The following is a 72,089-nucleotide window of genomic DNA, read 5'->3' on the forward strand; positions in this document are numbered from 1 at the left end:
AAAGGTCACTCTTGCTATGCTTTAGCAAAGAGGCTGGTGGCATGTTGCTCCTGCCCTAGAGATCTGTGGAACTTTGAACTTGAGAGAGTTGATATGAAATTGGAACTTATGTTTAAAAGGGAAGCAGAGACTAAATGTTTGGAAAACTTGCAGCCTGATGATGTGATAGAAAATTAAAAACCATTTTCTGGGGAGAAATTCAAGCCAGCTGCAGAAGTTTGCATAAGTAATGAGGAACCAAATGTTAATTGCCAAGACAATGGGGAAAATGTCTCCAGGGCATTTCAGACATCTTGGCAGCAGCCCCTCCCATCACAGGCCTGAAGGCCTAGGAGGGAAAAATGGTTTCATGGGCCAGTCCCAGGGTACCCCTGCTCTGTGCAGCCTCAGAACTGGGTGCCCTGTGTCCCAGCTACTCCAGCTCCAGTCGTGGCTAAAAGGGGCCAAGGTACATCTCAGGCTGTTGCTTCAGAGGGTGCAAGCCCCAAGCCTTGGTGGCGTCCACATGGTGTTGGGCCTGCAGGTGCACGGAAGTCTAGAATTATGGTTTGGGAACCTCCACCTACATTTCAGAGGATGTATGGCAATGCCTGGATGTCCAGGGAGAAGTTTGCTGCAGGGGTGAAGCCCTCATGGAGGACCTCTGCTGGGGCAGTGCGAAGGCTAAACGAGCGGCTGGAGCCCCCACACAGAGTCCCCACTGGGGCACTGCCTAGTGGAGCTATGAGAAGAGGGCCACCATCTTCCAGACCCCACAATGGTAGATGTACTGACAGCTTGCATAGTACACCTGGAAAAGCCACAGACACTCAATGCCAGCTGTGAAAGCAGCTGGGGCAGGGGGCTGTATCCTGCAAAGCCACAGGTGCAGAGCTACCCAAGGCCATGGGAGCCCACCCTTTGCATCGGTGTGCCCTGGACGTGAGACATGGATGGAGTCAAGGGAGATTATTTTGGGGCTTTAAGATTTAATGACTGCCTCACTGGATTTTAGACTTGCATGGGGCCTGTAGCCCCTTTGTTTTGGCCAATTTCTCCCATTCGGAATGGAAGTATTTATTCAATGCCTGTGCTCCCATTGTATCTTGGAAATAACTAACTTGCTTTTGATTTTACAGGCTCCTAGGTGGAAGGGACTTGCCTTGTCTCAGATGAAACTTTGGACTTTTGGGTTAATGCTGAAATGAGTTAGGACTTTGGGGGACTGCTGGGAAGAAATGATTGTGTTTTGAAATGTGAGGACAGGAGTGGTGACTCACGCCTGTAATCCCAGCCGAGGCAGGCAGATCACTTGAGGTCAGGAGTTTGAGACCAGTCTGGCCAACATGGTAAAACCCTGTCTCTACTAAAAATACAAAAATGAGCCAGGTGTGGTGGTGGGTGCCTGTAGTCCCAGCTACTCGGGAGACTGAGGCAGGAGACTTGCTTTAACCTGGGAGGTGGAGGTTGCAGTGAGCCGAGATTGTGCCACTGCACTCCAGCCCGGATGACAGAGTGAGACTGTCTCATAACAAAAAAAAAAAAAAAAAAAAGAAATGTGAGGACATGAGATTTGGGAGGGGCCAGGGGCGGAAAGATATGGTTTGGTTTTATCCCCACCCAAATCTTACCTTTAACTGTAATCCCAATAATCCCCATGTGTTGAGAGAGGGATCTGGTGGGAGGTGATTGGATCATGGGGGCAGTTTCCCTCATGCTGTTCTCATGATAGTGAATGAATTATGAGATCTGATGGTTTTATGAGTGTTTGACATTTCCTCCTTCACACACTCACATTCCCTCCTGCTGCTTTGTGGAGAAGGTGTCTGCTTCCCCTTCTGCCATTCCCTTTCTGCCATTCCCCTTCTTCCATGATTGTAAGTTTCCTGAGGCCTCCCCAGTCACGCAGAACTGTGAGTCAATTAAACCTCTTTCCTTTATAAATTACCCAGTCTCGGGTATTTCTTTTCTTTTTTTTTTTTTTTTGAGATGGAGTCTTGCTGTCGCCCAGGCTGGAGCGCAGTGGCGCAATCTTGGCTCACTGCAAGCTCCGCCTCCTGGGTTCACACCATTCTCCTGCCCCAGGCGCCCGCCACCATGCCTGGCTTTTTTTTTTTTTTTTGTATTTTTTAGTAGAGACGGGGTTTCACTGTGTTAGCCAGGATGGTCTCAATCTCCTGACCTCGTGATCCACCCGCCTCGGCCTCCCAAAGTGCTGGGATTACAGGCGTGAGCCACTGTGCCCGGACAGTCTTGGGTATTTCTTTACATTAGTGTGAGAACGAACTAATACACCATCTAAAGAAATGCATTTGGGGCAACTCAGGGAGCTCAGAGAAACCACAGAAGATATGAAAAAAAGAACCAGGGCCAATGAAACAGGGAAGAAATTGATTCTACTTAATCCAAGTGGCAGGAAGTTAAAGACCTACTCCTTAGTCTAATGGAATACCAAGTTCGGAGTCTGGGGATTATCAAAGTGAGTGATGTGTAAATTTATACTTTCCATGTTGATCTGTTAATCATCTATTTGTTTTATTATGTTACAATCTTGCCTACTTCAAAAAAGTCTTTTAGTAGTAAAGGAAGAGCAACTCTAACTCCATACAATTACTTTCACTTGAACCCTGAGAAATAGCACAGATATAAAATCTTTTCCACTCATTTTAATTAGATTTTATAGACCAAAAAGTTGGATTTTTTTCCCTTCCATCAGATGAGAATGAATGAATGACTTTCTCCCTGGCGAAGGCATATATTTTCTGCTCTTCAACCTAAATATCATTTTCCCTAAAGTCTCCACCAGTATCTTAATGGGCAACTGAATTTGTAGTTTTGTTTGTAACCAGAAAATTTCCATTCATTATAACAATACTGTGGCCAGAAGATACACGGAAATTGCCAACCAGTCAAATGTGCGCCAGTGTAGAATCTCACATGTGATTTAGGCAGGTGCACCATCTTTGTACAGTTGGTCTCAAGAAGTTGTCTTAAACAAAATATAAAATATATCTCAATGGCTTCCTGGTCAGAATATTTGCCTATTTTGCCCAGCCTCGGTTCATGTAGTCAACCAGTTGTTCCATTCAGATGATATAGGTTATACTCTGACCACAGCCTCCAGCCAGGAGGAACAAGAAATCAAGGAGACAGAGTCTGGTAACAGTGTCAGCTTTAAGATCTGACTCACTTTGTAGGGATTTAAGTGACAATATTACAGAGCATTCCTTTGAAAATGCTGCTATATAAAAAGAAATGAATTTAGAAAATCATTCAACATCTAGACTCTGATGAAGAGCTTAGAGTAAATTTGTTTCATTCTACTGTTTCTTTGGTTATGTAAACAGAGAACTATTCCCTAGAGAAAATGTGTCCTGGCAGCCCTGGTCTTCACTATAAAAGCAGAAATACCCTGGCACTGCTGCTTGGCCACTGTGTTTCTTTTAGCAAATCATTAACCACTCTCAGTTTTCTCAGAATTGTATGTAGTCATACGGATAACTTACTGTCAGCCTCCCACTCCTCACCTATGAAATGGAGAGCCCACACCACCTACCTCAGGGGTTAATGAGTAACTCGCACAGAGTGTGGCACAGGGTGGGTTTGAATTTAAGGGCAGTTTCTTTCCCCAAGCACCACCACACCTCATTATTGGTGCAGCATTCTGCCCTTGCTTTATATTCTCATTTAAAATATATAACAGGGTCTAATTTCACCTCTTAAACTAATCTGGCTCCCTTTTTTCAAACTCCAAATTTTGAAAAAAAAAAAATCCAGAGAAGTCCTTTGTAACGCCAAAGGTTCTTGCCTTAGCCACGCCAAAGAGAGACACACAGATCAGACCGAGAGAAAAAAAGCTGTAGGCTTTATTAAGCAGAGTGACAGTACAAAGCTTCCACAGCGTGGAAGGGGTCCCGAGTGGGGTAGCCAGTGTTAGATTTTTTTATCACCTTTTAAACTCTTTAAGGCAGGAAATACGTGCGGTGGGAAGATGTTACCAGAGGGAGAAACAAAGACAATTAACATGTCTCAGATCTTGAGGAAAACCGGAATTGTAACTTAAGTTTTATCTACTTATAACCTTGCAGCGGGATGGCAAAGGAGACAGGATCTCACGGGATTTTACAAATTGTGTTTACAAGGAATTGGAATTGGGAGCATAGATAAGGTCTGCTGGTCACAGAAAAGTGGGCTTTTAACATTCCTTTTAGTTTCAGGGGAGGGGGAAGGGACAGAGGGAGAGAGGATACAGGGAAGCTTACAACAAAATTTTCACTGTTTATAGCTTTCTTGGGGAAGAAAACACAGGCACAAATTCTGATGTTAGGAATGTTTTAAGCATATATCTTCAATATTATTCATCCAGGACCAAAGTAAGTCCGGATGCAGGAAATGAGTGAGTTTCACAGCTTTCTGAGCCCCTACTCGACCCAGGAAGCCCAGCTGGAACCTCCTCTCACTTTCTACTTTCTTCTGATATTCCTTGAAAATACTTCTCCTTCATAGCAGAGATAATTAGTTTTAAACAGCTTGTTCCTTCCCTGCTGTGAAGTATTGAGTTTTATTTCAGGACCAAAGGACATAAACCAGTTTATGACATAAACAGGTTTACACAATCTGCAAAAGACAGGACAGAGATTGCATATTGTATTTACTAGGACAAGAGATTTACACTGACCACTCTGGAATAAGATTGTGCTTACTTAGTTCAACTAAGTACTGAAAAGTCTTATAGAGATTGAAAAGCCAACACTTTTTCTGTGTGTATGTAATTGCTTTATTATTATTATTATTTTTTTTTTTACTTTGAAAAAATAATGCTTTGTCATGGTGATAGCTTTATCTTTCATATCTTTAAATAGGGGGAATGAATGGAAATTTGCTTTCTCAGCTGTTCAACTACACTGTGTTTTTAATAGACACTTTCTTTCAGTAGGATGCTGTGTATTTAAGCATGCAGAATTCTTCCTGGGTATTTCTGAATCCTGTTGTGTACATGTGGGTTGAAAATTCAAATATCTCATCTTCTTTAGTATTTAGTTGCTCACTTTATTGTTAGAGAAACTGGTGGCTAGGTATCCTTTCTCTATTTTCCGCCATAAAACCTTTTAGAATTCAAATTTCTTCTCACCATACATCTGGTATTGACTTTGGAAGCACTGGCCATAGAAAAAAATGTTCTTACTCAAACCATCTAATTGAGAAATAATTGACTCATGCCTACTCCCTAAGTTTGGGGCCAATGTGGTGCTGTAATTTTTTCCCCATAACACTAAAATTATACTACAAGTATCTTCCTTAAAATCCTACCCATATTCAAGGAAACAACCATGAAAACGTGTGTGTGTGTGTGTGTGTGTGTGTGTATGTATTCTTTTCCTAGGATAGTGTTCATTTTCATATGTTAATTCTGTCATTTAATAAAATCTCATTCTTCTTTCAGTAAAACTGTAACCTTACGTCTTTTCCAAACCTTGCCAATTGGCAAACACCTCTTTGTAGAGCTATCCATAGTTCTCAGATCTGCTAGTTTCCACTCTGTGGACCTCCAAATATAGTGGAAAAGATAATATGACCAGGGAGGAGAGGACTGTTAGACTCTAACGCATTTTTGTTTAAATCTAGCAACAGGTTGTACCCCTTGCATAGTCCAGGGCAGATAACCTGATGCATCCTGGTCCTTTGTTCACACAGCTCACCACTGAGGAAGCACATCTATGAATTCCCCATTCAAATTTGGTTGGCTCTTTAGTATGACTAAAACATGGGGACCCCCCCCATCTCTAAATAAATAATACGGCCTGTTTCTTCTAATGGCATCTCACCTTATTGTTTCTAAGCCATGTGAATCTTTGCAATTTTAATAATGGAAGCTAGCCCCCTAATCTCTGTGAAAGGGTCTATGTAGCATAAAGTGGACAGTTGTCCAACCCACTTCCACAATTCTTGTTACTTTAAACATCAGTTTAGTAGCTTACACTGTATTAACATTAACTCTATACATAATAGATGGAATTATGAGATCACATAATACGCTAATGTAATAAATTTTTGTTTAAGACAAAATGTTATTACATATTTCTTATCTGACAGAATTGTGCAGTGTTTCCTACTAAGTCTGAAGTGCACACTCTAGAGGATAAATGATACAGAAGGTATCTAAGTATACAAGAGCCTTAGAAACATTCTCCCTGGAAATACAAAGTGTAGAGACAGTTATTAGAGAGAGATTTTCATGTTCATAGTCTAAACTGGGTCTGATTGTTGCCATTACAACTAGAGAGCAATTTCAACAGAACATCTACCTTCTGAGGGGAGTATGGCAGTTCATTTCAGTGCAACACTGAATCTGGCTTTGCATATTTGGGAATACTAACTTATGGTTTTTTGAGTGTGGATTTTTTGTTTGTTTTTTAAATGAAAGCTACATACCTCTTTACTAGGCTATTGTATTTTTAAAAATGAAGACTTACTTGTATTTTAAAAAGATGTTTAACACAGAGTTTCTAACTGACAGATCTGGAAATCAATCTGAATTGGACGTATGGCTTCAATGCACAGGAGAAGTTTCCTCATATTGCTACGTTAACATAAATTTGACACTCAACTTGAAAACTCCACGTAGAAAGAGTAAAATAAAAATAAAAATAAAAATTTCATAAACATTTCTTCACAGCCCCTTTAAAATTGCAACAGTGCAGTAAAACCCCAATTAAACAACTGCCCATTAACTTGTTACTTAAAATGTAGACTTAAAAACCAATAGACTTTTTTTGGTGTGTATGCAATTGCTTTTATAAACACAGTTTAGGTTGGAATAAGGAAGTCCTAATTCATCATGTTGGAGCTTGTCCTCGCTGCTGCAGGCTGTTGAAGTGAGCCTCCTTCAAGATCTGGTTGATATGGGAGTAAAGACCTTGGCATGGTACATACCCCTCATGCAAGAACTGGGGAATGTTTGCATCAGGTTCAGTAACAATCTGGTTTAAGTTGCCTTCTGCTCCACTTGCTCTCTCTGGGGTATTAATGCGGCTGCTGCTCCTTTCATTATCACTCCATGAAAACTGGAAGGAAAAAGAAAGGGGATTGCTATTATGCTATTACAATATTTTTCCTACTTGGCTTGGAGAATAGCAGCATAAAACTCTATAATGGGCTTAATGGTTTTTACAAAGTAGAGCCATTTAAGATAGTTCATTCTATCCTCACAACAACCCTTTAATTAAGTTGGGATTAACAGCCCCCATTTTACAGATGAGGAAACAGATCACTGCCTTGTCCAAAGTCACATAGCTACGAAGTGGCAGGGTGAGGATTCAAACATAAGCCTTCCAATTCCAAATCCCTTCACACATTCTCTACCCTTGCTTGTACGATTTATTCCAATAACTGCATCAGAGAAGTAAGTGCTCATCCTCCACCTGAAGTATCAATTAATGCTAAGGATGTAGTAGAAATAATGACCATAACAAGTAAGCTGGACTATGGGTAAAAGTTACAATGAAGCAAATAAGACACATACATTTATACATACATGGATATACACATAGATACAAATAAACAATGATTTTGTACACATATCCTGATAGTGGACATGTATGTTCTTCCTATATCAATTCAGTGCTACGTACATATCCTGAAAGGCATTTGACATACTTTTAGTTAAAGTTATATGTTACTTATTAGCATTTTATGACTAGCATTCATTGTTCTTATATACTTATGGATTTAATAGGGTGTGTATTTTCCTCTTAAGATCTTCTTTTTTTTTCATTAAACTAACATGATTCAGTGTCTTTTTTATGTTGGAGAAGCTACTCAGGGATCCCTGTAAACAGTTGTTTCCAAGAATTTCCTGCCTTCCAATGTTACAATTCCCAAAAGAAGAAGGTAATGGCAAGGACTCTTATTCAAATTACAATATTTAACAATGCTGGTATTATATTTCTTCTAAGTAAGTTTTTTCCAAAGGTAACATTAGTAAGACTTAAACCAAGAATGGTCATAGTCCATAGGTCATTTGCAGCTGTTCAACTTAGGTCACACAGTACACTGCCCACAGGTACCAAGAGACAACCTATGCTCATCTTTATCCAACCAGAAACATGTTAAAAGAACTTGTGCAGGAAAAGAGATAGAAGGGGTCAAATGAAGCCAGATGTGAGAGTTAGCAATAGCAATCAAATTGATTTAAGGATTAAATGTCAAGGCCAATTCAAAAAGAAAATTAAAAAAAAATTTTCCTAGGCCTGAGTATAAAAATATAGAACGCCCACTGTCACAAAGTAATGAAGTTATGAATATTCCAAAATTAAGTAAGCTATTACATTGGATAAGAAACCCACAGCCCACACTTTGGTTCCTCCTAGTTGGCTTTCTTTGTTTTTTTTTTTTTTTGTTACAGGTACTGCCTGAAAAATAAGGTAAGAACAAGAAATCATTTTTGATGAATCAAATTTTCATCTCCAATGAGAACATATTGATTTTACACTGTAGTGCAACACTAGGGTGATGCTATGCTGTGTACATTAAAAATTCATAGGCTAGAAGGGATTTCTTTAGAATAATTATTAAGAAAAAATACATCTACCTTTAATTTGTTTCATTTTAAAAGTTTTTAAACTCAATTGTGTACAGATATAAATAGAAATGCTCATTAAGACATTTTTATACTATCAATATTTTTATTAGCTGAAAATCAGAAACAACTAAATGTTTAAAAACAAAGAAGTACTTAAATTATAGTGCATGCATTCATACAACAGAATCTCATCAGCCATTAACAATAATGATATGTCATTCTATATCAGAAGTCTTTATACTTCAGGTTCTTAGAAAAACCTAAATTTATAGGCTATAAAAATTGTTAACAGAGAAATAACTAAATGATGACATTCACAGCTTTCATCTGAGTAAACCATTTAAAAAATTAATTAGGTAAATGTAATAGAATAAATGCCTGTAAAAAAACTTGTCATATAATTTAAAATCTAAAGTTATATTAAGTTAAATAATAAATACTCATTAAAGGTCTGGATGATTTCTAATTTTTAAAACATTATAGGAAAATATTTTTCTAAAAAATATTTTCTTATTTAAAAGAAAATAATTTTTGTCTAATTCAAAGGTTACTTAAAAGCTATTTATGAAACAAGGTGAAAGTAACCAGTAAATAAGAACAATGTAAAGAAATGTCTCTTTCTTTACATACTATATATTTACCTCTTTATAAATATAAAGGGGTATTTTTGGCAAGAAACGTTAAAAGGAAAATAATTTTATATGAGAAAAAATCTTGTATGGTAAATTTCTGTCCTAAAATAACTGGTTATTTAAGAAAGAAAGATGTCTGGGATAAAACAGGAAGTCCAAGCATCTCATTAATGATTTGTATCAAGTTGTCTATAATTAAAGGGAAATTTTTTATAATAGTCTTTTACAGATTGGGTTTTGATTTTTTAAAAAACATATACACTAAAGAATCGGTTAGAACAACAAAATTTTCTTAAGGTATTGATTTACTCTAAATAAAATTACAATGGATTTTAATTTGTTTAACCCAATTTTCAACTTTTATTATCTTGTATTTTCAGCTTTCTCTCCCCCTTGAAAAGGCCTGAGATAATAACCCTCTCCTTCTACTCATTTTCAGCTTCTGTAATTTTTCTCCTCAGGTTCCAACTGTTTATCATAGCCTGATGCTAAAAATGTTTTATCTTAAAGGTCTAAAGAAAATGTTTTCTTCCAACATAACATTCTGTGCTCTTGGCTTTAAATTCTTCTATGAATCCGAAAATTTTCATTTATTACCCAGGAAACATTCTGCCTATGTCTAACTAATTCAAGTATCATTTTCATTAGTTTTGATTTGCAGCTTACCTAAATGGACTTTCCATAGGGAATATCAATTGTACTGCAGGAGGTTTTTTTTTTTGGTAACTGGTCTAACAAATTTTACATTTTATCAAAATAACTCCTATGCCATTGTTATTAAGTTTTAATTTGCTTAGAAAAAAACTGAAGTTAATTTTTTTTTTAAATCAAGGTTACTACATCCATGTAACTTTCTTGCTTTTAAAGTCCTTGTGCCTTTAAGTTATAGGGCGTTGACTCCTGGATATAAAAAGAACACCAAGTTTTGCTAAATCTTAAACAATGACAGCAGTTAAAGCCTTATCTTCAGACCCAGTAGAAGATGCCAATCAAAATACACTGTGTTCATAAGGCACAAGGCCAGAAATTAAAACTATTAAATTCCTCAAGGCCCAGGGACTATCATGGAAGAGGTGGGTATGTGAGATTGTAACGGCCAATTTTGAGAGATAAAATTAGTTAAGTTTCTCTATAAATTAACTATTAATATTGAAGGCACACTGATGCAAGACCAGCATCTGGGCCCCGATGTCAGAGTAACAAGGTTTTCTTGGAGCATTAACCCATTTCTTAATTAAAGAAAAATAAAGGTTATGAAAAAGTTTATTGAAATTATATGTTATGGTCAAAATGACCAAAACTTAATAAATTTGTTTGGAAAAATTTAAAAGACAGATTTAATGGGCCTCATGCTGTCTTTATTAAAGCTTATTGTTTGGGAAATTAAGTCTCCTCTCTCAAAAAAATAAAAACTTTTGTCTTTCTTTGAAATCTATCACTCGGCTAAATGAATGACTTATTTTACAATGACCTTTGATCCTATTTTGTGATATCAAGTATTTTTAACTTTTTCTAGTTGACAAACTTTCCAAAATAAAATTATAAATTTGGTCCTCATTAATCTTTTAATATTAGATCCCCTGACATCCAAAAGAGACATATTCGGGTTATTTGATATAATACAATCATACAAGAAGTATTGTCAAATATAAAATGGCTTTAACCTTCTTTGGATTATATTTATATAAATGTGTTATTAGTATGTGTTTCAGAATTGTATGAAATTCCTGTGATTCTGATATGTCTTGGTACATGTCAGCAGTCCCTAACCTTTTTGGCACTTGGGACCGGTTTTGTGGAAGACAATTTTTCCACAGATGGGGGAAGGAAGGGATGGTTTCAGGATGAAACTGTTCCACCTCAGATCATTAGGTATTAGATTCTCATAAGGAACACACAGCCTAGATCCCTCACATGTACAGTTTACAATAGAGTTTGCGCTCCTATGAGAATCTAATGCTGCTGCTGATCTGACAGGAGGCAGAGCTCAGGCAGTATTTCTCGCTTGCCCACCACTCACCTCCTGCTGTGCGGCCTGGTTCCTAAGAGGCCCAGGGATTGGGAACCTCTGGTATATGTTATCAGTAGTAATAATGATTATGTAAAATAGTTGTAAGCCACAGAAGTAACCAAATTTCCTTGTCGATTATGTCTTTATGACTGTTCTAAGACTCTTGTCATTCACAGCTGTTTTACTTTTATCACTTTCAAAAGGTGGTTTTATAATCAGCTATAGGACTCTGACAGGTGCTCTTGAATGCAGGCTTCTGATAACTTTGGAGATTGTGATACTAGAATAGAGGAAAAACTTCCAAGACTCCCATAGAGCTAATGTGTTCATAAACATTGAGCAGAACAGGAGTTAATTACACAGATGAAACTAATGGAAAACTGAAATAATCTTTTTGTGACTTTGAAACATTGTTTGAAACTCAGAAACTTTTGTTTCTGAATTTGTAACATTGTTTCTAACTTTTGTTTCTGAGTCCAGAAAACCATTTTTCTTTGAGCTATTTTACAGCTTTTAATATTGGGTTAACTATGTTACTGTGAGAAAAATCTGAAGCATATTTCTACCTGATTTCTCCAGAATTTGAAAACTATTTACAAGTATACATAGTTTATGGTAGTGTAGTTATTTGCAAAAAATTGATAAGACTCTGTTTTCTTTTGTAACAGGACACAATTGAAGACACTGATTTTACTGAGGCTTTGATTGGAATGGCAGATCCAAACAGATTACTTTACATAATCAAAGTTGACTTATAGAGCCAATAAAATCCCCTTGAGAAAGCTGGCCTCATATATTGTCTACACAGTCTGTGTACAGGTTCCTGACCTGTGATAAGTAAAGAATGGCACTTTCTGACAGGCCCAAGGAGTCCCAGGTTATCTTGGGACCTCAGTAAGTAATTTACCCAATTAATGTGGGTATTTACAGGCACAGATAAATCCATGGCTGAGCTCAAGGCGTTGAAGTGTAATCTGAGATTCCTTATGGAATAAAGTTCCAGCAAAGCCAATTTAAAAACAAAAGAGTGTGCATGGCAAATAGTTATTCTTGCTGACTTTATACAAATACTCAGGCAAAGTATAATAAAACTAATGCTTATTTTACACATAAATTTGTCCTATGATTTGTCTTTAGTGAAAATGGGGCTTGGAGAGAGAAAAAACATGTTTCAAAATGAACTACAGTACACCGGTTGTTAGATTCTAGTCTTGCCTAATGTTTTTTAAATTTTTCTTATTTTCTAGTTTAGACTGGATTCTAAAATTTTTCCTGGCTACAAGCCTCCAAAAATAATGTTTTCATTTTTTTTCTTTCTTTCCTTTCCCTTTTTCCATTTTTCCTGATTTGAAATCAACAAAAATTAAGCTGCGCTTTCTTAAAACCCTGTGAACTGAAGCTAGACAACTTCAGCTTCAGAAAAAAATAACAGCAACCTATTTACATACATAAAACACTTTCATACCTGCCTACTGATGTATGGACTTCAGAGTAATATGGCCTATATTGATTTTCCAGGATTGTTCCCCATCTTTTTGTTTGTTGTTTTCTTTCTCTCTTCCTCCCCCTACTTTTTTGTCATAGAACATGATACTTCACAACCTGCTAAAAATAAGGTTTCCTAATAATGTGTGACCTACCCATCTAGAAATAAACCATCTTTGCGACAAGAGATCAAACAAAATCTGAGACCAGAGATTCATTTTCTTCTAAAATGCTTTCTCCAAAAGATTTAAGAAAGAAAGTGGGGAAAATGTGAAAGGAAAATAAATCTCAGGGCCCTAAAATCATTAGGCCAAGGGAAAATTAGTGAAAAACATTTTCACTAAAGACAAAGCCAAAGGAACTACATCAGGCAAACCCACTTCCCATTTTATTCCTAAATCAGATAGCTATAAAGATTTTTTTTAAAGCGACATACCTTTCTCACAATTTGCCCACAAAGAAATTCCTTGTGGGCCTCAAGATCTTTACCCTAAAACAGTTCTGTTGAATTTTACCCTGGCAATGTAAACTGATAACTTATCTTCACAGGTGTCAGACAGAAAGTCACCCCTCTGCTCACCTGAGACAAATGCATATCTGATTACTCCCTCTACCCTATTGTTTGTATAAAAATGCAGATTCACTGAGCCAGACTAAATTGTATATTCAGTGAAAGGCAGATCAAGGACTCAAAAGATTGCAACCTCTTGTCTCTTATCTACCTATGACCTGGAAGCCCCAGCTTCAAATTGTCTCGTCTTTCCAGACTGAACCAATGTACATCATACACATATGGATTGGTGTCTTCCATCTCCCTAAAATGTATAAAAGCAAGCTATACCCCGACCACCTTGAGCACATTGTCAGGACCTCCTGAGGCTGTGTCACAGGTGCGTGCTTAACCTTGGCAAAATAAACTTTCCATATTGAGACCTGTCTCAGATATTCTGAGTTCACATATATAGAGTTGGGACTTTAAATAATTTTTTTTTTAATTTTAGTTTTGTATCTTCACTTTCTTTTTTTAAATTTTTATTTATTTATTTATTTTTTATTTTTTTGAGACGGAGTCTCGCTCTGTCACCTAGGCTGGAGTGCAGTGGCACGATCTCAGCTCACTGTAAGCTCTGCCTCCCGGGTTCATGCCATTCTCCTGCCTCAGCCTCCCGAGTAGCTGGGACTACAGGCGCATGCCGCCACACCCAGCTAATTTTTTTCTTGTATTTTTAGTAGAGATGGGGTTTCACCATGTTAGCCAGGATGGTCTTGATCTCCTGACCTTGTGATCTGCCCGCCTCGGCCTCCCAAAGTGCTGGGATTACAGGCATGAGCCACCGCGCCCGGCCTGTATCTTCACTTTCTAACTCATCTACTACAAATATATTTCTTTTGTGAAAAACAAACATTTTATTTGTAAGTAGGCAAACTAAAGAATGCTACTACAAAACCAAGTAAAATCTCCTGCTTATGGATTCAGTTACTTCTGACTTCAAAGCAAAGACTTAAAAAGCACTGTGATTCCATAACTGAGATTTTGGGAAGAGGGTTTAACCTCCTTTAGCCTAGTAAAGCGCATCTAAAAAGTCAATACACTAGCATTTTCTAGGCTAATAATTCTGTTTATTTAATAAACATAGCCTATATTATGCAACCTGGGCTTTATCACACTTACCCTGTGAATCTGTTTCATGTGAGATATCCCACTTAATGGACCGTTTGTCAGAATGATTGAGAGGAAAATTTGCCTCTTGATGGTGTATGGTTTTGACACTTGAAACTGCTATCTTAGTACAGAAGCATTAACCTTAATACACTTTATTTTATTATTTTTTTAGAGACAAGCTCTCGCTCCATCACCCAGGCTGGATTGCTGTGATGCAATTGCAGCTCACTGTGGCCTTGAACTCCTGGGCTCAAGGGATCCTCCTGCTTCAGCCTCCCAAAGTGCAAATTCTTTTATCAGAGAATAAATGAGATTTTAAGCACTTCAGTATTTGGAAAGACTCATAATATATAAAACATCTTCACCATCCTCCTAAATCCTCATACAAATGTCTTACCAGAATGCTTATCGTATCTGACAGTTACAAAGCTCATTCTTTTTTGTCTGAATTTTCAATATAGGTTTAGGGCTGATATCTGTGCAAGGCAAATGAAGGATAGAGCCCTTGCAAATTCACACACATAGCAAAATAAAATTATATTTATGAAGACTCTAAAGTAGGGTATCTCATTATGCAAAATTCACAAAGGCACTTTACAAAAATCCTGGGGTCCAGGTCTGTGTGAAAAAGCAGGATTTAGGTTAGTTTGGGCCATAAAGAAATCTGCATACTTACCTGTAACCAAAGAAACTTTGAGGCCAGCAGGGATTTGCTATAATACATTCTGTTTCAGAATAGGCATCAAAATCACCCCTGTGGCTTTTTGACACTTTGACTCATGTGCACATGCTGGGGCCCAACCTCTGAGAGGCTGTCAAGTAGGCACAGATTGTTCTGATGCCCAAGCAGTATCTAAACAAATATTCGTATGTCTATTATACAATGTATAAGGAAGCACTTTGCCTGGGCTACTTAGGGATTCAACAGGTAATTCTTGAGCCTAATCAAGTAGCATACAGTACTCTGAGAATGACAGCATCAAGCTATTGCAATTACAAGAATGTAGCAATGAATGCTGACTGGGGAAATAGAGGAGGCTTCTTAAAATGAAATGCATCTGAGCTAGGCCTTCAAAGATACAGAGAATATTAATAGGAAGGGTGTGACAAATGGAGAGAGCAATAAGAGCACAAGCAAGCTGAAGAAGAGTTCTTGAGGAGACAAAGCCACAGATGATGTGGCTGGTATCTCCCAGAGAAGAGTTAGTGAGAGCCAAAATGTGCAAGAGAAGATATGGCTAGGTTATCAGGGGCCTTGAATGTCACTCTAAGAAGTCTGTACAAACAGGTATTTGAGCATAAGATAAATGCTCAGATCTATATTTAGGAAGAGCATTTTAATGGATTAATGAAATAGGGGGTGGATGAGACCACAAAAACCACTGGGAAATTTTGCAATGTATCAAGCAAGAGGCAATGCAAGCCTGAATTAGGACGGTGGAAATGTAAAGAAAGGGATACATTTGATACACCCAGAGGTAGAATAGAAAGGAGTCATTGAGGAAATGACAGAGACACTAAGTTGATGCCAGGCACCCAGGACAATGACTGGCAAATGGTAGGTGCTCAGTAAATATTTGTTAATGCAATTAGGAAGTCTCAGATGTTTCCTGACATATGTTACAGCAAAGGAGTAGGGAGGGGATGGAGGAGCTAAGGTTTACTGAGCAGTTGCACAAACGGAGGTGAGAAACAAAAGGGAGTGAATGTAGATTACAGTTTGGATTTAAAAGAGAGGGAAAAGACACAGTACTTGAGAGAAAAATAAACTAGACACAAGATTAGTTACGGAGTGAAAAGAGAACCTTAGCAGGCTAATGAAGGATAAACAGAACTGAGGAGATGAGGAGGAATATTAGTTACAGAATATCTTCATAAAAACAGAGCAGAAATTCATGCATGTATTTATGATATAAAATTATATAACACTTTTTAATGATAAAAGCAGATGAACCCAGTATTTTACTTTCTTCTTTTTTTTTTTTGAGAGGAAGTCTCACTCTGTCGCCCAGGCTAGAGTGCTAGAGTGCCAGTGGCACGATCTCGGCTCACTGCAACCTCCGCCTCCTGGGTTCAAGCGATTCTCCTGCCTTAGCCTCCCGAGTAGCTGGGACTACAGGTGCGCGCCACCACACCTGGCTAATTTTTGTATTTCTTTAGTAGAGATGGGGTTTCACCATATTGGCCAGGCTAGTCTTGAACTCCTGACCTCATGATCCACCTGCCTTGGCCTCCCAAAGTGCTGGGATTACAGGCGTAAGCCACCGCGCCCGGCCCAGTATTTTACTTTCTTTCAAGCCCTAGCTTTCCTCTCAATTCCATCCCTCCATGCCTTACAGCTTTTCCTTTATGTGAACCTCCACAACAAAACATTCACTCCTAATACATAGTCTATCCCTGGAATAATAATATGATGTTTATTCAAAGGCACCTGTAGAAACTTAAGTAAAACAGATGATCCTAACCAAATCCATCAGAGGGCACTTAAAATACGTGCTCCCAAAGTTCCAAGGCATTTAAAATGACGTGTACACATTCTCTAATACTAGAAACATTGTGGAATCTTATGAACTGTAAAATACCGAATTAATTAGGTTGTTGAATTACAACCACTTTCCAAATTAGCAAGGCAATGATATTCATGTGTTAACTTCTCTGTGCTGATGGGGTAAATAATCTATGCTTTTTGTAGCTCAGTTTCCTTCATAAGATGAAGTTAGAACAGACACTGAGTTGTAAGTTATTTTCCAGCTCAAAAATTAAATTTATAACAGAATCTATACAACTATTTAAAAATCTATACAACTCATCTTGTTTCAATTCAGTAAATGGGATTTGAACAAACAAAAATGAAAAAAAAAGATTGATAGGTAATCCTCACCTGCAGAAAAACATGTGGACATATTCAATTCATTAAAACAACTGAGATTGTAAGATTCAATTGCAATATGAAAGTGCTTGGAATGTTTAGTATGCTCCATGAACACGGCTTCTTAAAATGTACAAAACAGATTAGGCCATCTTTGAAAAAGCTTGTTCCTCCATTTTGAATGTATCTTTGAGTAGAAGCTAATTTCAGAAGGTTCCCATTTTGCCATAGGGTTTAAAACCACATCTAATGACCATTATGTTGTTCAACAATGATTCCATCCCCAAAAATGCTTCCCAAAGTAGGTCTGTCTCTTAGAATGTATGTGATCAAATGTGATGAGAATGACTCCAAACTACTAAGAACCTAAGAGAAAATGTTCTTCAAAAATTTCACTGAGGCCGGGGCATGGTGGCTGATGCCTGTAATCCCAGCACTTTGGGAGGCCAAGGTGGGCGGATCACTTGAGGCCAGAGTTCGAGAACAGCCTGGCCAACATGGAAAAACCCCATCTCTACTAAAAATACGAAAACTAGCCGGCCATGGTGGTGCATGCCTGTAATCCCAGCTATTCGGGAGGCTGAGGCACGAGAATCGCTTGAACCTGGGAGGTGGGGGTGCAGTGAGCCGAGATCATGCCACTGCACCTCCAGCCTGGGTGACCCAGTGAGACTATCTCAAAAAAAAAAATGCCTCAGTTGTCATCTGAACTGATATTACTTAAAATGATAACCTGACAAGGGGAGATTTCCTATCAGTTGAAAAATAACAGGATTCATAGACCTCCAATTTTAAATGTATTTGGGGCCTCCTGGTTCTGTTTTTCTCTCATTTCTCTTATTTCTGCTGCCCCTTTGGAATTGTAGCATTAGGGCACAAAATCTTTTCCTACTCTATACAGTAGGGAAGAGAAAAAGGCAGAGACCTGCTCCAGATAAGCCACTTGTGTGTATATCTACATAATTTTCCACTCTTAATTTCTTGTACTACTCAGTAATCTGAAAGGTAAAATGAATGTTCCTGGCAAGTTAGACACACTTGTAGAGAAATGTTCGGCTCTTTGTGTTTGTACTTTCTGTAAGTCTTATATCTATGTACTAGGATTTTTACAGGGAAAGTGGTGGTGTAATTTGTAAGATGTATGGTTGAAAGAAAATATTCCTATATGTGCAAATACATCCCACAAAAATCCCCCAGTACCTAACAAAACAAATTATATAAGTTAAATCTAGTTATGTTTTACTCATCCAAGTAGCTGCCCACAATCTTGGATAATCATACCTGTGTATATGTAGGTACCAAGAAGAGGACCTGGATTGATAATCTTTTCTCATCTTGCTCAAAAAACGGAAAGGTGAGCCATACTTAGTTATTAACTAAGAGGATTAACTCAGAAAGACTTTACGAGGTTCCTTTAACACTCTACTAGTAATTATATCTCAATTAAAGCTATACTATGCTAATGAATACAAGTTATTAAAGTGAAGCACCTTGAAGTTAAAATTCAAGCTCCTTAGAATGGTGGTTACTAGAGGTTTAGAAAAGAGGAAGGGGGGATGAAAAGAAGTTGGCTAAGGGGTATAAAAATACAGTTAGATAGAAGAAATAAGTTATAGAATTCAACAGTACAGTAGGAAAATTACAGTTAACAATAATTTATTGTATATTTCAAAATAGAAGAGAAGATTTATAAGTTCCCAACACAAAGAAAAGATGTATGTTTGAGGTGATGGGTAGCCCAATTACCCTGATTTGATCATTACACATTATATACAGGTATCAAAATATCACATGCACCCCCAAAATATGTACAACTATTCTATATCAATAAAAAATTAAAAACTTCAAACTCTTTTTCTAGCACCATTAAGGTTTTGCAAAAATCATGAGACTGCCCCAAATTTTTCACTGAGAAAGCAAGACTTGCCTTCCACCTAATAACATATCACTATGTACTAAAAAATATGTTTTCCATATAAAAATAAGGGAAGTAAGACTACTATTCCCTGCTCATATGAGGGGACAAAATTACAGGGGCTAATTCCTCCTGATTATGTTTAACAAAGTTTTTCTGTGCTTCTTTTCCATTTTCTGTGAGATACTATATCATAATTTAAAGCTCCAGCTCAAAAGCCACTGTAATCAAGAAAGAAAACTTTTATGAAGGTTTCTTGGAATAATACATTTCTTTTCATCACGGAGCACAAATTGGATAATTTAGTGTAGGCAATGAATGAAATAGAGGCTATCTGACCACACTTGCTACCTCTGTATCTTGAGAATCCTGAAAGATAGGGTTTCTCTTATTCCTTTTGGGCTGGGTGGAATGATGGTTGCCCTCTTTACTGCCATTTCTTCTTCTTTTCCTGAAAATAAATTGCAAAGAGAGAGTTGTTAGATGAAACAACTGATCTTTTGGACGCTTAAACTGTAAAGCAGTGACAACATACATATATGAGACCTTGCCTGAAAAAATATGTCACTATTTGCTATCCCAAGATATAAAAGTCATAAGTACTCCATTACCAGGCATGAAGATAAAAAAATGTAATACAAGAACTCTAAGTAAAGTCAAGCTGTACATTTCATTTCTAGAAATAATTTTCATAACTTTAAATGACCCTTGAAAATAAAGAATATGAGGAATTTAATGCTAAGTTTTCAAAATCTACCTAATTAGTTTCATTGTTTTGACTCCATGAAGTTACAATTCCAGGGTAAGTGATTTTTAACTCCTTCAATAAGATCTTAAGACGTGTGTCTGCCAGTGTCTACTCTTAAGTTCTTATGCCAGTGGTATAGCGACACTGAAGAGATATTTCTTGTATGCTGAATGTGGTTAGGCACTTACTGTTGCTATACCAGCTAGTATTATGACATAGTTACTCCACTAGATTGTTACCATGAGATTGTGGCTGATTACTTCCTTGAAACATTCTTTTCTCAAAATTGTTCTCAATGATTGGTAAGATTACATCTTCAGTTTCAGGTTCCTTGTCAATAAGTAATCAGATTGCAGCGTTTGACATAGTTTTCACAGCACTCTATTATTAATCAGACATTCTCCCCAGCCATCTGCTTAGAGACTTTTGAGTTTTTGGTACTCCTAAGAATGGCTGAGTTTACTTATTTTTATAATTTCATTACTCTTTAATCAATTCTCATCTCTAGGAGACTGAGTACTAGTCATGTAGTGCAGTGATTTCTAACACTCTGTTAAATTAAACTGCTTTCTTTAAGAAATGATAAAGCTACACATAATAGGAAAAAAAGGAGTTCCTGTACTGGGAACAGGGGCTCTTTAACCACATCCTTCCCTGGATCTGCCTTCCTGTGCCACCCACTAACATAGCCTGACCTCTCTTCTTAAAACTGAGCAAAGAGCAGGCCCAGAGAAGCACAGTGACTCAGACAGTAAAATGAGTAAGGCTGGTAGAGCTGAGGCTGGAGGGAAAGTTCTCTTTAGCCTTGGCCCAAGGTCCTCCAGGAAAGTTTTCAGGAAGTAAAAGTTAATGAAGAACTGCATGCCCAAATCAAACAATATCTTTATGATAAAGAACTTGCCAGTATAAATGAATTCAGCTTATTTGTGTACAGTGTTTAAAAAGGCACTTTTTTTTTGCAGGAAATGTGATTTTTACCCAGATATGTGAGACATGCTAAAGCAGTTTTAGTGGGATTTGGGGAGACAAAGACCTTTGTAGTCAGATCAGGCTTGCTTCATAAATACTGTTTACTGTCAACTGTCTGTGTCCCTAATTCCAATAGCATGTTGGTAATTTGGCCCCTGAATTCATAGTTAGTGTATTTTTCTTTATATTGCAAGCTCCTCATTACATGATCTAAATCAATGCAGCAGGCTAGGTTGACTAGCTTTTCACCACTGGAATAAATAACCATAGGATGCCTTCCAGAAAATAACCTTAGCATGCCTTTCAGAAAATAACCTTAGGATGCCTATCCTTCCAGAATCTCCGTTCTATGAATTGATCCAGGGCAGGATCTTTGTCAAAAGATAGCCAATATACTAACAGCTGATCAAAACATGGAGCAACAATAAAAGATCCACCCCATCTACCCAGGAAATTCTATGCTACATCTTACCGACGCCTCAGTGAGATTATTATGAAATGAAAGAAAGAGCCTCAAACCTGGAAAGATCTGGGCTTTGTCCTGAGTCTGTCCAACCAGGTAAATGGCCTTTGTCAACTGAACTGGCTGAGGCCAGTAAAACAGATTTTTAAGATATCTTAATGACATAGGCAAATGCTGACTACAAAATGCCAAATAAAAAATCACGTAGAAAACTGCTGCTATATTACACTCCATTATGAAATGATTGATTATATACAAAGAAAAAATGACCGGGTGTAAATATTACTTTATTTCACAATGTTTATTGAGCATCCACTAAGTGCTAGGCACTACTCCAGGTGCCAGGATAAAAGAGTGAAACAAACACATGCCACAGCTCTGCCTTCATTAGGGAGCATGGTGATGTTTGTCTTTGATCATGGTATTTTGAGTATTTGAATATTTTGCGCTCAAGTTTTACTGAAACTTTCAACAGCTTACAATACGTTTGCATTGTTTTTAAAACAGAGTAATACTATGAAAATGATTTTTCAAAGTGTGAAGCTGAGTTTAAAAAGCGGAATGTTCATGAAACAATGTTAATCTCATTTTTTAAAATGCAACTTTACGAAAAACATCTAAGGAAATTTATCACAGAATATGATTAATGGTCACGGCTGGGTGATCGGACTGTGGATAAGATTGGCTTCCTTTATTACGCTTTAACAGTCTAACCAAGTTTTCTACCATGAGATTCAGTGACGTTTGTAACGAAAGAATACATTGATAAAGGTCCATACAACTCCAGTATCACGTGGAGAAAGATGACAAAACCAATCAGAGAAACAGAAATACTAGTTGCTAGGGTACCTAGCAGCCTCACCGAGGAAATGCCAATTTGAAAAAAAGAATGCTATTGTCCACTGACTGGGTTTTCGCGAGGGACCACATCCCCACCTCACCCCCGCCTCCAGGGCTTGTAAGGCACTGACAACCAAAGAACCAGCATTTTCTTTCAGAGAAGGCTTCGCGGCATTTTTTTTTCAAGCACGAAGGGCGGGGCACGAGGCAAGGAGGGCCGCACCACCGGGCAACACTGTCACCTGCAGGTCTTGAGAGCCGAGCGCCACAACCCCGGAAGAAAATACATCTCCGCTGCGTTTCCGCCCCGAGCCCCGAGATCTTGGCTGAGAAAGCAAAGCGTGATGACAGTGGGGACCAGAGCACGGCCGGAAAGGCCCCGAAGAACTTACCGTACAGGGCAGCCTCCCATAGTCCTGCCCTCGGAACCATAGCAACCGCGCAGGAAGTTCCTGCGCCGCCGGAAAAACGCATCCCGGAGGGCGGGGCTGGCCTAGGATTGACGGGCTCTGGGCCTGCGCATCGGAGCCCGGGGAGGTCGGCGCTTGCCTCTTCTGGGTACCCCGCAGGCTTCCTTCCCTGCTGTTGGGAGCTGACGCCTGAGGGACGATCCGCTGAGGATCAGGCTCTGCTGCGCTATTGCCCGAGCCGCCCCATGTTCGAGACCTGTGCCAATCTCATGGACATTCTCCTCCCACCCAGCCAGTCTCTGAACACGCTTCTCACGTGGCACACGCCCTGTCCTTGCAGCCCTCACACCGCTGATCCTCCTCGGCTACCTCAGCGCCCCCGGGGCTGACCAGGCCGTGGCCGGCGCCTCTCCGTCCTCAGGGGGGGTCTCCTCCCGCCCACTTAAGTCTCTTCCGCCCGCGGCCATGCCCTGGGCCTCAGGAAAGACCGCGCCCCTCCACGATGTCCACTTCTTGCATCCCCCACTCTCATAACGGGCAGCACCCGATCGTGTCCTAACAGCTCCCTCTTCCAGTGCCCCAGCATCCACAGCCTTTAGCCTTAAGGAGGCCTCCTCTCCACTAACCACAACCGCGTTCCTCACCATTCACCTTCCTTAGCCAGCTTACCCAAAGCTATTAACTCTCTCCTCCCTACTCTCCTGGCAATCCCCCCCCAAGTAGACAAACAATGTACATCCTCCACAAGTGTACCTTCTCTGTCTAGTCTACTTGCAAGATCCCTCCACAAGTACCAGCACCCAATTTTCTCATGATATACACTGATATTCCCTTGAGAAAATAGAAGCAATCAGAGAAGAATTCGCACCACTTCCCAACAGCAGTGGACCTGCACTTACAATCTTGGCTGCTTCCCTGGAGGAAGTGACAGGATCCTACTTGAGACCAGGCCCTTCACCTGGGTCCTATGCCCTCCACCTTCTTAAGGGATCATCCTTTGCAGTTATGCTTTCTCCTGAATTATCATGTTCCTCTATCTGTACTTTATTATCTAAAAAGTTGGCAAAGGGAGTGCTAGAGTTTAGGCTGATCCCGGTTCTTGCTGTTAAGTAGGTGACACCACAGGGGGCTGCATTCCCTGAGGATGGGGGGGCAGATGTGGAAAGCGGCTGATTCAAGAGCTAAAGATCATGCCATAAAGGAAGCCTAACCCAGCAAGGGGCTAGGTGACCCTGCAGCCGAGGCTGTGGAGTAGACAGCCCTGGACAGGGGACTTTTAGACTGCCATGTTTGTTGCTGCATTGTGCAATTTTAGCAAGAATCCTGCTAAGTCAGTTTGGTTAGAATTTCCCATCATCAATATCTCAGTTAGGTTCCTCATCCCCCAGGTGATGTCTGGTGACCCTGGCCCACTTTCACCAACAATCCTGTTAGTTCAATTTAGCCACAATACCCCCTTACCTGTGGTGTTTCCTCTTAGTAATTTTCCATCCATTGCTCCCCACCCTGCTCCTTGGCTATAAATTCCCACTTTTCGTTGTTGTATTTGGAGTGGAACCCAGTTTCTCTCCCTTCACTACAAAACCCCATAGCAGTGGTCCCTACACCTATCTTGATGGTCCTGAATGAAGTCTGCCTTACCGTTCTTTAACAAATGCCATGAATAATTTTTTTCCTTAACGCCCTTCACTTGAATCCCATGCCCTTCCACATTCTCAAGAAGCAAGCTTTTGTAATGATCATTCCTTTTACTTGAATCACCACGTTCTCCATATCTATTGGATCATGCTATCATCTACAAAGTGGGCAAATAGATGGTTAGAAATGAGGGATTTTGCTTTCAAGAGCTGATCTTGGTTATTGCTGTGCTGTAGGTGAGACCCCAAGGGGCTGCATTCTCTTAGAAGGTGGAGGGGTTGGAGGGTATGGAAAGTGGCTGATTCAAGAGCCAGGGGTGCTACCATGAGGCAAGCTTAAGCCAGATAGGGACTAGGTTACCTTGCAGCTGAGGCTGTGTAGTGGACAACCCTGGCCAGGGGCGGAAGGGAGGATGAAGCCCAGATTCAGAGGGGTCTGCAGAAGCCAGCACACATGGGCTGAGGCTGAGTCAGCCAGGGAGTACCAGATTCTGACCAAGATGAGAGAGACAAAAATGCAAGTTACACCAGCCACAGACATATGTGAGCAAATCAGCATCACCAGCAGGATTTGGGAGATAAGTTAGCCTTCCTTCAGAAACCACTGAGGACACTGCAATCAACATGAGACTCCTAAGCAAAGCAGACCCTGTATTAGGCCATCTTGCATTGCTGTAAAGAAATACCTGGAGTCTGGGTAATTTATAAAGAAAAGAGGCTTGAATTAGCTCATGGTTCTGCAGGCTGTACAGAAAGCATGGTGCTGGATTTGTCAGAGGCATTCGAACCAGAGCAATTCTATCTTGAAAAAATAGGAAAAATCTAGGAAAAATGAGGCTGGGCCTTGCTTGCTTGGCTGCATTCTCAGAAAATTAGGTATTTCTAGCCTCTAGATGTTTTTACTGAACAGATCCAGACTTAGGAGTGTCCTGATATCCCAATATCTTGAGAACAGAAGCATTCCTAATTTTGCTTTAAAGATCATATCAATTCTTGCAAAATATAGTAATTAAGAAAATTAATCCTTTATCACAAACCCTTGTACAGAGCACATCTCCCCATAATCTTTTTTATCCTGTATATAAACAAGTATTGTACCTAGGGTGGATGCATTCCTTTTCTTACTTTTAGGAATACCCTACTCTGTCTGTAGAGTAGCTGTACTTTCACCACTTTACTTTCTTAATAAATTTGCTTTTGCTTTGCACTGTGGACTCACCTTGAATTCTTTATTGGGCGAGATCCAAGAACCCTCTCTTGGGATCTGGATTGGGACCCCTTTCTGGTAACAGCTTCTGGGGAGGCCTCAGGAAGCTTTTGCTCATGGTAAAAGGTGAAGCAGGAGCAAGCACTTCACATGGCAAAAGCAGGAGCAAGAGAGAGAGAGAGAGTTGGAGGAGGGGAGGGAGGCACCACACACTTTTAAATGACCAGATCTCATGATTATTATGTAATGTCCCATTTTGTCCCTTGTAATAATCTCCACTATAAAGAGTGCTTTGTGAGGTATTAATTTGACACCTTGAGTTTTTATGTGATTCATATTTGCAGGGTATATCTTCTTCCATCCTTTACTTGTAACTTGTTTATTTTTAAAGTGAGGTTCTCTTTTTCCCAAGATACAGATTAGTGATAAATATATTGTGAAAATCAAGATCTTCTTGCAGCCGTGAAACGGTAACAGTAAAAATACCAAAAACTCAGATGTAGAAGCTAATATGGAACTGAAGTGTTATGCAGAAATCCACAGAATAATTTGTTGGGTTCCTCAAAAGAACCTCAATCAAATTTACTGACAGCCTTTATAGAAAGATAACTTGAAACTAAAGTGATACATTTATATGAAAAATATTACTTTATCACCCCATTTTCTGCAGTAGGGTTTTAGATGAAATTTCATTTCACAAGTGTTCTGTTGCTAAAAATATTTTGAAAATGGCTGTATAGGATAATCTTTCAGAGGTCTCTCAGCTTAGAAATTTTGGGATTCAATTACCCTTCTCTACATTGAATGGAAAAAGTGAAAAGAGAACAATATCATGGGGGAGGGAAATGTTGGTCTACTATATTTTTCTTTCCTTTTTCTTCCTAAACTAACTGGTCTGTTAGTTTAGTTCTCAGCTGTGCTGTTAATCCAGGTAAAAGATGCCCTTCAGGAGAATACATGGATTCATTGGGCCCCAAGGCAGTTTTGAATTGCTCAGAAACAACAGCCAGAAAAACTTTTGAAAGGCTGTAAATGGAGATGATTGAGATCTTCTGATATGGTTTGGTGGTGTCCCCACCCTGTGGAAGGGACCCGGTGGGAGGTGATTGAATCATGGGGGCAGGTCTTTCCCATGCTGTTCTCATGATAGAGAGTGGGTCTCACAAGATCTGATGGTTCTGTAAGGGGGAGTTTCCCTGTACAACCTCCCTCCCTTTGCCTGTTGCCATCTGTGTAAGACATGACTTGCTCCTCCTTGCCTTCCGCCATGATTGTGAGGCCTCCCCAGCCATGTGCAACTGTGAGTTCTCCATTAAACCTCTTTTTATTTTTTTTCTTTTTTGTAAATTGCCCAGTCTCAGGTTTGTCTTTATCAGCAGCATGAGAGCAGACTAATACATCCTCTGATTTATGTTACTTCTCACTCAAGTTGCTCAAAGTGCCTTCTCATCAAGAGCTGTTTGGGTAGAGACAGACACATTTGTTCAGCCCTATTTTTCTCTGTTTTCTTCTCCTCCTTCCTTCCTCTTTCCCTCCCTCCCTCCCTCCCTTCCTTCTTCCTTTCTTCCTTCTTTGTACAAAAATAAGTGAATTTCTTTCTTCTCAGTAGAAATATCAGAATATTTCATATATTTTGTGAGTTTTTTTGAAACTTTTATTTTGGGTTGAGTACATGTGCAGGTTTGTAATACAGGTAAATGTGTGTCACAGGGGTTTGTAGTACAGATAATTTTGACACTCAGGTATTAAGCCTAGCGTCCATCAGTTATTTTTCCATATCCTCTCCCTCCTCCTAACCCTCCACCCTCTGATAGGCCCCAGTGTGTTGGTCCTTGCTATGTGTCCATGTGTTCTGATCATTTAGCTCCCATTTATAAGTGAGTACATGTGGCATTTGGTTTTCTGTTCCTACATTAGTTTGCTAATGATAATCACCTCCAACTCCATCCATGTTGCTGCAAAGGTCATGATGTCTCTCTTTTTCTTATAGATGCATTGTCTTTATCCAGTCTACTATTGACAGGCATTTAGGTTGATTCTGTCTTTTTTATTGTGAATAGTGCTTCAGTGAACATACATGTGCATGTGTCTTTATATACCTAGTAATGGGATTCTGGGTCAAATGGTAGTTCTGCTTTTAGCTTTTTGAGGAATTGCCACACTCCTTTCCACAGTGGTTGAAATAATTTACACTTCCACCAACAGTATATAAGCATTGCCTTTTCTCCATAAACTCACCAGCATCTGTTATTTTTGTTCTTGATTTTTTTATTTAGCCTTATACAATTTGACTATTTTTTTATTTGAGACAGGGTCTCATCTGTCTGTGAACGTGGATTCTACTTATGTCTGAGACTTCTAGGGATTCCAGCTCTCTCAATTGCCTACGTTTGAACTTTATGAATTTGTTACATTTCAGTTGTTTCCTTCTTATCCACTTTTATGACTGTCACTTCTTGCACACATGTTCTGCCAGAGGTAACACAGTTTGTGTGTGTCATCTCTCCTCAGAGGGACTTGTCATCCTCTTGTATCAGTTCCCATGGCTGCCTTATTACCTCAGCTCTCTCATGATCCAAAAAAAAAATGATAACATAGATTATTAGGCTTTTTCTCATTTTCAGGGCCAAAGTGACTTTCTCTTGAGCCTTTCTAAATATTATGTGGGGGTAGAGCTCTCCTTTGTTAATATTTTGACTACTGGTACAAAAATGCAGCATTCAAATATTTGAATTAAAAGATAATCCAGGGGATAGCTGACTATGGCTTGGTAGCTAAATCCAGCCCATGGCTCATTTTTGCATAGCCTTTAAGATAAGGACTTTTTTTTTTTTTACATTTTAAACTCTTATTTTTAAAAAACACAATATGCCACATAATCTATGTGGCCCACAAAGACTAAAATATTTATTGCCAAGCCTGTTAAAGAAAAATTCATGACCCTGTATTAATCTAATATCTACTATTCTGCATCACATTAAGAAATACGTTTTCATCCATTATTTAATTTATTTACTCACAGACTGAAAAGTATGGATTATTTTCTGATCTTACCCTATCCCCTTAAGAAAGCATCCAGCTTTACCAAACCATGTTTTCAGTCTGAGAAACTTGTCCCAGGGCTTAAATGATACAGAAACATATATCTGAGGTAGGAGACTGGCAGGACTTGTTTCTGGTCATAACCCTGCTGACTAAAACAGAATCTGATTCAGACAGAATAAAGTGGATAAACTGGCAGAAACCAGCAGATGGCCACAAGGGTGATCCCTAATTGCCCTTATTGCTTATTAGCCTGAGACACTGCCACCAGCACCATCACAGTTTACAAGTGCCATGGCAATGACCTGGAAGTTACAACAGCTTCCCATGGCAATGGCCTGGAAGTTACCCCCTTTCATAGAAAGTTCTAAATATCTCGCCCCTCAACTTGCATTAACCTGCCCTTAATGTACATATAATTGAAAGTGGGTATAAGTCAATAGAAATGCGTTTGCAAAGACCCCATAGGTTGGTGACTCTGAGTGTAGTGCCTATGAGTTAGCCCTGCTCTGCAAGGAGCAGTTCCATTCAATAAAAGATTGCTGTCTGACACTACCAGCTCACACTTGAAATCTCTCCTGGGCAAAGCCAAGAGCCCTCTCAGGCTAAGCTTCAATTTTGGGGCTGGTCTATCCTGCATCAGTTTCAAAGGGATGATTTTTCCAAGTATTCCATGATTGTGTATTTCTCAAGGTCATTTTAAAAAAATGTCAATATCTCAGAATCTTTCATTCTATGTCTTGGTCAATGTGTCATTTATGTAAGCATGATGGTGACATATACCTCAAGTGTAACGACTGTTAGTCTGATTATAAATGCAGTAGAATTATTGCCCAGTAAGATGTAACATCAAATATGCATATTTAATTGCATTGGACTCCTCCGAGTACTTACAGGAAAGTTGGTAAGAATAAATATTCATGCTTGAAAATATTTTGGAATATGTGTAAAATGGATCAAATCCGAATACCACAGATGGCATTGTCACTAGATGCTAATAAAGTACATAATAGGAACCATAAGAGACAGTCAATAATAAAGGGGGGAAATGAAAGGGAACACATCAAAGCACCATCAGACGAGTACAGAAGCACATGCATGAACACACCCTGTAGCTGCAGAAACACATGGTAGGAACTAAAACCCTACCACTAATCAGACTTTTTCTCACCAACTCAGGAGTTCACAAATGAGTTTGCTAAGGGTCAAATGCCCACAATAAAATTGACCAATTTAAACATCACTGAGAGCTACTTAAAGCATTATGTAGAAAGCTACAGACAACAGTGAATTTATTCTGAGCAAGTCTTAATCCACCATCTTCACAGATGGCTAAAGAAAGGGCCTCTAAACATTTTGTCTCATAATCTCTAAGGTAGTGACCTTCAAACTCTTTTATTACAATGCATGAGAAATACACAGTTTGTATATACTTCAGTACACAAATAAATATAAGTATGTATATGTGGGTGTGCCGTGTATTTGTATATTTTGTATGCAATGGATACTATTTACCAATTATTTTATCTCAGTTCTTTAAAATTATCATTCTTTGAACCCATCCAGCTGGTCAAGGGTTATCTCCCACAAGAATGGTGGGAAGAAGCTTAAATTTGGCATGAGGTTAAACACTGCCCTTTGAAGCTGGAGTGCGGCTACTCAGCAATCATTAAAATCCAGGTCTCAGTGAAGAACAACCATGCAGCCATCTGATGCCATGACTTTGATCATGTGTTAATTAGTTGCTCACAGAAAGTCTAAATCCAGAAATCACTATCTTCCATTCTTTGAGAACTTCTGAGTGCACTATACTAAAAACTGAAATTAACATGAAAGATAAAAGATACACTTAATATTAGGTCAGGATTATGACTGCTCTTACTCCAAACAAAACAAAACAAAACAAAACAAAAATGAAAACAAAAACAAGGTCCAGGCGCAGTGGCTCATGCCTGTAATCCCAGCACTTTGGGAGGCCAAGGTGGGTGGATCACGAGGTCAGGAGTTTGAGACCAGCCTGGCCAACATGGTGAAACCCCATCTCTACTAAAAATACAAAAATTAGCTGGGAGTGGTAGCGCATGCCTGTAGTCCCAGCTACTTGGGAGGCCAAGGCAGGAGAATCACTTGAACCTGGGAGGCAGAGGTTGTAGTGAGCCGAGATTGTGCCACTGCATTCCAACCTGGGTGACAGAGTGAGACTTCATCTAAACAAACACCTTGAAGAACCACAATTCCTACTCAAGCTGCTTTTTAGAGACAGAGAAATTGAGAAACCTCTCTTTTCCTACTCAAGGTATTTCCTTAAGGGAAGCCCAGCTGGATGGAATATATAGGAGTCAGCTCAACACTATGTTCTAATTTACTTACAAAAAGCTACGTCTGATCACGGCCCCCTTCCTATGCTTCCTTTTCATGTACTATTTCCCACATTAAACTGCTAAGTAATATAAAAGTAAAGACAACAGGAATCATGCACACAGCTTACTGTCTACATTAGTGTGAGTTTATACTCCACTAGCTTCATCAACATAAGTTTACTAACACAGGAATCTCTTGCCTAGGAAAATAAACGTTGCAAAGAACTTTACTGTTGTTTCAGCAACTGCCTGAAAGATCCATCAACTCCTCAATAAAAAGTGTCAAATGACGTTTTTCAATCCCAAAACTCTTTGAAGCCTTAGTCTAAAAATCCTTGTCTTGTTGGCTCCATCAATCCTAGATCATTATGATTCCTACCCAATTCTAACAAAACTGTCCCTGACTTTAAAAGACCCACTTTACACCAGATTTCAAAATCAGAATAAATATGCCTAAAGCCAGTCCATATCTGACATACTAGTGGCTCTTTTGAGGTAGTGTTCTACCTTACAGTGTTATGCAAATAATGTCAGAGCTGTCTTATGAACAGGTTATTTGGCTGCTATTTGGGGAGTACAGTTTATGATGAGCATAGTCACCACTGCTGTGCATCATGTCACAGTAGACTGAGCCTAGATCCTACCATCAACATCTATGGAGATTTCTGAACTATACACTGCCTGAATGACCTACAGTTATATTCATGTAAATCTGTTACTATTCCAGAGACTTAAATGTGCAATAACACAACCTAAAAATAGTAAACAGGTGTGTATTTATTTAGTCTGCATTAGAATTTAGTTAAACTCATTGCAAGCATGACAGAAAACACAGAACCAAATAAAAATTGATTAATCAAAGCATGTATAAAAATTGGCCAAGGTGGGAGGATCACTTGAGCCCAGGAATTCAAGACCAGCCTGAGCAACATAGTGAAACCACTGCCTAAAGAAATAAATCAATCAATTGCCCAGGTGTGGTGTCCACACCTGTAGTACCAGCCACTCAGGGGGACTGTGTCTTGAGGATTGCTTGAGCCCGGGAGATCGAGGTTGCAGTGAGGTATGGTCATGCCACTTGCCCTCCAGCCTGGGTAACTGAGAGACATCCTGTCTGAAGAAAAGCATTTATAAATATAGATATGAAAATAATTTAGTTCTTTCACAAAAGGTCTTTCTGAGATACGTCTTCCACTAAGGGTGATGTGGGACTGTCTGTTCCCAAAGTTTCTGGATGCATGAGAATGGTTGGCAAGAGACAAAACAAAACAAAACAAAAAGATCTCTCAAGTCTCTTTCTTTATGTTCCTGAGACCCTGTGGATGTGAGTCTGGGGACAGCAGGAAAACCCTGTCTGGCCCTGCATGTATGTGACTTAATAGTGTGCATGCCCCTTGCTGGGCAAGTCCTTTGTTGCCCATGTGCGTTGGTGTCTGTCTCCTGTCCCTGCAGAGCCCTGACAGATGGTGACTTTTTTTTTTTTTTTTAAGGTGGACTCTCGCTCTGTTGTCCAGGCTGGCATGCAGTGGCGTGGTCTCGGCTCACTGCAAACTCTGCCTCCCAGGTTCTAGCAATTCTCCTTCCTCAGCCTCCCGAGTGGCTGGGAATACAAGTGCATGCCGCCACGCCCTGCTAATTTTTTGTATTTTAGTAGAGACGAGGTTTCAACGTGTTGCCCAGGCTGGTCTGGAACTCATGAGCTCAGGTAATCCACCTGCCTCAGTCTCCCAAAGTGCTAGGATTACAGGCGTGAGCCACTGGGCCTGGCAACAGATGGTGACTTCTTTCATTCTTGCCAACTAGGATCCAGCCGGTAGGTCTGCAGATCAGCCCTCCCAGAAGTTGAAGGAGGAGTGAGTGTGAGGAGGGGCGGGTGGTCTTTGCGTGCATCAGGCGACTGGATCCATGGCCACGTAGAGAAAAGGGTTGCAAGGTGGTCATCCTTCTACTAAAAGGCAGTGATGCTGCCATGGCCTTGTTGTCATGGGAGGCCCAGACAAGGGAGGAAGGAGGGCCCTAGAGGGGAGGAGGGTCAGCTGCACTTGGAGTGAGTTGTGAAGGGGTACACTATTTGAGGTCTTTGAGGCCCTAAGCATATGAATCCACCCACAGAGGGTGGATTCCAACCTCCTTAGTGGGGACCTGGGAAGGAGAGGAGGACTGGACGTGACGGGACAAGGAGGGGCAACTCAGCCCAAAAGACAAAGTCAGATCTCACTGCACATGCTTCTTGGGTGGCTGCCTCAGTGCGCATGTTCACTAGGCTTCTGGTCGACCCCTCTGCAGCACATTGCAAACGCTATGTATCGGGGGACCTGCCCCAATAATCATGTAGGTTCTTTTCGATTTTCCTAAGCATTGGCTGGCTTGAGAAATAAAGGGACAGAGTACAAAAGAGAGAAATTTTAAAGCTGGGTGTCTGGGGGAGACATCACACGTTGGTAGGATCTGTGATGCCCCACAAGCCACAAAAACCAGCAAGTTTTTATTAGGGATTTTCAAAAGGGGGAGGGAGTGTGCGAATAGGTGTGGGTGACAGACATCAAGTACTTAACAGGGTAATAGAATATCACAAGGCAAGTGGAGGCAGGGCAAGATCACAGGACCACAGGACCGAGGCGAAATTAAAATTGCTAATGAAGTTTCGGGGACACTATTGTCATTGATAACATCTTATAAGGAGATAGGGTTTTGAGATCAACTGGTCTGACCAAAATTTATTAGGCAGGAATTCCCTCTTCCTAATAAGCCTGAGAGCACTATGGGAGACTGCAGTTTATTTCACCTCTGCAATCTCAACCATAAGAGATAGGTGCGCCCCAGGGGGTCCAGTTCAGAGACCTACCCCTAGGTGCGCATTCTCTTTCTCAGGGACGTTCCATGCTGAGAAAAAGAATTCAGCGATATTTCTCCCATTTGCTTTAGAAAGAAGAGAAATATGGCTCTGTTCTGCCTGGCTCACCGGCGGTCAGAGTTTAAGGTTATCTCTCTTATTCCCTGAACAATTGCTGTTATTCTGTTCTTTTTTCAGGGTGCCCACATTTCATATTGCTCAAACACACATGCTGTACAATTTGTGTAGTTAACGCAATTATTACAGGGTCATGAGACGATATACATCCTTCTTGGCTGACAGGATTAAGAGATTAAAGTAAAGACAGGCATAGGAAATCACAAGGGTATTGATTGGGGAAGTGATAAGTGTCCATGAAATCTTTACAATTTATGTTTAGAGATTGCAGTAAAGACAGGCATAAGAAATTACAAAAGTATTAATTTGGGGAACTAACAAATGTCCATAAAATCTTCACAATCCACGTTCTTCTACCATGGCTTCAGCCGGTCCCTGTGTTTGGGATCCCTGACTTCCCGCAACAGCTATGGGGCTGAGAGGGTGTGAGGGTCGCTTTCCTGCTGTCTGGACTCTTTCTCCCCTACTGAAACGTAGCGGGTGGGTCCGCAGGGCAGTCCTCCCGGGAGGTGGAGTGAGAATGAGTGTGAGGAGGAGCCAGCAAGCTTCTGAATGGGTCAGGCAGCGTGGTCCCTGGCTCAGAGGTAGAAGTGCCTCAAGGTCGTAGTTCTCATGCGGCACCACGGCCATGGGCCTTCTGGTCTTGGCAGGGCCACAACTAGGGAGGAAGGAGGGCCACGGAGTGGAGGGGGGTCAGGTGGAGATGGGGCAACTGCTGGGGTTGCTGTTGGAGGTATCTGAGTCCTGGAAGCATCTGGAACCCCCAACAGAGGACAGATTCCAGACTCCTAGGTGGGAAGTCTGGGTGGATGGGAAGGGATGGGAAGGGACAAAGTGCGTGGTAAGGAAGGAGCCTAGAAACTGGGAATGCTGCGGGCTGGTGACCACAGCCCTGAGGTCTGTAGAGTGCCCGGCAGAGGTGGCCTGTGAGGCGCACCCAGCGCATTGTCGCAATTTCTGAACTCCACCGTGGAGGTTCGAATGGGCCGGGCTCTGCATTCCAACAAAACTTGATTTTAGGGGGCAAATGGGCCTAGCAAATGGGTGTGTGAGAAAAGCCGTTGTCACTCAGATTTTAATTCTCTAGCTGTATTTTCCTAAATGTCTCCATGATGGAGAGTCCAATTGTGACACCAAAAACCTCATCAGAAATTTCCTGCGTCTTTGCCAGGAGCCTTAAGACATTGCTGTGCTAGCTTGACCAACATAAGTAGCTTTGCAAGCATACGATTCAGAAGACATACACACACACTTGCCCTGGGACTTACTTTCAAAGTTTTTCCAAATTTTAAAAAAATTACAAGTTAACATTTGTCCATAGAAGTGGCTAAATATAGCTATCCTCTCAAGTGCATTTTCCCAATCACCATATTCTGTTTGCAGAGTGAAATATGAGGTGCCAAGGAAGATCAACATATAGGCCTATACCAAGATGAAGTTTATGACCTTCTGAGCTGACTGTGCCTCTGCTTGTGAGTGCCTTAACATTCAATGTTTTCTATTAGCAGAAAGTTATTTTTGTGATAGTGTTGTTGAAATAGTATACACACACTGGTAAAGGTCTTCCATGCTGATAAAAAATGATCATGGCATCTCATGAAGGACAGACTAATCCAAGAGGATTATATTCTGGTTTTGTCTGGATGGATGATCTTCTGTTCCCCGGTTTTTGCCCATGACTTCCTTCTCATGCTTATTGATAACTGATTGCACACATCTGTACCAAGACAGATTAAAACGGCTTCCAAAGCCCTTGAGGGTAACTGTCTTAGAGTAAACTCTCTGTGGGAAGAGTAACTTTATGAAACATTAAGAATATGAAATAGTGTTGGAGAAACGTCTTAGACTTATGATCAGAAGTATCTATGTATTCTGTATACTTATATTATTGAGATGTATGTGAGTGTATTTGCACACACTCACCCCTGCTGGTCCCAGGAGCCCAGTCATGAAGAGTCTCAAGAAGAGGAACCACCAACTGAAAGTCGGGATCCTACACCTGGTCAGGAAAGAGAAGAAGAACAGGGTGCAGCTGAGATTCAAGGTGCTGGGAAGGGAATGAAAGATGTCTGTGGGAAGGGGAGGAGGCCTATGTGTGCATCACACATTATACCATGACCAGTAACAGGAGGAAAGAAAACATTAGGAAAGGATCTCAAACATTTGCTGAAAGTTGGCTGGAAAAGTGAAGAGTATGGTTTGCGGTCTTGTGCAGTCTCTGGATAAAATGAATCTTCTCTTTTTCTTTGAGATCTACTTTATATGCTTGCAAATACCGTCCTTGCTAAATTAGGACTTAGGTGACCACGGCCTTGAGGTCTGTAGAGTGCCTGGTAGAGGTGTCCAGTGAGGAGCACCCAGTGCTGTGTTGCAACTTCTCAACTCCACCCTGGAGGTTCGAATGGGAGGGGCTCTGCATGCCAACAAAACTTGATTTTTGAAATGATTTGGTGTAAGAAAATGTACATTATTTCACTAGTGTAATTTGATCTTCTTAGAATGTTATATCATCTTCTCAACCGTGGTGTTCACAGTGTTGTATGCACCCTTTAATAGCACGTAGAGTGCCAAGTCACCCTACTTTGTAACACCCTGAGTAAAGCCCATTTGCATAGGGATGTTAACCCCATTTTATAAATAAGAAAACTGAGGCTCATGGGTTGAGGTTTACCAAAGAACACTTGAGTCATGGAGACAGAATTCATATTTCGTTTCAAGGTTTATGTTCTTCCTATCATCTATGTTGTAAGAGAAAGTGACTGGTTTTGCTTAAGATGCGTAATACTCAAATATGGCTGTACTATAAGGTACTTCATTATTGGCTCAGGACAAAACACAGTTCAGTGAAGCAGGATAGAAACTCCAGAAAAGAGCTCAATGAATGACAGCCACTGTTTCCTTTCATTGGCGTTTTTGACAGTATGTTTGGTAAAAGTTGGATAATTCAGGACACTGGCATATGGATAGCTATATTAGTATGATTTTGAGAGGCTTTTAAAAGTTGTTTAAACACTTTTATAATTAGAAAACTTAAAGTGCCGTAAGTTTATCATGAAACAGAAATTGTTTCTCAACGGGTAGCATTTTCAAGGTAAACACTGACAGAATTTGGGCCATGGATTATTTAGCAATTCACTGTTAAGGGGTTTCCAGAATATGACTGTCCACAATGCTGGTTTGTTTATTTATTTATTTTAAATTATACTTTAAGTTCTGGGATGTATGTGCAGAATGTGCAGGTTTGTTATAGAGGTATACACATGCCATGGTAGTTTGCTGCACCCATCAACCCATAGTCTACATTGGGTATTTCTCCTAATGTTCTCCCTCCCCTACCCCCACCAGCCCCGGACAGGCCCTGGTGTGTGATTTTCCCCTCCCTGTGTCCATGTGTTCTCATTGTTCAACTCCTACTTATGAGTGAGAACACGCAGTGTTTGATTTTCTTTTCCTGTGTTAGTTTGCTGAGAATGATGGTTTCCAGCTTCATCCATGTTCCTGCAAAGGACATGAACTTATCCCTTTTTATGGCTGTGTAGTATTCCATGGTGTATATGTGCCACATTTTCTTTATCCAGTCTATCATTAATGGGCATTTAGGTTGGTTCTGAGTCTTTGCTATTGTGAATAGTGCTGCAATAAACATATGAGTGCATGTGTCTTTATAGCAGAATGATTTATAATCCTTTGGGTATATACCCAGTTATTTATTTGCACTCAACTTCCTGTACTCTCACTGCAGGACAGTGATTTTGCTGTTGTTGTTGGTACTTCATTCTCAATGAGATTCATCTATGGAAAGTTACATGTAGGGCCTTTGGACCTAAGCATAACTTCAATTAATTTTACCAGAAAATTTTCAGGTTACTTCAACAAGGGATGGGTGTCACGACTGTATGACTTGTCATAGGCCAGCCAATACATTGATGTAAACTTTCAGAAAATTACATTTAAGTTATGATTAAAATGCTATTTATGTGGCAGACTTCAGATTTCTTAGATAGTTGATACTTGCTATTCATAATACACAATGATAACTAACATATGGAAAATGTAGGTGTAGTGTGATTTATCCTTAGATTGTCATTTAAAATAAGATTTCAGGCCAGGACCAGTGCCTCATGTATATAATCCCAAAACATTGGGAGGCCAAGGCCGGCAGATCCCTTGAGCCTGGGAGTTTGAGGCCAGCCTGGGCAACCTGGGGAAACTCCATCTCTACTAAAAAATACAAAAATTATCCTTTGTGGTGGCATTCACCTACAGGCTCAGCTACTCATGAGGCTGAGACAGGAGGATCTGTTGAGCCCAGAAGGTTGGGCCTGCAGTGGGCCGAGGTGGTACCACTGCACTGCAGCCTGGACAGAGTGAGACCCTGTCTCAAAAAACAATTAAATACATAAAATAAAATAAGACTTCATAATATGAGAAAACGAAATTGTAACATTTTTGCATCACATTTGTTATGACACTAGCCTACAGGCTTTTATTTCATAATGCTGAGGAAAAGAATATTGTAATTTCCTTATTTATATTTTATGTTTGTCTGCTTCAGTCGATAATTTTTGCACTTTTAAGTGTCTGACCTGGAAGCTGATCTCCAGGAGCTGTCTCAGTCAAAGACTGGGAATGCATGCAGAGATGATCCTGATGTCAAGGGGAAGATTCTGCCAAAACTAGAATCTGCCAGAAGCAGGTATGTTATCTATTAAGACGCAAAATTAGGTGCTTTCTGTTTTCCACAATATTATACTTTTGATAATAAAGGCAGAGAACATTAGTGCCCCTTTAAAAACAGAGCTCAAATACAGACTTTCTTTGAAAGGTAGTTCAGACCCTGAATGCCTGACTGCAAGACTTAAACACTATCAGATACAGAAACAAATTGGGTCAAAGCCATATTGAATCATCAAATATGAAAGCATTTTCTTCTGAGTATAACCAACAGCTAACAATTTTCGAATTAGTTTTTAATTTCTGCTTTTAACAAATACATTGTGCATTTGTAATACCAGTTTGTGTGAAATGTGCTGAGAACTGAAGAGGATTCTAGTACCAGCTCTACCATAATTTGTGAGATTCTGGATGAATCCCATAAATTCTACACCCATGTTTGCTCTTACTGAAAATAGTGAATGCACATCAGATTAAATTCCATTTCAGTGCTGATTTCTACATGCTGTGGTTTTGTTGGATAGAATACAAAGACACTCAACTTTCATGATTTGTTTATCATAACAATCAGCTTCAGTCCAATTATAATATCTGAGTTGAGACTTCATTGCTCCTAAGAAAATAAACAACCACTCTGCTTGATATTTGTTTCTCTATATGGAGACCTGAATGACTGTTCTTGGATTTTGTCAAATTCTGAATTCTGCGGCTCTTTTTTTTTGAGATGGAGGCTCGCTCTGTCGCCCAGGCTAGAGTGCAGTGGCGCGATCTCCGCTCACTGCAAGCTCCGCCTCCCGGGTTCAGGCCATTCTCCTGCCTCAGCCTCTCAAGTAGCTGGGACTACAGGTGCCTGCAACCACGCCCAGCTAATTTTTTGTATTTTTAGTAGAGACGGGGTTTCACCGTGTTAGCCAGGACGATCTCGATCTCCTGACCTTGTGATCTGCCCGCCTGGGCCTCCCAAAGTGCTGGGATTACAGGCGTGAGCCACCGCGCCTGACCAATTCTCTGGCTCTTAATGAATAATTGCAGTTTAAATCCTTTCAGCAGTGAAGCCTTGAATATCTGAATAATAAAATGGCAGGAGACAGGTTTCTGTGCCCATGAAGTAGGGAGAATGCATGTAGGTCAGTGAGCATGCTCCTTGTCCTACTGTTAGTCTTCATGAGCTACTGTGTGTAATTAGATTGAAGACACATATGATAGAATCACTTCTAACTGTATCATAGGTTACATATTATAAATTTCTGTCTTGAGATGTCAGTTAATAGGATCTAAAGTTTAAAGTCCATAACTCACTAATTCCTGAGTATTCAGCATAGTTTACACATATTTTCCAAATTGTTGACTGTTAATTAGAAGAGCTTCTGAATTTAAAGGAAACACTCCATGCATAGGGAAGAAATTACCTAGATGTTTTTACTCTACACTGCTAAACCATTTCATTAGACTATTTGCATTAAAAATAGTTTTCAGACTATTTCCAGGAGGCTATTGAACAAGCCTCAATTGCATTCTTAGGAAGATCATAGCCTTAAATGCACATCTTATTAAAGCGGATAGCAGATTACATGATACAAGAAAATCATAATAAAAAGCAAAAATAATAATAAAAGAGCAACAGAATAAACCTAACAGAAGAGGAAAGAGGTCGTGAATAAAAGACAGATACAAATCATTAGTAAAATGCAAACTAATCCAAAAGTAATAAATTTAAAAGCTTGTTCTTTTGAAAAATAGCTATGAATAAAGTATCCAGTAGTATATAGTAGTTTACACTATCTAGAAGAAAATGGAACAAGATGAACATGGAATATGTACAAGACACAGGTTTTGAATATAGGGCATAATAGAAAATGAATACATTCTTGAACTCTAATATTTTCAAAGTATGGATGAAATTATTGATATGATAAAAACACACTCATTATTTAATATATTCCTGTAATACCTGAATATCTAAACATCACAAAGACTGTAGAACTTGTGACATTTGCCAGTTGTCCCTCAAACACACTTACTTTTAGAAACAAATATTTGTCTTCTTCATGTGTCTTACTCTTCTTTTCCATTTCCCTCTATCTCTGTTTCCTTTTTTGCCACTGTTCACGATATATACTTATTCGATGTTTTGATGTCAAAAATGATAGTGATAGCTTAACACTAATGTGGCTATATAATTAATTATGTAATCAGAAATACTTTCCTAGTGAGAAAAGAGTCATTGTGGTAATAAAGTTAATGGCCCCTAAGATAGAAGAAACACCTGCCAAGTGGAGCGAGAAGATGGTCAGATCCACAGAGACTCCTGCATATGCTAGATTTCCTGCTAAAGGGGGATAAACTGTTCAGCTGGTTCCAGTGCCAGCTTCTACTATTGAGGATGCAAGTGGAAGCAGAAAAGATGGGGGAAGAAGTCAGAAACTCATATTATTTATTAGGGGGAATGCTATGTTGGGTGCACCAATTATCAGAGGGACTAATCAGTTGCTGAATCCCCCAATTATGACTGGTATTACCAGAAAGAAGATCATAATGAATGTGTGGGTGGTAACAGTAACATTGTAGATCTGATCATCCCCTAGCAGAGTTCCTAGTTGGCCTAATTCTGCTTGAATTAGAAGGCTTAAGGCGGTGCCTAGTATCCCTGCCCATGTGCTGAAGAGCAGGTATAGAGTTCCTATGTCTTTGTGGTTAGTTGAAAACAATCAATAATTGATGAACATAAGTGGGGAAAAAAAGGTAAAATGGCTGGGTAAGTATTAGACTGTAAATCTAAAGACAGGCCAGGGCTGCTTTTTAGCAGCCCTGAGGGGATTTCTCATGTTGAATTGCAAATTCAAAGGAGAAGCTTCAGTCCTGCCGGGGCTTCTCCCGCCTTTTCTCCCAACGGCGGAGAAGTAGATTGAAGCCAGTTGATTGGGGTGTTTAGCTGTTAACGAAAGAAATTTTCGTGGGTTTGAATTCCACCAATCTAGCAAGGGCTTAGCTTAATTAAAGCGGTTGATTTGCGTTCAATTGATGCAGAATAGAGTCTTGCAGTCCTCAGGTCTGTTACAGAAATTAAGTGTAATCTTCACGCTTTGAAGGCTCTTGGTCTTATTTAACCTAAATTTTTAAGTTGTAGTTAGTATTAATGGAGAGACAGGTAAGAGGAGGGTAGAAGAGATAAGTGGGGGAAGAATAGTATGGGTTTTGTGTTTTCGAATTGTCATTTTATTTTCATATTATTAGATGTGGGGAATAATGTCACTGAGATGGAATAAATTAGGCGTATGTAAAAGTACAGGTTGAGTAGGGTTATGATAGCTATAATGGTTCGGCAATAAGGCTCTTGTTTTTTGTGAATTCTTGGATGATGATTCATTTAGGCAGGAACCCTGTTAATGGAGGTAAACCTCCTAGAGATAGTAGAATTAGTGGAATTATAGGTGTCAACCATGTTAATTTGTTTCAGGTGTGTAATAGTGACAGCGTTGTGGTGCTTATACTCAGGTTGAGTGTTAAAAATATGGTTATTGTTAAGATAAAATAAATAATTAGGTTTAGAATGGTAGTGTTTGGGTTATAGAGTAGTGCTGCTATTATTCAGCCTATGTGAGTGATTGAGGAGTAGGCTAAGATTTTACACAATTGTGCTTGGTTAAGCCCTCCTCAGCTGCCTACTATAATGGATAGAATTGTGATAGACAGGAGGATGTTCGTGTTTGTTGATGGGAAAATTTAAAACATAATCGATGTTTCTTCACAATATCATGTGAGGAGAAGTATACCAGGTATTAGAGAGGTTCCTTGGGTTACCTCTGGGACTCAGAAGTGAAAGGGGGCTATTCCTAGTTTTATTACTAGGGTCACTATTATTAATGATGAAAATTGATTAATAGTGTTTATTATTGTTCATTGTCCAGAGGACAGGTTGTTGAAAAGGATACCTATTATGGGAATTACAGATGTGGTTGCTTGCGTAAGGAGATATTTGGTTGCTGCTTTTGTAGAGCTGTAGAGTAGGGACTTATTTTTTTTTAATTAGGATTGGGATAAGGGCTAGTATGTTTATTTCTAGCCCTGTTGAGATGAGAAATCAGTGTGATCCTAGCATTGTGATAAGAGTTCCTGTAAAAATAATACGGGAAATAACAAGTTGAGCTAAGGGATTAGTTAGTGTGGGAAGGGTGTAACCAACATTTTCGGAGTATGGGCCTGATAGCTTATTTAGCTGACCTTACTCTAGGACATGGTGTGATAGGTAGCATGGAGAATTTTGGATTCTCAGGGGTAGGTTCAATTCCTATAGTTCTAGAAATAAGAGGATTTTAACCTCTGTTGTTTACTCTATCAAAGTAATTCTTTTGTCAGACATATTTCCTGTGTTTGGGGTGGGATGCTAGAAATTAGGACAGGCATTGAGATATGTCATATACAGAATGCTAGTGTAAGTCGTAGGAAATTTTTTCATAGAAGATATATGAGCTGGTTGTAGCAGAATCAAGGGTATGCTCTTAGAATTCATAAGAATAGGGTGGTTAAAAGAAGGGTCTTGGTAATGAAATTTATGGTATAGAGTTCTGGTGAATATATGGTGTGTAGTGCTCCTAGGAAGATAGTGGTAGTTAGGGCATTTATTACGATAATATTCTTGTACTCTGCTATAAAGAAGAGGGCAAATGAGCTTGCTGCATGTTTGATGCTGAAGCCTGAGACTAATTCTGACTCTCCTTCTGTTAGATCAAAATGGGCTTGGTTAGTTTCTGCTGGTGTGGGGATAATCATATTATGGCTAGGGGAAATGATGGTAGGAGCAGTCAGAGGAGTTCTTGCATTGTGATGAGTGCATATAAGTTAAATGAACCACTTATCAGTAAAACTGATAACAGGATAATGGCTAGGGTGACCTCATTTGAAATTGTCTGGGCCACAGCTCGTGATGCGCCGATTAGTGCATATTTTGAATTAGATGCTCATCCTGATCATAGAATAAATGGTTAGGCTTGATATGGCTAGTATAAATAGGAGGCCTATATTAAAATTAATTAGAGGATCTGGTATAGGGAGGGGAGTTCATAAGAGGAGATCGATAGAAAGGGCTAGGATTGGAGCAATAATATAAAGGGTAATAGTAGATGTTGAGGGCTGTAAGGGTTCTTTGGTGAAAAGTTTTATTGGGTCAGCGAATGGTTGAAGCAGCCTGTAGGGACCTACAATATTAGGTCCTTTGCATAGTTGTATGTAGCCTAAGATTTCTCATTCGATAAGTGTAAGGAATGCTATAGCGATGAAAGTAGGGATAATAAGTAGGAGAAGGTTAATTATAGGCATATTGTTAATGAGAGGAGTTGAACCTCTGATTATAAAGTTTTAACTCTTACGCAATTGCCGGGCTCTGCCATCTTAACAAACCCTGTTCTTGGGTAGGGTGTGTGATGATTTGTTAGATTGAGATAGCATCATCTATGGAGCGAGGGCACTTTATGAAGTGGACCCTATTTCTCTTGTCCTTTCATACTAGGGGAAATGTTAAATAGATAGAAACCGACCTGGATTACTCCGGACTGAACTCAGATCACGTAGGACTTTAATCGTCGAACAAACGATTGTTCAACTCTTAGACTTCTGGCTTTAGTCCATTGCATAAAAGTGAAACTTTGGTGTTGTTTACAAACCTTTAATGTCATCTGAATACAATTCTGCTAGTAATGTCCTCTCCTCTTATGTTTCTATTATAAGTGAAGGGCAACAACAGGTTTGAACGAAAATAAGCTGAAACAACGTAAACCCCTAATAGCGGCGACACCATTAGGATGTCCTGATCCAACATGGAGATCGTAAACCCTATTGTTGACATGGACTCTAGAATAGGATTGCGCTGTTATCCCTAGGGTAACTTATTCCGTTGATCAAATTATCGAGTCAATATATATTAACTTGCTTAGACTAGTGCAGTCTTAGTTTAGGTTGCTCGGAGGTTGAATTATGCTCTGAGGTCATCCCAACCAAAAATTTTAATGCAGGGATAGTAGGCTAGGGCCTGTAGGCTTAAGTTTTTATTTGCATTAATACATTAAAGCTCCATACATAGGGTCTTCTTGTCTTATTTGTTTATATCCGCCTCTTCGCGGATATGTCAATTTCCCTGATTAAAAGTAGGAGACAGCTGAACCCTCGTGTGGTCATTCATACAAGTTCCTATTTAAGGAACAAGTGATTATGCTACCTTTGCACAGTCAGGATACTGCAGCCGTTGAACATATGTCACTGGGCAGGCAGTGCCTCTAATACTGGTAATGCTAGAGGTGATGTTTTTGGTAAACAGGTGGGGTAAAATTTGCGGAGTTCCTTTTACTTTTTGTATTCTTTCCTTAGAGCATACCTGTGTTGGGTTAACAGTGTAAATAATAAAGAGCTTATTATATCTTTTATTAATATTAGGCTGTCAGTAGGTTATTCCAGTCTGATGTAAGCTTATGCAATGGAGAATATTTTCATATTACTTATACTAACATTATTGCTTTTATTAAGTAATAGATTAGTCCAATGTGATGTTAGGAGTTCAGTAGAGTGACTAGAATTTAAGATAGATGTGGAGCTTAAACGCTTTCTTAATTGGTGGTTGCTTTTGGGCCAACTATGGTGGAAATATTTTTTACTCTCTGTAGGAAGGTTGTTTCCTAGGGTCTAAAGAGCTGTCTAAACTTACAGGGAGATTAAATAATTCTGTGGGTAAGTTTAAAGTTGAATTAAGATCCCATCTTGGACAACCAGCTATCACCAGGCTCGATAGGCTTGTCACCGCTACTCATGAATCTTCTATTTTGCCACATAGGTAAGTGTGCTTTTTCAGCTGTTCTTCGGTAGCTCGTCTGGTTTTGGAGAACTTGGCTATAATTCTCTGTGTAAAGTTATTTCTAGTTAATACATTATGCAGAAGATACAAGGGTTTGTCTTTGCTTTTTAATGCTTGATACAGTTCTTTCATCTTTCCCTGATGGTACTATGTCTATTGCGCCAGGGTAAAAATTTCTATTGCCTATACTTTTGTCTAGGGTAAATGGTTTGATTAAGATAATTTAATAATATTTTTAGTGAGGTTTGAAGCTAGAGTTGGCTCAAAGTGATCAGGTCGTCATGAAATCTTCCGGGTGTAAGCCAGATGCTTTGGCTTAAGCTACACTTTGGTTTGTCCAAGCACACTTTCCAGTACGCTTACCTTGTTATGACTTATCTCCTCTATATGTGTGTAGAAAATTTTTAGTAGTAGTGATTTCTGGAGTAATACTTGAGGGTGACGGGTGGTGTGTGCGTGTTTCATGGCCTTATTCAACCAAGAAGTCTGCTCTTGGTTTACAGCTAAATCCTCCTTGAGCCATGGATTTCATAAAGGTTGTCGTGAGAGTTTATGAACATAGAAAATGTAGCCCATTTCTTGCCACCTCATGGGCTAAACCTTGACCTAACGTTTTTATGTGTGTATTTGTGCTTACTTTATAACCTTTTCAGGGTTTGCTGAAGATGGCAGTATATAGGCTGGGGGGAAGAGGTGGTGAGATGTATCAGGGTTCATTGATTGTAAAACAGGCTCCTCTAGAGGGATATAAAGCAACGCCAAGTCCTTTGAGTTTTAAGCTGTTGCTTGTACTACTCTGGCGAATGGTTTTGTTAATGTAACTATTAGGGTTTAGGGCTAAGCAAAGTGGGGTATCTAATCCCAGTTTGGGTCTTAGCTATTGTGTCTTCAGGGTATTAAAGCCACTTTCGTAGTATATTTTATTTCAGCTGAAGTTTTTTACAACTTAGTTGGAGTTTAGCTTTATTGAGGGCAGACCTTAAACACTCTTTATACTGAGCTCTATTAGCTCGGGTTAATCCTATGGCCACGGTGGCTGGCATGAAATTGACCAACCCTAAATATTAGTATAGTTTAGTTAAACTTTCGTTTATTACTAAAGATTTATCACTGCTGTTTCCCGTGGGGGTGTGGTTGAGCAAGGTGTTTTGAGCTGCACTCATGCGTGCTTGATACCTCCTCTTTTTGATCCGGGTGATCTAGAGGGCATTTTCACTGGGGCAGGTATGCTTACATGCATAATCTTACTAAGAGCTAATAAAAAGGCCAGGACCAAACCTATCTGTTTATGGTGTTGTGTGGACCCATCTAGGTATTTTCAGTGTCTTGCTTTGAATAGTTAAACTACATTAACTATATAAATACTTAAATGTAAAATTAAAATATGAAAAAGAAATAAGTACGAATGGTTGTTTACAGTTCTGGAAATTCAGGGTCTTTAAAATTGAATTGGCAGAGGTTTGCCTGAGAGGGTTACTTATAACTAGAGTATAATTGATTTAGGACATAATATATGGGGCAGTGTTTTCAGAGGGATATGCTCAAAGTATCATATTAGTATTAGGGCAGAAGTATAGTTATTGCATTTATTGTATGAAATGGAGGATAAATTTGGTGGGAGGGTCTTAGATTTTTTTAGAAAAAGTACATCAATCGAGGGGTAGCTGCTGGGGTGTTCGTGGTTAAAACATGATTTCTCGGCTCTGACTGGGTTGCATTTTAGTCTCTTGTTTTTGGGGTTTGGCAAGGGTACATTTACCTAGGTTGATGGTAAAGTCAGAGATGGGGGAGGAGGGATTTGCGGATTCAATCGGAGATAGTTCTTGAAATCGTACACGCATGAGTGTACGATTTTTCCAGTGAAAAAAGAGTCATTATTCATGTTGACATCAGCACTGTTAGGTGAAAACTGGGGACAAATGTTTACCATACCTGAAAAACGACATAAAGATAAACTAGCCTAAAGCAAGATTTTTATACTTTTGCACAAGAGCAAAAAATCAAATACTGGCCTTTCTATCCACTTCAGTTATGCAGTTCTTAATGTGACATTAACTGTTTTCTTAAAAGATAGCTTTCAAACTACTTCCAGGAGCCTATTTGACATCCAGACCATAGTTTCAAGCCAGAACATTAAATTATTCTTTTTTTTTAAATAAATTCCATTTGTTTCTTAGGTTTTTTTGAGTGTTGGTTTTATTTTTAGTAAAATTATACACAACTTTTGTTTTCTATTTTAACCCCTCTTTTAATAGGTTCACTTGATTTAATGTGTTCTGACTTCGGACTGTCTTTGGGTTTTCTTGTAGCACTAGAAAGTAGGGTGTGTTTAAAAAAATTTTTTAATGTATATGCTTGGAAGTCTATCTCCAAAGTCTCTACAGAGATCTAATGGGATGTAAGCTGAAGGGTGACTCTTAGACTTCTGGTTTTAGTCCATTGCATAAAAGTGAAACTTTGGTGTTGTTTGCAAACCTTTAATGTCATCTGAATACAGTTCTGCTAGTAATGTCCCCTCCTCTTATGTTTCTATTATAGGTGAAGGGCAACCACAGGTTTGAACAAAAATAAGCTGAAACAACGTAAACTGGTTTTATCTAAGATGTTTGACTTAAAAAGATCTCAATAAAGTTTTACAGTTTTTTCCAAAGAATTCTTGCACATCTTTTGTTAATTTTATTTCCAAGTATTTGAGACTATTGAAAATTGTGGCTGGGTGTAGTGGCTCACGCCTGTAATCCCAGCATTTGAGATGTTGAAGTAGGAGGATTGCTTGAGCTCAGGAGACTGACACTAGCCTGGGCAACATAGGCTCTATGAAAATGAATGAAGGAATGCATGAATGTATGCATGTATGTATGTAACTGTAGTCCCAGCTACTCCGGATGCGGAGGTGGAAGGATCCCTTGAGCCCAGGGGGTCGAGCATGAGGATGAGGTTAATCATGTTCAGGTCACTGCAACTTCAGTCTGGGTGACAGAGGGAGACTTTGTTTTTTTTAAAAAAAAGGGTGGGGGAAGAGTATTTTGAAATTTTGTGTTCTGATTGAACTAGTGTAAGCAAGTGTGATATCGTGAAATACGTATTTGGTCCTCCATCCTGTTTACTGGCATACAACTCCTAAAAATTTTAGAATCTCCAAGAAGTGACTTTTTTTTTTTTTTTGAGACAGAGTCTCGCTCTGTCACCAGGCTGCAGTGCAATAGCATGATCTCAGCTCACTGCAACCTCCGCCTCCCGGGTTCAAGCGATTCTCCTGCCTCAGCCTCCCGAATAGCTGGGATTACAGGTGTCTGTGACCATGCACAGCTAATTTTTATATTTTTAGTAGAGATGGGGCTTCACCATGTTGGCCAGGATGGTCTCGATCTCTTGACCTTGTGATCCAACCGCCTTGGCCTCCCAAAGGAAGTGACATCTTTTATATGCTAGTGAGTTGACTGAGGCTGGCAGCCCCTAGGTAGTTCTACCATGGGGAATTAGAGGGATGGGACTTTCAGCCCCACCCCCAAACTTCAGGGAAAGGAGAGGGCCTTTTCTGTGATGAAAACTTTTTATCTCTTTAATCATCCTCTTTCTCCTCTAGATTTTTCTGGAGGGGTTGTATGCAAGAGGGACAAAAGCATTTTCAGAAACCACATTTTAGTATAATTTAAGTAAAAATTTTCATCATGTTTAAGAAATGGTCAGGATAAAATTCCAAATTTTGAAAAAATTAAAACATGAGTTTACAGAACCTCCATCCCTTTTGTCTCTATCATTTATTCAGAGAAGCATGGAAAACTGCAATCCCTGGCTTGTGGCTGCTGCATTGAGTAGCCAAACTGCTGGACCTCTTCTGTCAATATCGTCACACATCCAGATGTATTAACCAAGAAACGGAAGGCTGTTTTAAAACTCCCCCCTTTTTTCATCTCCAAGAAATTTCCTTCAAGCTCCTTGCAGTAAATTCAGCACTCACAGAGTTAAAAGTATCATGGACAAAATAAATCCTGGCTCAAATGTTGGGAGGTGGCTGCAGTAGCCGCAGCCCAGCTGAAAACAAGGCTGGAATGTGTCTTCACACCCCCAACTCCCCTTTCTGAGACAGGGTTTTGCTCTTTTGCCCAAGTTGGAGTACACTGGAGGGCTCACAGCTCACTGCAACCTCAGACTCCTGGGCTCTAGTGATCCTCCTGCCTCACCTTCCTGAGTATATGGGACTACTGGCACGTGTCACCTCGCCCAACAAATTTTTAAAATTTTGTAGAGCAGGTGGGTCTCACTGTGTTGCCCAGGCTGGTCTTGAACTCCTGGCCTCAAGTGATCTCATGTCTCATCCTCCCAAAGTGCTGAGATTACAGGTGGGAGTCACTACACCTGGCTTGTTTTCCCTGTTTTTTTCCTTTAAGGCTTAAGGTTGATCTAAGGCTTGCTCAAGCCAAGGAAACTGATTTTTTTCCCTCCCACTTGGAGGAAAGAGCAATTCAAACGTTCAGGAATTTTTAGCTACTCAAAGCTCTTTGACATTTGGGTCCTTTCTCTACCTTCCTGCAGGAGAAGACAAAACCAAAGTCAGCATCTGGCTGCAGTTTTCCCCCTTCCGTTATCCAGCACAGAACAGCAATTAAGGGATCCAGGGAGCCAGCTCTCTTGCATTTGGAGGGATTATTGTTAAATGCTGGGAGTACATATATTTCTCATAACAGACAACAGGTCAGCTGCTGCTTCACATTATGGGGAAATCCATAGTCTCCCAGGTGTGACAGCTTCATCATCTCTACCCCTTCGCTCTTCCTTTATTGGAAGAGGGCTTTCACCATATTTTAGTGAGTCAGGGTCTTGCTGGTGACTCACACTGCTGCTGCCCTTGTGTCAGGGATCCCCAAGGCCACCCTCACTTTCAGTGATTCCCTGGCATTCTCTGCCGCCCTTCTGCATACAGTGCTCATAACCGAAGCCAGCCCCCTCATCTCAGCTCAGGATCCCATGCCTCCCACCTTCTCAGGGGCTTTGTTTCTGCAACGATCACTTCTTTCTCCTGAACCATCAACTGCTCCCTCTATATTGGATTATTCCCCAAGCTAAGGTGAAATTCACCTTCTTCCCCCATGTCCTTGTGTAGCTACTAACATATTTATCTGCTGCCATTGAAAGCAAAACTGCATCAACATAAACAACTGACTGCATTGGAATCAATTTTCAAAATTATCTGGAAAGGAAAATGAACTAGAGCAGCCAAAACAATTCTGAAGGATAACGTTGGGGAACTCATGCTGCATAATGTCAAGATTCACATTAATTCTCTTATTTATTTATTATTTTATTAATATGATTTTTAATTATCCAGCCCCATATGTCAATTATGTTAATTCTATAGGAATCAAGATAGTGTGCTATTGGAGAAAAAATTAACAGATCAGAATAGAGTTCAGCAACAGACTCAGACATAGTAAAACTGATTTTCAGGAAAGGTGCAAAGGCAATGGAGAAAAATTGTCTTTTCAGGAAATTGTGTTGTTTTCCTCGTGCTTCTTGGCCACTACATTCATTGTTTTTTTATTCCCCTGTGTCCCTTCCCTTTGTTTCTCCTTTGCACTTCAACTGCTCTTCTGTTTAAAGGTCTGTCTGTCCCACCACAGTGTGACAGCCCCCACAGCAAGTACCACGTGTTGTTGGTCTTCCCATTTCCAGCATCCCAGATATTTCCTGTAATGTGGCAGGCATCAATCCTTGTCTATTGAATTGATTAATCAATCTTCTGTAATGATCCAACAGAAAATCACCTCCTCTGTTTTGGACTCATTATTGGAGATGGTATGTTTCTAGGCACCTTATGTATGGTGTTTGGTTTTGTGCCAGACACTCTAGGGTAATGGCTCTGCCACGGTGTCCTGGAGCTCTTGCAGGTCACCACATAGGCCACATAGGCAAAGCCAGGCTGCAGGCTAACCTGAGTCTTGGCAGAATACCTCGAATCTCGTTGGAGCAAAGGGAGATACGCAGCATGGTGGGAGCTGCCACAGGTACTTTCTCACCAGCTCCCTATCTTCTTGAAGGCCAACACAAGGCCATTCTTCATTCATCTTCCTAGTTTCAGTTAACCACAGGCCTTTCCTTGTCTTAGGGTAAAGTTATAAAGTATAAAAGTGCTCACTGCCTTAGGGTATGTCTGTGGGCTCCTCACAGGCAGAGAGATCGACCATCTGTGCTGTCACTGAGTACCTCCAAATTAATGTCATACTATGGGACATGATGCTGTTCTTGCTTTTGCTGTGTCTTCAAGCAATCAACCACTGGGATCCATTTGGGCTCATTGTCTCCCTATTGGCCAAATCTATGGATATGTGACAAGCCAAACTAACAGCTGCAGTGGTGATCCTTGTGGCCCTGTCCGCCACCACAGGGCTGCTTAGGGAATGCTTGAGCACTTGATACAGTATTGTATTCATTTGTGTGTGGTGTTGCCTGACCAGAATATTGGCCTATTCTTCATGGCATCACACACAGCAAACAAGTTTTCAGCACTACTATTGACTTAGGGTTGGCCTTGTCACACCTTGGTTATTTACAAATCAACTATGGAATTGATGCCATGTCTGACATCAGCTACACTGCTATTTGATTAACATAATTTATTTAAATCAAATAAGTTTCTGAACTGATATTCATTTAAAAAGGTAAGTAGATATCCATGCTTGACATTCAAAAGCAGTTATCACATACTAGAGATGTAATTGTAAAGAAAACTGGAATGAAAAAAATTTGAAATTTTAAAGGAAAAAAGGAAATATAACTAGTAAACCAAATTTATCTACAATGTAATGCCTACTTGATATGTTATTTCATTGATTCTTCATAGGAATAATTTAGTGTAAATATTCTCATTTCTAATTTAGAAATGGGAAAACTGTCCCAAAGAATATAAGTATCTTGCCCGACACTTCAATGCCAGTGTGTGAGAGGCAGGAGGGAAACCCATGGCTACTTCATGCCGTAGCCTGTAAAGCGACAGTGTAGGTAGGACCCAAGTCAACTTGCCTCAGCAAGTTGCCCTGGTTACTTTCCCCTTTCTTCTACCTAGGCCCTAATTCTTTCACCCAGCTTTACAGCCTAGGGAATTCTCACATATTTTGTGGCAAATGGGTTACCCCGAGAAAGGATGCAGATGAGGAGACACATAGGGTAAAGTATGTTGGAAGGGGCAAGGAGCTTTCATGCCCTCTGTGGGCATGGTATCCTCCATGTGTTCAGCTAGCTGGAAGCTCTCTGAACCCTGTCCTTTTGGGTTTTGATGGAAGTTTTCATTATGTAGGCGTCATTGATTAAACCATTGGCCTGCCACTGGTGATCAACTTAACCTTCAGCCCCTCTCCCTTCCCTGAGGGTTGGGGGTGGGGCTGAAAGTTCCAACCCTCTAATCCCCATTCTAGAGCTACCTATAGGTCATTTAGACAGTGTATGGGTCAGAAATATCCATAGATTGATCTTTGTTATTGCTTTTCTTCTTCTAGCTTTAGGTTTAGTTTGTTCTTGTTTCTGCAGTTCCTTGAGGTGTGACATGAAGTTGTCCATTTGTGCTCTTTCAGACTTTTTAATGTAGGCATTTAGCACTGTAAACTTTTCTCTTAGCAGTGCTTTTGCTGTATCCCAGAGGTTTTGATAACTTGTTTCAATATTATCATTCAATTCCAGGAATTTTTAAATTTTCATCTTGATTTTATTATTAACTCACATATCATTTAAGAGCAGATTATTTAATTTTTATGTATTCATGTAGTTTTTAGGGTTCCTCTTTGGAGTTGATTTCTAGTTTGATTCCACTGTGGTCTGAGAAGATACTCGATATAATTTTGATTTTTAAAAATTTATTGAGACTTGTTTTGTGACCTACCATATGGTCTATTTTGGAGAATGTTCCATGTGCTGATGAAAATAACATATATTCTGCAGATCTTTGGCAGAATTTTCTGTAAATATTTGTTAAGTCCCTTTGTTCTAGTGTGTCATTTAAGTCCATTGTGTCTGTTGACTTTCTGCCCCTAAAATCTGTCTAGTGCTATCAGTGGTGTCTTCAAGTCTCCCACTATTATTGTTTTGTTTTGCTGTCTGTCTCATTTCTTAGGTCTAGTAGTAATTGTTTTATGAATCTAGAAGCTCCAGTGTTTGGTGCATATAACTTTAGGATTCTATTATCTTCTTGTTGATTTAATCCTTTTGTCATTATATGGTGACCATCTTTGTCTTATTTATTTATTTTTTTCTGTTGTTGCTTTGAAGTCTGTTTTGTCTGATATAAGAATAGCTACTCCCGGCCAGGCACAGTGGCTGACGCCTGTAATCCCAGCACTTTGGGAGGCCAAGGCGGGTGGATTACCTGAGTTCAAGAGTTCGAGACCAGCCTGGCCAACATGGTGAAATCTCGTCTCTACTAAAAATAAAAAAAAATTATCTGAGTGTGGTGGCGGACGCCTGTAAACCCAGCTACTCAGGAGGCTGAGGCAGGAGAATTTCTTGAACCTGGGAGGCAGAGGTTGCAGTGAGCCGAGATCACACTATTGCACTCCAGCCTGGGCAATAAGAGTGAAGCTCCATCTCAAAAAAAAAAAAAAAAAACCTACTCCTGCTTGCTTTTGGTTTCCATTTGCATGGAGTACCTTTTTCCACCCTTTTACCTTGAATTTGTATGAATCATTCTGTGTTAGGTGAGTCTCTTGAAGACAGTAGATATTTATATTGTGATCTATTATCAATTCTACCATTCTGTATCTTTTAAGTGGAGGGTTTAGACCATTTACATTCAGTGTTAATATTGAAATGTGAGGTACTGCTTTCTTCATCATGTTAATTATTACCTAGATTTTTTTATCATTGTGTTATTGTTTTATATGCCCTGTGAGTTTTAAGCTTTCAAGAGGTCCTATTTTGGTGTGTTTTGGACTTTTCTTTCAAGGTTAAGAACTCCTTTTAGCATTTCTTGTAGTGATAGTGCTTGTAGTGCTGGTGACAAATTCCTTCAGCATTTGTTTGTCTGAAAATGACTTTACTTCTCCTTCATTTATACACTAGTTTTGTGGGATACAAAATTCTTGGCTGACAGCTGTTCTGTTTAAGGAGGTTGAAGACAGGGCCCTAATCCCTTCTGGTTCGTAAGGTTTCTGCTGAGAAGTCTACTGTTAGTCTAATAGGTTTTCGTTTGAAGATTACTTGCTACTTTTGTCTTGGTGCTCTTAGAATTCTTTCCTTCATGCTGACTTTAGATAGCCTGATGACTGTATAGTTTGGTGAAGATCTTTTTGCAGTGACTTTTGCATGATTTCTTTGAGCTTCTTAGATTTGGATATCTAGATCTCTAGCCAGGTCCAGGAAGTTTTCCTCAATTATTCCCTCAAATAGGTTTTCCAGACATTATTTTCTCTTCTCCCTCAGGAACATCAGTTATTCTTAGGATTGACCATTTTACATAATCCCTTATTTCTTGGAGACTTGGTTTATTTATTTTTATTCTTTTTTCTTTATTTTTGCCTGATTGGCTTAATTCCATCTTCCTGGTGCCGTGTTATTTCTTCTGTTCTGACAGAAACATTTCTATTCTTTCAATGTAAATAAAAAGTTTGAGGGTACTTCTTTTAAATCGTAAACTTGTGGTTTATAGGCAGAATATCATCGCCCACTTTGGGACATTTTGGAAGTTGCCAAGGACAGCTTTGGTTGTTGGAATGATTGGCAGAGGCTACCAGCAATGGGGGCATAAGGTTACAGGGAGCCAAATGTCTTTTTCCAGACTCTTAAAACAACTGGACTTTTGATACATGTCATTCCCTGTAAACTGAGGGAGGATTGTATGTTGCTTCATCTGTGAAATTAAAAAGACAGTCAATTGAGAAAAATGATGAGATAAGTCTCAATCATTTTAGGAGATTTATTTGCATGCCTGGGAAACAGGTCTGTGCCTTTCTCCGAAGATGATTTTGAGGGCTCCCAAATTTGAAGGGGAAAGGGCAGGATACTGAGAAGCACACAATTTCATGAAAAAGGGGGGTAGGCAAAAATAGCCATTCATGCTTTTGTGTGGCTCACTGAATCTGCATTTTTTATATAAGATGACATAGACAAATGGGACAGAGGAAAAATGCAGGGAATCTGCACTTTACATAAGATAACATAGACAAAAATGGGGCAAGGGAACAATCAGAAATGCATTTGTGTCTTGTGGGCTGGGGGTGACTGCACCTGTAAAATAAGCTATCAATTTACATTGCCATGGTGAAATTTTAACAGAAACACCTTGAAAGATTTTGCAGCTCACTAGGAATTTCCTTGTGGGCAAAATATGGGGGAAACAGGTAGCTTTTCATCTTGTAACCATCTTATTTAGGAACCAAAAGTGGGAGGCAGGTCTGCATGACCCAGTTCCCAGCTTGAATTTTCCGTTTGGCTTAATGAGTTTGGGGTTCCAAGATTTAATTTCCTTTAACATTTCCCCACCCACAGACTTCTTTTTTAAAGTCTTTTGGAGAAAGCATTTTAAAAGGAAATGAGTCTCTGGTCCCAGGTTTTGTCTGATCTCTCATGGCCAGGATGGTTTATTTATGTACAGGCAGGTCTAGAGTTATTAGGAAAGCTCATTTCTAGAAGGTTGTGAGGTCTCATGTCCTATGGAAAGAAAAAATAGGGGGAGGAAGGGAGAAAAACAACAAACAAAAGAACAACTCTGGAAAATTGATATAGGCCACATTACTCTGAAGTCCATACATCAGTAGGCAGGTATAAAAGTGGCTTATGTAAGTAAATAGGTTGCTGTTAATTTCTTCTCATGTTTAGGTTGTCTGGCTTCAATTTGCAGGGCTTTATAAAAGCATAGCTTAGTTTTTGGTGATTCAAAATTAGGAAAAAATGGGAAAAAAAGAAGGAAAAAAATTGAAAACATTATTTTGAAGACATGTAGCCAAGAGAAAATTAGAATTTGGTCCAAACTGTAGAGAACAATAAAAATTGAAAAACACTGGGCAAGAATAGAAACTAATAATAGGTGTACTATAGTTTTTTTGAAACATAATTTTTCCTTCTCCAGTTTCCCATTTTTGCTAAGGACAAATCATGGTAAGGCTGGTTTACTTTATTACAGTTGACCTAATTATTTGTATATAGCACAGCAAGAATAATTAATTTTTACATAGGCTTTTAAATTGGCTTTGATGGAACTTTGCTCCATAGAAGGAATTTCAGGTAAGACTTTTTTAAAGCTAAACCCAGCCGTGGATTTGTGCCATCAAATATCTATGAGTTGGGTACATTTCCTTCCCTCTTGAGTTTCCAAGATAAACCTGGGGCTTCTGGGGCTGTCAGAAAGTGACATTCTTTACTTAACCACAGGTCAGAAACTCTGTACAGGGACTGTATACGCAAAATATGAGGCCAATTTTTCCAAGAGCTTTATTGGCTCCGTAAGTCAAGTTTGATTCCTTAAAGGAAAGCACACCATTCCAGTCAAAGCCTTGGTAAAGTAATCAGTTTCTCCAATTGTATGCTGTTACAAATGGAAACAGATTCTTACTGCACTTTTGCAAATACTGAATTGCTGTAAGTTAAGAATACTTACAAATAGTTCCAAATCAGGTAGAGATAAACAAATATGGAAATCAGGTAGAGAGAAATAAATATGCTCCAAATTTTTTCATAGGAGTACACTAAATTGTTAAAAGCTGTCAATAGCTCAAAAGAGAAGTTTCAAGACTCTGAAAAACAAAACAAAGGATCAGCAACATTTTAAGCAAAAAATCAAAAGATTAGTTCAGTCCATGCAGTTAATTCCTGTTCTGTTTGACACTCATGAATATTTTATCTATGAGTCCTCAAAGTTTTTCCTCTATTTTGATGTCACAGTCTCCAAAGTTATCAGAAACCTGCATATAAAACCTGTTATAGTTTTATAGCTGATTATAAAACCACCTTCTAAAGAAGACCAAAACAACACAGTTGCCCATGGATGACCAAAAGTTTTAGGGCAGCCATAATCAAAGACATAATTGACAAGGAAATTTGTTACCTCTGTGGCACACAATAATTTTAACAAAACAATTACAATTATTACTGATAATGTACACTAAGTCATATTAGAATTATAGGAGTTTCCCATAATTTTAGAAAACATACCAATAACATTTATACAAATACAGCCCAAAGAAAACCAAACACCATTTCATATTTGACAATGCTTCCTGTATAATTTTTATACCAAATAAGCCAAATTATGTCGTTTTTGGACCTTAGGGAACCCAATATCTTAAAGGATTAATTAGGTCAGAAAAAGATATAATTTATAATTTGATTTTCTAAGGCTTGTTAAATATTAAAGGTTTTTTAAACACTTGATATTACGAAATAAGATTACAGGTTATTGTAAAGTCATTCATTTAACCAAAATGATAACTCAAGGATTTTTAAAAAAGTGAAAACCTTCATTCTTTGAGAGAGGAGACAATTTTCCAAAGAAGAAGCCCTAATGAAAACAGCATGAAGCCAATTAAATTTGTTTTTTAAAATTTTGTAAACAATTTATAAAATTTAATCTTGATTATAAAATATAACTTCCATAAGCCTTTTATAACCTTTATTAAAGAGTTGGTTAATGCTTCAAGAAAACCTTGTTGGCCGGGCATGGTGGCTCATGCCTGTAATCCCAGCACTTTGGGAGGCCGAGGTGGGCGGATCACAAGGTCAGGAGATTGAGACCATCCTGGCTAACATGGTGAAAACCCGTCCCTACTAAAAATACAAAAAATTACCCAGTTGTAGTGGCGGGCACCTGTAGTCCCAGCTACTGGGGAGGCTGAGGCAGGAGAATGGCGTGAACCTGGGAGGCGGAGCTTGCAGTGAGCCGAGATCGTGCCACTGCACTCCAGCCTGGGCAACAGAGCGAGACTCTGTCTCAAAAAAAAAAAAAAAATGAAAACCTTGTTAATCTGACACAGGGGTCCATATGCTGGTCTTGCATCAGTGTGCCTTTGACATTAATGATTAATTTAGAGAAAATGAACTTATTTTATCTTTTAAAATTGACCCTTACAATCTCACATGCCCACCTCTTCTGCAATAGTCCCTGGGCCTTGAGGAGTTGAATGGCTTTAATTTCTGGCTTTGTGTCTCAGGAATTCAGTTTATTTTGATTGGCATCTTCTACAGGGCCTGAAGATTAGGCTGTAATTGCTGTCAGTGTTTAAGATTTATCAGGACTTGGTGTTCTTTCTAGAACCAGGATTTAAAGCCCTGTAACTTAATGTCACAAGTACTTTAAAAGCACATACAGAAAGATGCAGGGATGTAATAACCTTAACTTAAAAAATTTTAAATCTCAGTTTTTTCCTAAGCAAAATCAAACTTAATAATAATGGCATAGAAACTATTTCAATAAAACATAAAATCTGTTAGGCCAGTTACCAAAGAGCAAAAGAAAAAACCTTCAGCAGTGCACAGAATGTTATGTTGGAAGAAAACATTTCCTTTAGACCTTTAAGACAACATGCCTTTTAAAAGGGAAGAGAAAGCTGAAAAGTGATGAGATGCAATAAAAGTTGAACTTTGGGTTAAAAAAGTTAAAATCTCTTATAATTCATTAAGAGTAAACTTGGCTCTTGCCTGTAAACCCAGCACTTTGGGAGGCTGAGGAGGGTGGATCATCTGAGGTCAGGAGTTTGAGACCAGCCTGGCCAACATGGGAAAACCCCATGTCTACTAAAAAAAATACAAAAATTAGCTGGGTGTGGTGCCACGGGTCTGTAATCCCAGCACTTTGGGAGACTGAGGAGGGTGGATCATCTGAGGTCAGGAGTTTGAGACCAGCCTGGCCAACATGGGAAAACCCCATGTCTACTTAAAAAAATTAAAAAAATTAGCTGGGTGTGGTGGCATGGGTCTGTAATCCCAGCTACTTGGGAGGCTGAGGCAGGAGAATCACTTAAACCTGGGAGGCAAAGGTTGCAATGAGCCAAGATCACACCATTGAACTCCAGCCTGGGCAACTGAGTGAAGCTCTGTCTCAAAAAAAAAAAAAAAAAAAAAAGAGTAAATTAACCCATTAAGAAAGTTTTATTGTTTTAACCAATTATTTAGTGTACAAGTGTTGTTTTACATTAAGCCCAATCTCTAGAAAGAGCATTTTAATTTTCCTTTAATTATAAATAATTTGATAATATAATTGTTTAAATAAATCCTTTTATTGTGACTTACACAGACCATTCATGACATGCTTTGATTTTCTGGTTTGTTCTGAGCATCCTTCCTCTTAAACAACCAGTCATTTTATTTTAGGACTAAATTTACAATACAAGAGTCTTTCTCACATAAAATTATTTATCTTTAATCTTTCTTATGACAAAAAAAACTTCTTTATTTTTATAACTTTCTTTACATCTTTTTTACTTCCTGGTTCCTTTACCTTCTTTTACACATAACCTTTAAATAAGCTTTGAATTAGACATAACTTGTTCACCTTTTTAAAAAAGGACACTTTTTTTTGTCAAGAATGTTTTCCTACAATATATTTTTATTGGAAAATACCCAAATAATGAAATATTTATTATTTAATTTAATATAACTTTGTATTCTAAATTATGTCATTTGTTTACAAGTATTTATCTCATTACGTTTACCAAATTATTTTAATTGTTTACCTAGATTATTTATGAAAACTGTGATAGTCATGATTTAAAGTTCTGAAACCACCATTGCAAAATTATAACTGAGACAGTGAAAAAGATATGACCTAACTAACTCCATCTTGCTTCTAACCTCCAAGCTGTCCTTGTTCATTGCTGGATTTTGGGAGGATAGTTTATAGTTTCACTTTGAAACAAATACAATAACAGTCCTTTTCCAAAACAAACCTCCTTACTGCCTGTGGACTCGACTGCCCAAAGCCACAGGATTAGAAATTACGGTAATCTTACTAAATTCAAGATGCAGCTATTTTTATTAAACCAATATCAATGTCTGATTTATTAAAAATTACAAAAGCAAAGATTATTCTGGTTTGGGATGGATTTATTCTTTTGTAACTGCTATGCTAAATTTTGACACTTTGTAGTATTTGGCAGGGATAAGTGTGAAATTGGTTGATTAATAAATGCAACCAAAAAGTAGTGAAACATTGTGTAAACAACACATAAATACAGATACATATTAGGCATGCTGATGGAAATACATCTTATAGATTAATAAAGGCCCCCCCCTTCTTTTTTCCTATCTTAGACTTTCAGATTCTTAATAACCTGTTTTCCAACCCTAGGCAGTTATTAGCTAAATAGCTTTAAATTTGTATATTGAAGGAAACAACTCATGTGAAAATCAAATAGCAAAATTTACATCATATGGTACAGAGAAAAAAAGTCTGGTGGTGCTAGAGGGAGACACTTTTGTTTTTCTTTGAGCCAAATTAAACATAGAATTACAGAAATTTATCATAGGATTGTATAGGGAGACCAATTTTGTTTAGGTAGGGATTACCTATCTGTTAACTGGATCTCAGCTTTGGGCAGAGCCCACCAGTCCGAATCCTGGGCCTCCAAAAAAAAGAGAGAATCATTTTGAGGTTAGACCACATGATGCTTTTACAGTGCACTTAATTTTTGTTAACAAAGACATTTCTAAGAGTCTAAACTGCACTCTTCCTTAAAAACTCAGTAGTCTCTGTTGCACTAGCTATTAATGAAGAAAACAGAATTCAGTCAACTGAGAAAATAAAAAAAAAAACTTTTGCTCAGAAAAACAAGGTCCTAGGAGAGAAAAAAAAACAAACACAAAAACATGAAGGCCTTTAAATACAAACAGGCACACATGCACACATACACACACATCTTGGATGTTAGTTTTTAATTAAGCTTTTAACCATTGAGCTCCTTTTAAAAAATCTTTTAAAATCTCATTACCCTATTTCAGCTAGAACAAATTGCTGCTGTTTCAGAAATACCAAGTATCAAACCAGAAAGGATTTGATTTAGAACCAAACCTAGGCTGTCATGGTGGGGAAAAAAAGAAGGCAGAACCTTAGCTATTGAACTGCAGCATGGTTGGGGGGAGAGAGGGGACAGCCATTGCTTTCAGTTTGGCATGGTTAGCAAAAAAATGTGGCTTTGTTATGGAAATAAAGCCCCTTAAATAGTCAAAATCAAAAATCTTTCCTTTTGTTTTTTTTTTTCTTTTGCTGGCTGTTTTTCTCCCTGCAGTACACCACCTTTCATTTAGTAGGAATTTAGCCACTTTAGAGGCCTTGTTCCCCACCATTTTGAACTTTTCTTCAGATTTGATCAAGTCAGATAGAGTTGGCCAAACCCAATAGGAAAAAGATTGAAACAACATCAAAAACAGAAACAAACAAACAGCAACAGAAAAACACTTAAGCAAACAAATGAATGAAACAAATTATATGATGACTTGAGTGCTCTAATGGTAAGGAGAAATTAAGACCAGCTGGTTGTTAATCTTAACTTTAGCCAAGACAAACCCCAATTCAGTTACTTACCTAGGGATGGGTCTCAGGCTGTAGACTGCTGTCTACCATCCTAGAAGAAGGGAAAAAAAACCCTCATCTTCCATGTTGGAATCGAGCTCAAACTCCATAAATGAGTTACCGGCCTTCCATAGTTATGGAAACAGGAGATCTTGCTGTCCTCACGGGAAGCAAGTAAAACTCCAAAAAAGAGTTGTACCACAAAATAAACTTTAGATCTCAACCAAATTTTGGGAGATGAGGGATTCTCTGGAGATGGTGCTCTCAGACCTCAGAAAATTGTCCTATTAGTTTGAGCCATAAAGTTAGCTCATGATAGTACCAAGCAACAACAGGAGATTTGTCAAAGGTCAGGGGCATCTCTACTCACAATCCTTCCATAGTTACCAAATGTAAACTCCGAATACTGGAGACAGGTCTCAGTTAATTTAGAAAGTTTGTTTTGCTAAGGTTGAGGATGTGTGCCTGCAACGCAGCCTCAGAAAGTCCTGGCAACATGCGCCCAAGGTGGTTAGGGCATGGCTTCTTTTTATACATTTTAGGGAGACATGAGACATCAATCAATATATGTAAGAAGTACATTGGTTCCATCTAGAAAGGCGGGGATAACTTGAAGCATGGAGGGGGCTTCCAGGTCACAGGTAGGTGAGAGACAAATTGTTTCATTCTTTTGAGTTTCAGATAAGCTTTTCCAAAGGAGGGAATCAGAATACACATCTATCTCAGTGAGCAGAGGGATGACTTTGAATAGAGTGGGAGGCAGGTTTGTCCTGAGCAACTCCCAGCTTGACTTTTCCCTTAGTTTAGTAATTTGGGGGCCCCAAGATTTTCCTTTCACAGTATAAAACCAAGCTGTGCCCTGCCCACCTTGGGCACATGTCGTCAGGACCTCCTGAGGCTGTGTCATGGGTGTATCCTTAACCTTGGCAAAATAAATTTTCTAAATTGATTGAGATTTGTCTCAGACACTTTTTGGTTTATAGGATAAACAGGAACAGGCAAATTTAAATATACTGTTCCATATCTTTTTAGTCAGTGTTGTAGTCCTGAGACTAGATCAGTCCAGTTAAACAGCTATATCCATTAGGAGGTGACATTGCAAACGGACAAGGCTTCTGTATGGCATGAAGACAAACAGATTTTTAATAAGAGGCATTTCTATAGAGACAGAAGAAAAACAAAGGTTAATGTTGAGCACAATTTATCCAGACATCTTTAGTCATAGAGCAGGAAGGCAGTGACAATCTGACACTTTTTACTCTGGCTTATATTACAAGGCACAAGCTTCAGCTTGCAGGGCCTCAGTAAAGAGGGAGTAGCAATTTCATTGAGGAAAAGTCAGAAAAATAAAAGAAACATTTGAAAGCATTAGGATGGGGATTGTAGCCCAGAAAGAATTCAGGATTCAGTCCAAATTGTGTAACCACCCAATGGGTTCACCTTGCCCACTGCTTAGACAGAGCCTAGACAGAGCCAATTTATCAAGACAGAGGAATTGCAGTAGTAAAAGAGTAATTCACGTAGAGCTGGCTATGTGGAAGACTGGAGTTTTATTATTACTCAAATCAGTTTTCCTGATAATTTGGGGATCAAAGTTTTTAAGGATAATTCGGTGGGTAGGAGGTCAGTGAATCAGGAGTTCTGATTGGTGGGGTCAGAGATTAAATCACAGGAGTTGAGGCTGTCCTCTTGTGCTGAGTCAATTCCTGGATGGGGCCCACAAAACCAGATGAGCCGGTGTATCTGGGTGGTGCTAACTGGTCCATCGAGTACAGGGTCTGCAAAATATCTCAAGCTCTGATCTTAGGTTTGACAATAGTGATGTTATCCCTGGGAGCAACTTGGGGAGGTTTAGAATCTTGCAATCTCCAGCTGCATGACTCCTAAATCATAATTTCTAATCTTGTGGCTAATTTGTTAGTCCTGCAAAGGCAGTCTAGTCCCCAGGCAGGAAGGGGATTTGTTTTGGGAAGGGACTGTTATCCCCTTTGTTTCAAAGCTAAACTATAAACTAAGTTCCTCCCAGTTAGTTCAGCCTACACTCAGGAATGAACAAGGACAGCTTAGAGGTTAGAAGCAAGACGGAGTTGCTTAGGTCAGATCTCTGTCACTGTCTCAGTTATAATTTTGCAATGGTGGCTTCAGTGGCAGAAAATAATAAAAACTCAAAAACAGTGGATGAGACTAAAATCTACCAACAGGTATACTACAGTTTTTTTCTGAAACATAGTTTTTCTCTCTCCAGTTCCTGCTTTTACTAAAGACAAATCACAGTAGGACAAATTCATTTGCAAAATAAGTTTTAGTTTTATTATACTTGGCCTGAGTATTTGCATAAAGTCAGCATATTACTTGCCATTATAGGCTCTTTTAAAATTTGGCTTTGCTTGAACTTTATTCCATAAGGAATCTCAGATTAGACTTCAAAACCTTGAGCCCAGCCATGAATTTATCTGTGCCTACAAATACTTGTATTAATTGGGTAAATTCCACACCTTGTAGTCCGAAGGTAATTTGGAACTCCTGGGCCTGTCAGAAAGTGACACTCTTTACTTACCACAGGTAAGGAACCCTGTACAGGGACTGTGTAGACAAGATATGAGGCCAGCTTTCCCAAGGGGCTTTTATTGGCTCTATAAATCAACTTTGTTTCAATCTATTTATGTCTGAAAGTATGCTATTCCAGTCAAAGCCTGGGTAAAATAGCCAGTGTCTCCAATTGTGTCCTGTTACAAAAGAAAACAGGTATTTACTGAACATATGCAAATAACTTTACCATCATAAATTAAGTATACTTATGAATAGTTTCCAAATTCTGGAGAAATCAGCTAGAGAGAAAGAAATATGCTTCAAAGTTTGCTCACAGGAGTTTACTTTACCCAATTGTTAAAATCTATAAATAGTTAAAAGGACATAAAGGTTTTCTGAACTCTGAAAAACAAAAAATTAGGAATGTTTCCAACAAAAAGCCATAAAAAGATTATTTTAGTCTTCCATTAGTTTAGTCTATGTAATTAACTCCTGTTCTGCTTGATATTCATGAACACATTAGCTCTCTATGGGAGTCTTGGAAGTTTTTTTCCTCTATTCTAGTGTCACAATCTCCAAAGTTATCAGAAACATGCATTCAGGAGCACCTGTGGTAGTCCTATAGCTGATTATGAAACCACCTTGAAAATAACCAAAGCGAAACAATTGCAGATGACAAAAGCCTCAGAACAGCCATGATAAAGTCTAGTCATCTCTGTGGCACACTATGATTTAACATAACAATCATAATTATTACTGATAACATATACTGAGACATAACAGAATTACAAAAATCTTACATTGTTATGGAACACATACCAATAACACATTCATATAAATACAGTCTAAAGAAAACCTGATACCATTTCATACTTGACAATGTTTCTTGTACTATTTTAATATACCAAATAAGCCAAATATGTGTCTTTTGGACTTTGCGGTAACTAATATCTAAAAGGTTAACCACATTTTAAAAAAGGCTTAATTTAGAATTTAACTTTGGAAAGCTTGTCAAATATCAAAGGTTTAAACACTTGCTATTACAAGATAAAATCCCAGATTACTGTAAGTCATTTATTTAGCCAAGATGATAACTCAAAACATTTTTAAAGGCAAAAATCTTTACTCATTGATAGAGGAGAGACTCAGTTTTCCAAACAGGACCCAATAAAGACAGCAAGAGGCCAAATAAATCTGTCTCTTTGTTCCTCCCCTCCTTTTTTTTTCTGTCACTTATTCAAAAGGCAAACAAAAATCTTTTATTACATTTTAACATTACATGAAAATCTTGTTTAAAAGAGAAAATCAAATTTCTCCTTTGCATTAGTATATTATTAATCTTAAACCCAATTCTTAATAAAACCCTATAGGATGGGTGCAGTGGCTCACGCCTGTAATCCCAGCACTTTGGGAGGCTGAGGTGGGTGGATCGCTTGAGTCCAGGAGTTTGAGACCAGCCTGGGCAACATGGCAAAACCACATCTCTACAAACATACAAAAATTAGCTGGGCATGGTGGCACACGCCTGTAATCCTAGGTATTCGGGAGGCTGAGGCACGAGAATCGCTTGAACCCAGCAGGCAGAGGCTGCAGTGAGCTGAGATCACACCACTGCACTCCAGCCTGGGTGACAGAGCGAGACCCTGTCTGAAAAAAAAAAAAAGACCAAAAAAACCCCTTATAATAAAATCTACACAATCTTAGTTTGACCATGAGGTAAAATTTTCATAAACCTCTTACAACCTTTTACAATTTTCTATTAAACAGCCGATCAATTCTCTAAGAAAACCCTGTTATTCAGTCACATGGGCCCAGGTTCTGACCCAGCATGTGTGTGCTTTTATTTCAATATTCAACCTACAGAAAAACTAAATAATCCCCTTCAAATCTTAGCTAACTTGCCCATACCCACAGAGCTTCTTTTACAAGATCAACCCTTCACAAACACTTTGCAACTTGCTTCAACCTTTAGTTTTGCCTCATTGCTCTTTTAGGCTAGGACAACGCTTTAAAACATCTGAACTAGACAAAATTACATTCCCTTTAACAAAAACCATATTCCCATGCCATTTATAACCTCCCACCAAAAACATTCTACTTTCCTTCTATACCTTGCATGTAAACCTGTTTTTCCAGTAGTCTCAAATACACGTGTTACAATGTTAACTCTTAGCAGCTTTTACTTTTAGTGAAAAACCTGGTAGGTAAGCAGTTTTAACAATGTATAAGATTGCAGAGTCCATGACTTTTCCCGGCTTAGCCAAGGTAGTTGGCTAACTCCATATACCCCAGGCCTTACCTAGAATCTAATGGCTGTAAAACAGACAAGTCAAACAATTACTAAAAGTCATAGCATTTTATGCCCTTAAAACACCTACCAAACAGTATCTGACTTGCCTAATGTAGACCAAATATGTGAACTTTGAAAACGTTTTTATTTTACTTTACCAATTATCTTTAAACTTTCTTTATTTTTCAAAGATTATCAGAATCACGTGAACTAAAGGCATTAATGTTTCTATTTTTCTGACATTATGTTTGATTCAGGTGCTTATATTTGTTTAAGCCAATTAACTAGAGCTCTTTTATATAAACATCACACACATAACACATACAGATACACAGACAGAAACAGAATCATGAAAAAAATTCCGTCAACTGAGAAGTTTTTAGAGGGAGAGCAGGGGTTTTAAAACAACATATGTACACAGCCAAATATCAGCTTTAAATAAGTTGATTTCTAATTAGAGAGCTCTCAAAAGAAAAATTATTTAAAAATCTTTTATTACCAGATTTCAGCCAGGAGAAATGGCCAATATTTATGGCTTTTGAATATTTTATACTAAAAGTAACTTCCTATGTGAAATTAATAAGCCTTAACTAAGGGGATGACAACCACAGATGCACGAGGTGTCTCCAAAGCGATAGTAAGCAATTTTTACAAGATCTGGAATCTCCCCCAAGGTAGTTTAGAGGAAAGAGAATTCAAGGCATGAAATCAGAAGCTGTCCATGGAGGGGAAAAGAATGAATAAATGGCAAAAGTTCCAAAGGTATTAAACCACAAATGATTCACCCTCAAAGCCAGGAATTGAACCCTGGCTACCATTGCGAGAGGGCAAAACATTAGCAGCTGACCTAAGATACAAGGTGACTGCTATTGTCATTCCCAGAAGGAGCATAGAGCATTTTCAAGCATGCAAAAGATTTCAAGCATGCAAAAGATTTTAAAGCGTTAGAAAAAGAGAATTTTCTAATGCTAGCCATGTCATTATTATGCGTCCTCCTTTTAACCTTTTTCTTTTAGTGGTATACTCAGTTCTAATAATAACTCAGTCCAAGAAGCTTGTTAAAGTCCAGATGGTAATTTTCTAGGTTTTTACCATATAAGTACGAGGTATTTCCAGAAAGGGGGTAGAGGAGGCATCTTTATGATCCCCAATAATTTACTCTCAGAAATGAGCTTAAGATAGCAAAAGAATACAAAAGCCCCGAAGGGATAAGACCTTTTAAGACAAAACTCACCCAAGGGCTTGACATTCGGAAGGCAGAATATGCTGACTCATCTCAGACTCCAGGTCTTCTTGGACTGGCCGCCTGACATGAACTCGAAAATTCCTGCCTACTGGATGAAGGAGACCAACAGAGAGTGCCTCCACATGGTCACAAAGTCATGCTCTCAAGGACATAAAACAAGATGAGAGGGAAACCTCATTTGGTTTTTGTTTCAGGGACCCACAGCCACGTTTGTGACCAGTCTGCTGGGTGGGTTTGAACAGTGGGCTGATAAGGGTCCTAGGCCCATGCTGTATCTTGCAGTATCCCTCTTTATGACAGAACGACACAGAAAGACAAATTCATAGCACAAATTGCACCAGATTTGCTACAGCCTAAGACTAGCCTCACAAATCCTTTTTAAAGACAGGAATTTTTACAGTTTACCAGTTTGCACAGAAAGAGAGAGAGAGAGAGAGAGAGAGAGAGAGAGAGAGAGAGACCAAAAGACTTTCTGGTAAGAAATTCTTACCCTTTTGCCAGCATGCCAGGTTCCTGGAGTCCCTTTCCCTGAGCGGCTCTGGTGACCCTGCTTGCCGCACCATAATCACAAAGAAAAATCACCTTTTTCTGTTTCATGGCAGCATACGCAAAAGCTTCTCAATCTTGCAAGATGCCGCCCAACGGGCTGCATGGGGGAACTGAGTTAACATTTTCCATCCCAGCTGACACAAAATACACATAACAAAACAGACACTGCACCCAATATCGACCTGCCTGTGTTGGTCCTTGTCATCTTTGACCCACTCAAGGTAGGGAGGGATGACCTCTGACCAGGAATTCAATAGGTGGTCTCCGGGCAAGGTAATGAGCAGTCACCCTGAGTCAGGCTTGTTGAGCTTTCTGCTAACAATTCCTTCAGAGCTCACTGAATGTGACCAGACAAATAAGGAAGGTTCTCGGAGTTAGGCCTGTTGGACTTCTGTCAGCAATTCTTTCAGAGATCCCCTCCACAAATACACACAACCAAGAGAAGACCAATGGAAGGCCTTCCAAACCAATATCCCTAACCAAGAATTTTCAAGAGTATTTCTTCCAAACTAACCTCCTAGTCTCCATCTGAAAAATATCCTTGAAATCCTGCCAGTTGAGGAGAAATCTCTCAAACCAGGACTCTTCCTACTAATTAGGGAGAACCAGCCAAGACTCCCAAAGGAGCCAAACTGAGCCCTAAGAAAGGAGATGAACTGATCGGGGGGGAAAAAAAGGAAGGAGGTGTTGCCAGTGCCTAGAATACCCACCAGACAAGTTTAAAGGTATTTTTCCAGGAACTATTTCTCCACTGCAATCAGTCCCAAGCACTATGGGTCAATATCACGTCATCAGTAGGGACAGTACCAGAGATGGCCTTCAGTTAAATAAGCCGAGCTCACCTCCGGGTCAATCATACTAGTAGATAGAGGGCTGATGAGCCATAGGCAGGGGATCCTGAAGGAGCCTCCAAATTTGTAACCACCTGAGGGTTTTTCCCCTGCCTGCTGCACAAAGAAAGACCATGATATTGTAATAGAGAAACAGTTTAATAGATACGAGGCCGGCCATGCCACATGGGAGATGGAGTTAGTAATCAATTCATTTTCCCAGGACAATTTTTAAAAATAATTTCAACTTTCGTTTTAGACTCAGGGGGTACATGTATAGGTTTGTTACCTGGGTATATTGGGTGATACTAAAGTTTGGGATATGAATGCTTCTGTCATTAAGGTAGTGTGCATAGTACCCAATAGGTAGTTTTTCAGCCCTTACTCGCCTCCCTGTCTCCCCTGCTCTAGTAGTACACAGTGTCTATTTTTCCCATCTTTATGTCCATGTGTACCCAATGCTTATCTCACACTTATAAGTGAGAACATGCAGTATATGGTTTTCTGTTAACCCAGGACAATTTTATCCACCCATAAAAGACCCCCTAGAAAAGAGCACAGAAAGAGGGGAGGACCAGAAGACTGACACACAGAATGAAGAAACTGATGAGCATTGTCACTGAGTGAGCAGGGCCTCCTAGAGGCTCATCATTGCCCTTTACAAGTGATGCTAGCTAGGCTCCAGTGTTCTTTAACAACACAGACTGCATTTCCCAGGGCCTGGGTTGTAGCACTGAGTACTGCTGGAGAAAAACACAGAACATATTATAACTATTGCACTTTCATAGTCATCATTGTCTCTTAGGATCTCAATGCTAGACAGAAGGCTTTCTTGGTGAATTGGGTCCCTCCCCCAGTCCCTTCTTAGGGAGTTCCAAGATTTCACCTCTCTGCTGGAACCATCTACCACACATTTATCCTCTTGCTATTAGCAAAGCACATTCCCAGTCTCACCTGAGGTCTAAGTAGGCAGAGGGTGGGAGGAAGGCCTCAGTGCTGGATCAATAAATTTGCTTGTCACAGGGGTCCTTGTGAATGCACAGAAGCATGTACATAGTATTCCTTCCAGCCCAGAGGAGCACTTTGATTGGGGCATGAGGTATAAGTGCGGGAGGCAGGGATGATGTGCGAATGTAGGCAGATGCCAGATCATGAAAGGAAGAGAAGCACTGCTTATCTTTTACAATTATTGCATGCCGTTTATTCCAAGGATTTCTTTTTAAAGACTTATTTTTAGTGGTTTTAGATTTATAGGAAAATGAAGGGAAGGTACAGATGCTTTCCATATTCCATCTTGCCCCAGCCTCAAAGTTTCTTCTGTTATCTACATCTTGCATTAGTGTGGTAAATCTGTTACAATTGATAAGCCAATAATACGTAATTATTAGCAAAAGTCTATAGTTAAGTTTTCACTCTTTAAGTTGTATAGCCTATGCGTTTTGGCAAATATGTAAGATGTAGCTACAATTACAGTATCTTACATGATAGTGTCACTGCCCTAAACATCTCATGTGCATCATCATTTATCCCTGTCTTTCTCCTCCAAATCCCTGGCAACTACTAATCATTTGACTGTCTCCAAAACTGTTCCTTTTCCAGAATGTCATACAGTTGGATTGGTGCAGTATATAGCCTTTTCAGATTGGCTTTTTTTCTCTTAACAGTATACACTTAATGTTTGTCCATATCTTTTTTTGGCTTAAGAGCTCATTTCTTCTTATCATTGAATAATATTCCATTGTACAGACATACCAGAGTTTGTTTATCCATTCACCCACTGGGGAATATCTTCAATGCTTCTTAGTTTTAGCAATTACTAATAAAGTTGCTATAAACATTTATGTGTAGGTTTTGTGCACATATTAAGTTTTTTTTTTTTTTTTTTCCTTGAGACGGAGTCTCGCTCTGTCACCCAGGCTGGAGTGCAATGACACAATCTTGGCTCACTACAACTGCCATCTCCCAGGTTCAACCGATTCTTCTGCCTCAGCCTCCCGAGTAGCTGGAACTACAGGCCCACACCACCACACCCGGCTAATTTTTTTTTTTTTGAGATGGAGTCTTGCTCAGTCGCCAGGCTGGAGTGCAGTGGTGCAATCTCTACTCACTGCAATCTCTGCCTTGCAGGTTCAAGTGATTCTCCTGCTTCAGCCTCCCGAGTAGCTAGGACTACAGGCACCTGCCACCACGCCCGGCTAATTTTTTGTATTTTTAGTACAGACGGGGTTTCACCATGTTGGCCAGGATGGTCTCGATCTCTTGACCTGGTGATCCACCCACCTCGGCCTCCCAAAGTGCTGGGATTACAGGTGTGAGCCACCACACCCACCATATTTTTGTATTTTTAGTAGAGATGGGGTTTTGCCATGTTGGCCAGGCTGGTCTTGAACTCTTGACCTCAGGTGATCCACCTGCCTTTGCCTCTCAAAGTGCTGGGATTACATGCATGAGCACCGTGCCTGGCCCACATATTGTTTTCAACTCATTTGGGTAAATACTAAGGAGCAGGATTTCTGGGTTGTATTGCTTAGTTTTGTTAAAAAGACGCCAAACTGTCTTCCAAAGTGGCTGTACCATTTTGCATTTCCACCAGCAATGAATGAGAGTTCCTGTTGGTCCACATCCTTACCATCATTTGGTATAATCAGTATTTTAGCTTTTAGTTATTCTACTAGGTGTGTATTGGTATCTCATTGCTGTTTCCATTTCCACATCCTTGCCAGCATTTTGAGGCAGGAGAATGGGGTCTGGAGGCAGGGAACCTAAGGCTATTTCACTCCGACTTCCTAGAACTAAATTGAAAGGAAAACCCTAACTTTCCACACCTAAGTAACAAAAGGACCAGAGGCTACTCCCTTTCAC

The 72,089-nt window shown here is 39.4% G+C and overlaps 2 protein-coding genes across 6 annotated transcripts; one reads left to right on the forward strand and one right to left on the reverse strand.

The window, feature by feature from the left end:
* Positions 1-3,823: 3,823 nt before the first annotated feature.
* On the reverse strand, positions 3,824-22,650 carry VCF2 (VCP nuclear cofactor family member 2). 5 transcript variants are annotated; one of them, XM_054544635.2, is made up of 3 exons: positions 22,548-22,650; positions 19,487-19,586; positions 3,824-7,043 (listed from the first exon to the last, which is right to left on the reverse strand). In XM_054544635.2, exons 1-3 carry the CDS (start codon positions 22,565-22,567, stop codon positions 6,816-6,818), a joined length of 348 nt encoding a protein of 115 aa, XP_054400610.1. In that variant the 5' UTR covers positions 22,568-22,650; the 3' UTR covers positions 3,824-6,815. The 5 variants fall into 5 exon arrangements, with proteins under 5 accessions (XP_054400610.1, XP_009233176.1, XP_009233173.1 ...); XM_009234901.4 differs by having other exon boundaries at positions 22,398-22,596; XM_009234898.3 differs by lacking the exon at positions 22,548-22,650 and adding an exon at positions 22,178-22,539.
* An 11,744-nt stretch (positions 22,651-34,394) lies between these two features.
* Positions 34,395-38,462, forward strand: LOC103889057 (X antigen family member 1-like). The gene is made up of 3 exons (XM_024240427.2): positions 34,395-34,474; positions 35,721-35,826; positions 38,361-38,462. The coding sequence occupies exons 1-3, from the start codon at positions 34,395-34,397 to the stop codon at positions 38,460-38,462; spliced, it is 288 nt and encodes a 95-aa protein (XP_024096195.2).
* Positions 38,463-72,089: the final 33,627 nt, after the last annotated feature.

Source organism: Pongo abelii, chromosome X (genome assembly GCF_028885655.2).
Source record: "Pongo abelii isolate AG06213 chromosome X, NHGRI_mPonAbe1-v2.0_pri, whole genome shotgun sequence".
In the NCBI taxonomy this organism is placed as follows: Eukaryota; Metazoa; Chordata; class Mammalia; order Primates; family Hominidae; genus Pongo; species Pongo abelii.

Bases quoted from the DNA above. Each gene is read 5' to 3' on its own strand.
- VCF2 (XM_009234898.3), bottom strand. From the start codon at position 22,245: ATGTGGTCCCTCGCGAAAACCCAGTCAGTGGACAATAGCATTCTTTTT. The intron at 19,587-22,177 runs GTGAGGCTGCTA...ATTTATTTTCAG, and splicing joins TTCAAATTGGCATTTCCTCG to GAAAAGAAGAAGAAATGGCA. The intron at 7,044-19,486 runs GTAGCAAGTGTG...TTTTCCTTCCAG, and splicing joins AGGATTCTCAAGATACAGAG to TTTTCATGGAGTGATAATGA.
- LOC103889057 (XM_024240427.2), top strand. From the start codon at position 34,395: ATGCGGCACCACGGCCATGGGCCTTCTGGTCTTGGCAGGGCCACAACT. The intron at 34,475-35,720 runs GTCAGGTGGAGA...TGCTGGTCCCAG, and splicing joins GGGCCACGGAGTGGAGGGGG to GAGCCCAGTCATGAAGAGTC. The intron at 35,827-38,360 runs GTGCTGGGAAGG...TGCACTTTTAAG, and splicing joins GGGTGCAGCTGAGATTCAAG to TGTCTGACCTGGAAGCTGAT.